The sequence below is a fragment of the Diadema antillarum genome, unplaced genomic scaffold (genome assembly GCF_040938485.1).
Source record: "Diadema antillarum isolate AM-2024a unplaced genomic scaffold, OU_Dant_1.0 seq00001711_RagTag, whole genome shotgun sequence".
NCBI classification, from domain to species: Eukaryota; Metazoa; Echinodermata; class Echinoidea; order Diadematoida; family Diadematidae; genus Diadema; species Diadema antillarum.
The window spans coordinates 257,823-329,911 of NW_027272400.1; the positions used below are offsets into that span (position 1 = coordinate 257,823).

Genomic DNA, 72,089 nt, shown 5'->3' on the forward strand with positions numbered 1-72,089 from the left:
TGTTAGATACCCCTTTCAGTAACCCTCTTGGCTCGGACCAGGAGCGGACCAGGAGCGGACCAAGCCGAAAATTTTGAGTTTATGAATGGGTGGGGGCCAAAGTGGCCCGCGCCAGGTGCGAACTATTTTGGCGCTGCTGCGGACCAGGCGCGGGCCAAAATTCCTTTCACGGTCAAAAGTCACAGCTTACGCTGTTCAGCTCACAAGCGCGCGGCACGCACATCAAATATCGCGCGAAAATGCACTTCCGCTCTGTCCATGAGGTGTTCTGTTACCATGGCAGTTATCCCTTACTTGACCAAGTTTATGAATGGGTCATCGTAAAAGTAGCGCGGCTCTGCTACTGAACCCAATTTTTACTGCTTGGCGCGGGCTAATGTAGCTCGGACCAGGAGCGGGCCAAAAAGTCATGAGTTACTGAAAGCGGTACAAGACACCAAAACTGAAAGAACCCTGAGGGAAGAGTATAGTTTATCTTCGCAGGTACGAATCCGCTTTCACTGTTCACCGACAGAGGTCTACGATTAAATAGTAAAGCCTTTCGTGTTTCATGTGAAATTACCTATACTGAGTGCAGTCAAACCTGTCTTTAGCGGCCACATAAGGGAAACAACAAAAGTGGCCGCTGTAAACAGATGGGTGGCCATTTTGAATTTCAATACTACAGTCTTGCATTTTATAATAGCAGAAAATAGCGCAACTTGTTCTTAAAAAAAAAACAACAACCAGCGAATAGGTTTGCATGTGCAGCTATTATGGGGATTGTGTGTGTGTGTGTGTGTGTGTGTGTGTGTGTGTGTGTACAATTTACTTCATTTCATTTATTTATTCATTATTTATTTTGCCTGCTTTTGTTCTTTTGATTTTAAAAATAACATTTCGGGCCTGAGGAACTGCTCTGGTTCGTGCCGGTTTACATGAATGGGGTTCACGAGTGCCGAGTTCGATGGAGATTTATAATGTGTGAAGCTGACGTAAACAACAAACAATACCCAGACAAGTTATTGTCCTTATTCAAAGGGACTTAAACACTAACTAGTTCGCATTTTGGTAGAATTTTTATATGTTATGAGGAGTTGTCTTTGCCTTTGTAGCATCTATTCAGGGCGGCACTACTGAAGCCTATAGATTCAATCTAGTCAAGTCTAAGTTAGTGGTAAGGCGGCTTTTTGTGGCACAGAGCTGCATCAATATTATTTTGTCAATAATGTCTGTATGATCGTGACATGAGCTAGGACTCGCTAGCCATCAAAAGTCATAAAAGCCATCGTATTCATGGATGATTTAACGATTCACCTGTATTTTTGTGGCCACTATACGCAGGTAGATATTCACCATGGGATACGAAATGAGTGGCCGCTGGCCGCGTTAGGCAGGTGACCGCTATATAAAGGGTTCATAACACAGCAATTTCGCTCAGGGGATTTTCCAGAGGCCGCTATAAGCAGATGGCCACTATAGCGAGGTGACCGCTAAGACAGGTTTGACTGTATTCGTTTCGTCAAAGAACGCAAAGCCCCATGGTAATATAACATAGCTTGTCTGTGTCACTTTGCAAAAGGCATCTCAAAAGGATACACTTCATTTTCAAAATTGCTTAGGCCTATAGCTGTTTTAAAAAGTGACATAATAAAAGACCAGGGCCCTGTTTCATAAAGCTGTTCGTAAAGTTGCAAACAACTTACGAGCGACTGGTGATCAGTTCTGATGTGCTATACTTATCAGAATTTCCACAATTCAGCGTAAGAACTGATCACCAGTCGCTCGTAAGACGCTCGTAACTTTACAAACAGCTTTATGAAACACCCCCAGGTCACCTAACATATATATTTTTAAAGGGATATAAGAATCGTGCACAGGCTTTGATAATCTCACTAGCTAGAAATCAAGCACTACTTAATCTTTAATGAAAATGTACCAGAAAGTAGTGCACTGTATAGGGGGTCTACTTTCTGTGTGACTCGCCTCAATACAGGCACATCACACATAATAATATGCTGTGCGTGTCTAAATGTGTTGCTGGCGGTAATGTGTAGAACATTGCCGTAAAAACTGATCCCCTTAACATAAGCAATAATCTAATCATCTCGTTACTCAGTCAAAATAATTTGTGCATGAGTGCAATATTAGCTCTTCTGTTGAGACATTTCCCTATGCTTTAAGGTTCTATAATTTTTATTTTACGTGCAATTAGTGTAACTGCGTGATTTCCGTATGTATAAATTTGGGAAAGTCAAGAATTGCTTCGCAACTTCACTTTTTTTAACCCCTTATACTACAGTACCTTAATACCCAAGAGAACGTTTGTCTTTGTCGCTGTCGTTAAATGTCTTGTTTACCATTGGGAGCAGTGATTAAAAAAAAAAAAATGTTCGAGTTATCACATTCGATGCATGTGCTTACGTTAGTTATATCACAAAACATTCTACCACATGAAAATTTCGCAATAAAGCCTATGATGTAAGGAGATATTACTATTTTTCTCAATAACCCATAACTGTGTGGACAGTGTATTCTAGAAACACTGATACTGATTGAAAATTTTACGTTGCTTTTTTCCGTCACTAACTCAAATTTTAGGACTATTTTGGGGAACTAAAAGTGGGTTTCTATTTCATCTACGAATGGTAAATAATGCCTTAAACTATGATATAGCCACTCCACATGCAGGTTACAAGAGGTGACAAGTTTAATTCCCTGACTGGCCCCTTCCTTCTTACATTTTTCTACAACGAGCGATTTGACCGCAAACAGAGAATTACAGCAAAAACATATTTTAATTGAGTGATATACTCTAGGTGTGCATGTGGCCACAAAATTTACAGATTCTGCATATTTTCTCCATTTTAAGCAGGTCATTCTAAACCATCTGCCTTAATAGTGGAATTCCGTGCTGTATGATATACATGCATCTTTTTTATGTTTACGTTAGAGGCATATCTTACCATTTGCAGATAAAGCTAACCCAGCATCAGTGCTTCAAAATAGTTCTAAAATTGTTAGTGTGAGTTAGGGACAGAAACAAGCAATGTAAAATTTTTAATCGGTATAATCAATGTTAAGTATTGTTGAATATACAAAATGTAAACAATGGTTATAAAAAAAATCGTTTCAAGAATAAACCGTCTGCAATTATGGTTTATTGAGAAAAATAGTGATATCTCCTTATATTTTAGGCTTTATTGCGAAATGTTTATATGGTGGAATGTTTTGTGATATTTACTGACCTACATAATATATGCATCGAATGTGACAAATAAAAATAGTCATTGATCCCAATGGTAAACAGTCATTTAACAGTGGAATTCAGTGCTGCATACATGTACTTTTTATGTTTGCGTTAAAGCTTTCATAGCACAGTGAAATTGCCATAAATGTGAATACATTAAGATGCCCAAATACATCCCGTGGTTTCCTCTGCTAGTAAAGTGATTTCCATGCATGATGATTTTCAGTGTCAAATTCTGATAGATTGACCGATTCATTGCATGTCTTTGTGAAAAGTTACTCACTGTGCATAATGATATAGGGGATTTCGTTTACAGACTTATACTGCATTGCATAGATAAATGAAGTGGCTTATTTGTGTGTGTGTGTGTGTGCATGTGTGCGCGCGTGCTCGCGTGTGTCTTTCTGTCTGTCTTTGTGTGTCTGTCTGACGACAGACAGACTATCAATTCTGCTTTCATTTCATTTGTAGTAAAATCCGCCTCATGTTCACCGTGACGACTTATGCGTGGAGTTCAATAACAGGATAGTGTCGGTATTTTCTTGGATTTCGTTGGAGACCTGGCCCCTGTTACATAAAGAGTTGCAATTGATCTTACGCTCAATTCATTGATCGTAACTCTGCTATTGGCATTTATCAACCACAAGTACTAATCCCCCTTCCCCTCCCCCTCCTCGCCCGTAGCCGAGTATGTCCCCCCCCCCCAAAAAAAAAGGGACTGAACTAATTGTCATCGAAACAGTTCTGATGAGTATTAGCTGTGACCATATCAATCTCAGTGGAGATAACCAATAACAATTTCTACAAAATCAATCATGAAATAGAATATGCATATAGGTATATCACAGGTCTTTACCTCGTTCTATGACAGTACCGGAGCTCGCTTAAAATCATTACAAAAAAAATTCGTCATGACAACCCTACATGGAAATACTAAAATCATCTCCGGCGAGTGGCATATAAAAGTCGACCCCCCCCCCCCCCCCCCCAAAAAAAAAAAAAAAAAAAAAAAAAAAAAAAGGGCAAAGATAGTCATAACCGAACGCCTATTCAGCTATACTGGAACTGTAGGCGACGAAGTTCGAAAAGTTAGCAATGTTTATTGCGCATTTACAGTTGTAATCACAAATATTCCTGCGGTATTTATTTGTGAATGTACTTGTGCACTTGTTGTAAAATTACTTTTGTGAAATACTTGCCAGGTTATTTCTAAACAAAATTAATTCACATTTTTTTATTGCGAATGAATTTTAATATTTTACGATGATCAATGTGAATCTTTATCCACTCAAAATCTGTGTATCGTGATACTCCGACCTTCAGGCCTTCCCTCAAAAACCATCCGGTCGAATCATTCATTATACAGCTTCCGTACACTGGCAAATTGGACTGACAAAAGTGTGTGTCAGTGAGGTGTGTGTGTTGAGTGTGTGTGAATGTGTGCCTGGGAAACCGTACGTACGAGGCCGTAATATTTGCGGGCAGGTGAAATTCGCGATGAAATGCGTGCGTTTGTTTGTGTTTGGTAGCCGAATATAGATCGAACAACAGCGGCACAACAGCGATCAGCTGATCGCGCGGTTGACACTTCCACTGAAATCACCGCTGATAGTGTCACTGCTGGCATGTCGTTTTAGCTTGTAGGACGTAGGTGCAGAGTCGCTCGCAGCTGCTGGCCCGGCGAATCGTCTCGGCGAGAGACATCTCCGCGTATCGGGAACAGATATCTTCTTCACAGGCTTACATCGTCCCGAGGCGCAGGGTTGGAGGCAATCGCCAGCGTCTGCTGAGAGAGGGTCCAGTAGTTGTTGCTGACCTGCAGTTACTACGACTGTCTTGTTTTTTCCATCTCTCAGAGCACTCTATTTGAATTTGAGCAAGCTTTGCATGTTGGATGAACAGACAGTGTCAGTGAGGCAGCTAGATACCCTGCTGCCGTCCGTCCATCTCTCACGGACCGGAGTATTGAGCTGACCCAGCACCTCCCCTGTGCCTGAAGCTGGCTAAAAAGGACCAGTTGTCTAAATCAAAGCCGTCCTTGCTCTTAGCTCCGTCCACCACTACGATGTGCACCTGCTGCGATCGCTTCTCGTGCCCGGGAATTCTGCCTCGCCGATTCCAACATCTGTGGAAATGGATCGTAACGGCGTCTCTGGCCATCGTCTACTTTGTGTCTTGGGGAAACATCCACAGCTACCCACTGCTCTTTGGACCCCTGCAGGATGATTTCAAGTCATCGGCCATCGAAACGGGTGAGTAAACTACCAATCTTCCTGGCGAAGCCCGTAGCTGCGCAATCTCGCAGCCTCAATAATCAATACGCTAGCACTACACTTGGCCATTGCCACTTCACGCTCCCATTGTCTGCCTCTGCGGAACAGCTGATTCCGACCGATGTGTAAATTCGACCTTCTCCACCCGCACTGTTATTTCGAGACACTATTGTCCTCTCTCAGCTGTATTAATGAACAACCGGTTTGGAAAAGTGCGTGGTAGGCCTCTCTCCCACCTCCCTCCACAGAGCACTGCGTCGCGTGATAAACACAATGCGATCGTGATGAACACAGTGCGAAACAATACATCATTAGAGTCAGACCGGAAACCTCACGAATTTCAATGAAACAGAAGTTTGTTTTTAATGAATTTCATTTGAAATAATACACGAATTTATTTCACGCATTTCGAGAGGACATCGAGAAACTGATGTGGCGGCAAACTGATTTAGAGGAGTAATGTGCCATGTTTGAAATTGGTTCAGTGTAACTGTATTCCGTATTCAATGAAGTTGACTTCGATGGAGTAAGCTATGTTAAACGGTCGAATACGGAATAAGGTCAAGATTCGATAGGGTGTTTTTTTTTTGTCTTAGAAGTATCTCACATTTCACAGTTACAAGAATCACAGTCACATTGTGTTAGATTATAATTCTGTGGTGATGATGTCATGGAATCAGAGCATCGTATAAATAATGTTAAAGAATATTTGCTATCAAACAGTTCCTTTTGTTCAAATGAAATGAAGTGGAATTGTTTTATTTTTCATTTAGATCAACTTTTGACATTCTGTTTGTTTCATTGTCCTCTTCTTGAACGTAAAACGACCTTTCACTGTTATTGAGTGCGTGATTGTTATTTGGACTTGTTGTGAGCGCGACTTGATCACTGTACGCCCGATGTTTGGGCTTTAATCGGGTCCAGCAGCGCAAGGAGGTATCACACCTCCTGGGGTCCAGCTTACTTGTTTCCTACAGATATCTATCAGCTCCCTCGAGTACAGAGAGAAACACAACTTTGCCGTTTGCATCCAGAAACAACGGCAATCAAACACTGTTTTGACCGTGTCAAATATCTTTTTCAGCGTCATACAGTGGTTGCAATGACGCGATATCTTCGAGATGTGATAAATCGTGTAGACGAAGCCATGTTGGGAAGCCAGAGAGGTTAATCACGATTAGAGTCGGCATGGAGTGTATTATTTTAGATATAAATCGCAGAATGATGGTAAGATATACGGTGAGGTGGTAAGCATGTGCCATGTCTTCATGAACACAGCCGCTCCTCTCACAATCACATGGACTCAGGAGGTACTTTTTTTTTTTGGATTCATCTCATCAACTCTTGGGGTTATCGGTGACACCAAAGCTCTATCAGATTATGCACACTTGGGTGACATATGGAAAGATATATTAGTGAGTACAAAAACGAGTTCATGGCAGTCGGGGGTATACTAGTACTATACCCTTGCAATATCACTCGTTGTGAACAGGCGCAGAAGGGGTTTCACTTTTTTGTAATTTCATTTTCCCATACTACAATATTCCTTGAAGTTGATTCTGCATTCTTTGTAACGAGTAATGAAGTAGGGTCTATTCTTCCTCGAATCATAGCTTGTAATCGCGAATTGATAATTACGACTGTGAATATCATATAGAGGCTTTGAGATGCTTGGAACAGGGAGGTGGACACCTCCCTGCTTGGAGCAAGGAACCTGCTCGTACTGCCTCGAACAGCGAAAACGATAGCGTAACATCGCGTTGATCCCCACCCGCAACACACACAGAAAGTACAATGCTTTATATAGTCTGACTTCCAGACGTTTGTTTTTCATGGATAATAAAATGATGTACCGCACTGCATGATGATCAAGCAATGTAAATGACCGCCGCGACCGTGCAGTGACTGCTCTGTGTGTCTTGTGTCCCGCTTCAGACACGACAATCGTTACACCAAGATTAAAGGCATAATTTACCATTTGCACATGAAACAAAAACCCAGCATTAGTCCTTTAAAATAGTTCTAGAATATGAGTTAGGGATAGAAACAACCACTGCAAACATTTGAACCAGTAAAATCGATGTTAAGTATTGTTAAATATACAAAATATGAACAATATTTATATTAAGAATGTTTCCAGACTGAACCGTCTACAGTTATGGTTTATTGAGAAAAATACTGATATCTCCTTATAATTTAGGCTTTATTGCGAAATTTTTATATGGTAGGACGTTTTGGTACAACAAACCTATGCATATGCATCAAGTGTGATATCTTAAACATTTTTAAGATCACTGCTCCCAAAGGTAAAACAGGACCTTTAACCATGTGATAAACATTTCGAGCATAGGCCTGAATGAATTAGACTAGGAACTTTTACGAGAAGCAACCTATTGTGGATCTGTGGCAACGTTCGTTGTTAATTTTCACTCCTGGTGATATGACAAATTTTGTATGCCTATCGCAAACGTCAATTATCGACAAAAACAACAACAAAGGGTTATACAGAAAGCGACACAGATCTGTTTCTTGCCTTGCAATTTGCATGTAATGATCTTCCGACAGCTATATAATATGGATGCGGTGATATTACTATGCTCACAAGAGTCGTTTGAAGGAAAGTGTATCGCAACCTTTGAATACCTGGGAAGGGAGACAGAAATATGCAGGATTGGGTTTTACGCAAATGAAACGATTTTCTGCCAGACTGGTTCAGCTTGATAGAGTTTCAGTGCTCGCTCCCCTTCGTTCGAGAACGAGTCAATGCAGATAATGTGACGATAATCATGACAAAAACATTTAGTTGCTTTGCCGTAGCGTCCCCACAAATTGAACTTATTTTGATTGTGTATTTCTGTGGATAATGTTGAGGAAAAGGGTACCCAATGTATCGAGGAAAACAAATGGGCGCATAAGTGGTTTTGTGTGTGTGTGTGTGTGTGTGTGTGTGTGTGTGTGTGTGTGTGTGTGTGAATAAGAACAATGATGACCATGTGAATTGAGAGATAACACACATTTTGTTGATGTTACAACTATTATGAATGCAACTAGGCCTATATGAATGCTTTCTGTATGCCTGATGATAACTTACAAAAATATCGCAAGTTACAAATATGCCCTGGATCACTGATCATCACACTTTGACAAATCTATAAAGCTTTACAATAAGTGTGAAAATATATAGGAACATCTGTATAATTCTCTAGCTTATCTAATAGATGTGAGTTTGAAAGGGAAATAGGTTGTTAGCGACATTTCTGCTGATGCGTGAACGTCATCCCGGAGTTCTAAGCGCCGTAGCGGGGATCAGGGAGTGGTGTGCTTTTCGCGGGATCAGCCTCACTACACACTGTTTGCTGTCAACAAGCATGACGGATCTAGTTCAGACTGGTTACAACCAGCCAATCCAAAGCTCATAGGTCTCAGCAGGAGAACGACTGCTTACAAACGGAAGGCTAATATTCGGAGAGTCATTCCAGATAATGATTAAGAAATAAGTCATACGGTACGGTATAGAATAGAGAGGCGCCAAAATTTACAGTCTCATCGACCTCGTATAATAACGACTTTGCTCTCCTATGACTCGGTGTCGATCGATATCAAATCATTCCACTTCATCGAACAAAATGTTGTGAGAGTTGCTTTTCTTTTCGATACTAACTCGAGGGTTAACATGGAAAAACAACAGAGACGGGTTAGAAAACAAAAACAACAAGAGCAGCAGCAGCAACAAGAACAACAACAAGAACAACAACAACAACAAGTTCCACATCGCGTATAAGGCCCATACCTGAGCTTCGAAACGATACCGGCAGTTACGCGAAATGCCCATGCATATATTAGTGAAGAGTTTCATCAGAGAAATAGATTGTGTAGATCTTCAAGATAGCAAGATAGCAATTTATATCACAACGCAGATCTTTTGATCAGGATAGCTACGAAATAGATTCGATTGAGGGTAGCCTGCGGGGATATCCTGAAATGACAACTGATAGTAGCTGGTGCGGTGCCAAAGCAGGGAGGTGGGAAGAGATACCTCTCTGGTCAAAGGAATCGTAAGAAACATATCGTAGTATATGAATGAGTATTTTCGTAATAGCAGAATTGACAGTAAAAAAATGTAGTATAGTGGTAGTGTCGTTGTCTCAGTATAACCCATGTATAACGGGGATTCGCATACTATTATTGCAGAGTAATCCGATATACAGTGGCAGGTAGGCCAACTTAAGTTGTATTCACATCTGCTACCTGCTTTGTATCATTCATAATGGCACATCACTGTTTTCAAGGCTGCACTGGTGATGATATTCTACCTTGAACGTGATGGGAACGTCTATGCCTTTAAACAATCAAGGAGTTCCAATGCGTTTGAAACTCCTTGCTCCAATCGCTCCAATGTACCATGGAGCTACGCAGCTCCATAGATGCACCATGATGAACATCAATGCCGTTCTGGCAGAACAGATGAGCTGCGAAACGGGGAGCTTTCATGAGCCTAACTGTCCTCAAATGTTGCTGGAATAAAGGATAGAAGAGGGTAAATTATTAGCAAAGTTGAACTGCGACGAAACAAACTATTCTCCCTATAAGTTCCTCCCGCCACTTTCTCTGTTTCTTTTTTTTTTTTAATCCCATTTCCATCATCAAGGCAGGTCTAGACCTTTCACCAACATTTCGGTGTTTGCTCGACGCAAGCCTGTTTGTCAAATGAACAGACAGGTACAATTCCATACTAGGGAGGTGGAAACTAGCTTATCACTTCCCTGGACATACAGTGGATCGGTACGGAGCATGACAATAAATGATAAGCGGTAAGACCCTCTTCCACCTCCCTGCAGATTACCATACTTGTTGCAATGGAGAAAGAGCAAATTGAACTCTCAGGGTTTTTTTTTTTCCTGTGCTTCCCTCCTTTCTATATTGGAGGGGGGGGGGGGGCTGGTTCTTTCGCATTGTCGTCAGGATCTAACAATACCGGTCTCGTAGGTGATTGTCTATTTTGTTTTTTCTGCCTGTGACGAGGGGAAAAGGGGGCTGGAAGAAAGCGACTGGGTGTCCACGGTTAACTGGTAAGGAAACCAGTTCATGTGAAATTAATGTAAGATCTCTTTCATGATCACCATTTTGTCCTTCACCCTTTCTTCTTTTGCTTTCCCTTCTTTTGAGTTGAAGAAAAGATTGTTTATGGAACTGCACTGTTTACACATTTTCTTTCCAGCAGAATTTGCTGAAATGATCACGTCTTATTTAACTTTGATTTCAGAATGAGCTTACATAGACGGCAGGAGATATAAGAAGTTAGACTGTGTCCTATTTTTCGTGACCTGATCAACGGGAAAAGAAAACACTTGAAACAAAATATATTATATGCTAGTATATGTTATACTCTTCTTTTTTTTTTGTAGTGGAATTGCTTGGAAGTGCGCAGCTTTTATGTTTACATACTGATATTTCATTTTCCCCCACTGCACGTAATAACAACTCCTGTCTTTGTTGGAAACACGAAAAGTCAAGAGCGAGGGAGGGAGAGGCCAGGGAAGGACCGCTGACTGACCTGCCAGTTGTGTTTTCAGTCTATTCTAGATTAGATAAGAGAAAGCAGCACATTTTCCTCGCAGGCCTGGCTCGCTGAAACATCACTAGTCTCGGTGCAACACCAGAACATTTTTTATTGAAAGGCAATGTGAATGCGGTTTAAAGGAAGAGAACCATTCTCCCTGGATGGGGCTTATTAACAGCAAGGTTCCTGATAACACGTACTGCAGACCAGCCGCCCGTCAGTAATTTACCACGAAATCCCCGTCAGACAGTGTTGAAATCTGATGATTATGTTCCACAGGATCGCAAGTTTGAACACAGATACAATATTACAAATAACATCCGCACAGAAAGGTGCTAAAAACAATCGTGATTTGGAAATGAAGGCCCTATTAGAGCACCAAAATGTATACCAATTGTCATCAATGTACATAGAACTTCTCAGTGTTGATGAAAGACACTTACTATAGTGAATCCTTAGTTTTGAGGTGTATAGTCCGAGTCGGCAATGGTGGGTAGGTGGGGGGGGGGGGGGAGAAGACAAAATCCGTTTCGTCTTAGACAGCGCCGTCAGGGTAGGGAACACTGTCGAAGCGGTGGAATTCTTCGTGAATAACTCATGTATGCAATTCACTGTAGTCCGTCTGGAAGGGAAGACTAGCGCTGCAAAAGTCTCTACGATCCAGGGACCAAACAATCAAATAGTCTGGTTTCCAGACCCCATTTACAAAACCCTCGACAGCAATCTGAATGCTGTATACTTTGAATTATATCAACGAGGCGAACAACCATCGAAGATTCAAGTTCATGCCAAGGTATAAATTGCAATAATTATGTACCTATTTCCAATGACTGCAATACTATTTTATTGGCTTAGGACATGTATTGATGCTCTCATTTTTTTTTTCCGCAATCAGTCGCGCAATTGCTCCTGGACAATTTCCCGGGACGCGACAGTAAACCCGAACAATAAGCTGTCCCATGCACGAGCACGCCCCCTGTTCGTATATCGCGAGGACAAGGTCACACTCACCGGGAGTAATGTCAATTGGCGGTCATTGGCCGTAGGAGGAAGAAAAGAATGATGAAGAGGTAAAAGATGTTGAGGGATGCTGAGTAGGGATGCGACAGGATGGGAATTCATCTCATCGATCAGTGGTATTCAACAAAATGTAATTGTAAAGAAAGTGTGGTGTGCATGCTTATAGCAGATTTTTTTAAGTGATTACAATTTACATGAGAAGACAGACCTCAACAGCGCACTGCTGTCAAATTTCTGTACTCGCCCCTCCAAGAAACAACGTTTTATAATGACATCAACATCTTTCGAAAGACTTGGGTCTATGCCTTACTGCGAGTTCTGACATGACAAAATCAGCAGAAAGTACAAGTATCGCACATTAGTCATTAATCATATCAGATGGTCATGTAGTCGCCACATCCGTATGCCGAGTTTGTTGTCTTTAAAAATGAAACCCCACGATCAAATTGTTTTTTTGATAAATGGAGTATAGCGATATAGCATAAGATTCATTCAACTCTGCCATGCAACCAGAAAGGTCGGAATTTGCAAGTTTATCTTGTTTTCTTGCGAAAGTGATATTCCCTGCAACATGTAGATCCGGTTGTTACATGAGCACCACACAATACAGGTTTGCCATCGACTTGCACATACTGCACATAAATCTTCACGTATAGAAGGTTAGTTTCGAATAATGAATTGAGAAAAGTGAACATTATCATTCTCCCCATCAAGTTCAAGTGTATTTCAACAAAATGTTCAAGATGACTTTGATATGGGGGAGATGTTGTAAGATGATGTAACATCATTGCCTTTTCTAGATTGCACAAAATGTGATCGCAGTCAATATCACTGTTTAAATACCATAATAACAGCAAAAATCCATCGTTAGTGTCGTGTTATCTTTCGGGTGCAATTCTATTGAATATTCCGCCATTCTGTTGGTGTGATTTATTCAATCTATTTCACGAATTACACTGGAAATATTCACTAATTTGAATTTCCTTTTGAGATGCTACGCTTGCCAGATGGTTGGTAGCATCGGTTGCGCGTTCGCCCTTTGCTTCTCCATTCTCTCAGGGGGCTACCAGTAGCTCCGTGGTTCTACAGTGTGATAATGACATATTTTGTGTGGCATATATACATGTGTGTGATTTATAATGTGGCATATGAACCTAGGCCACTTTGCCCTGACAAAAAGCCACCGATCTGGTTTGGTGATCACAACCCGAATGCAGGAGATGGCCCCTCCACAGATCTCTGTATAGAGATTAGTGGGCCCCTCATCCGGCCATCAGTGTCTAGAGCTGACCATGACCTCCTGAACACACACGCACACTATAATACGACCTTTTTTTTTTGAACTTATGGCTGCCCATGGAGTCTCGAAGGTCAATTTCCATTCAATTCAATGACATGCATTTTCTTCTTCCACAGCACGTGATAGAACCAAAAAAAAAAAAAATCACAAATGATTAAGAGTACATGCGAGTTGGCTGTACCATGAAAATTTGGGGTGATTATAACGGATTGAAAAGATAATATTATGGGGCCTATATTAGTTATAAATCAACCTTGTGTGTTACATTATCCATGCTCTTAGGAAAGAAAAAAATGAGGAGTCCACTAAAAAGCAGAGCTTGTATATTGTGGACAACTCATACACTCGGCTCAAAAACTTACAAAAGAAAGAAATGTAAACTCACTCTAAACAAAGAAGAAAAAAAGCATCACAGACAGGACAGAAAGAACAAACAAACCTGAAAACAAACAAACACACAAGTACAAAATCGCAAGAACAGAACATGACTGTAGAGATGCCTGTATACAAGTTGTTATTGAGGAATCGGAACAGGGATAATCAAGAACGTAGCTGTAAAGCTGTGCTAATGAAATAAAGTTTATGTATGCATTCCATTATTAGAGGATGATGATATTCAAATTCATTACAGTTAAATGAGAAACACTGCCTCGGTAGGACTCCAACAAACAAAATTTCACTTTGCTTTTGAAAAGAATACAGTGAGAGAGCGTTTTTTTTATTTCATAATCCAAAGAATTCCAAAATTGAGGGCTTCTGTATAAAATGTATTGGAGCTAATAAAGTTAAAATAAAATCATCAGACTGCATACCAGGATACTTGTTCACTGATTTAATTCTCGGAAACATGGGGTAAAAAATACGTGGAAGTGTATTATTACTGAAATTTAACATAAATTATGCCAGCTGAAACAGTATACAAATCAATCATTTCGAACATTATGTGACTAAAAATAACGCATCTAAATGGGGACGTGGGATGAGTCCGAAAATAATTCGTAACGCCTTCTTTTGTATAATGATAACAAAAGTGTGATGGCCGTTTCCCCATGCTACAACCGTCATCAGCAGAGGGAGCCGACGATGAGCGCAGGGGCGCTTGCTTCTCGTCTGTGAAATTGGATGAAACTTCAGGACAGTCAGTTCAGGAGTTTAGCTTACCATGAATTCATTCATCTGTTTATTTTAGTTTGTTTGTTTGTTGTTGTTGTTGTTGTTTGTTTGATTGATTTTTTCAAAGCACAAAATACATTTGTGGTATTTGTCATATACGATGTCTCTTTTGTTTGTTCTCTGATTTTAAACAATGAGGACACTCGTAATAGATTGAAGATAGTTGGCGGAAGATAAAATTGCCCAAATATTGGCACAGGCGCTTGTCAACTCTCATTAGCGTACTTAACTTAAATCATAGACTGTATGTCTTATCTTTCCACCTCCTTGGAATCATGTCACGCTAAAAGAGACCAAAGTAGAGGACTTTTCTCTTTTGGCACATCCCCATCTCATATCACAGTTCCTGCCTGTGATTGTAAGCTTGTATAACAATGGATCAATAATCATTTCGTGGTGGACATATTTTTTGGCAACACAAACTTGCTCCCGAAGCCAATTGCACGTAAAAACTTAATGTTGACAATCATAACACGAGGGATGTGCCTTCTGAAAGACAACAATGCAAGAGATCTTGCAGTGATTGGTCGATTTAGCCCGAGCAATCTCCATGCCCAGATAGGGTGATCACAAATTTCATGACACTGCAGGCTATATAATAAAATGGTTTTTACTTACAGATTTTTGATTAAGGTATGGATGTATGGATTGACATGTTTCCTTCATCGTTTCATTAATTATTATTATTATTATTATTATTATTATTATTATTATTATTGTTATTATTATTATTATTATTATTATTATCATCATCATCATTATTATTATTATTATTTTGTCACTAAATGTATCTATCAAAGGGACTTTTTTTCTTTTTTGTCTATTTCTCTGAAGATTTTATTTGGCCCATGAAAATAGATCGAAGAAAGCAGTTCTAAAACACAGACATACATATGACGGAATGTGAAATGATTGCTCGTTTTTGTTTTGATTAACAAAACAATTTACTGAATGACCTGAGAAAAAGAAGTGTGTCATTGTTGTTTGTGTTTTGTTTTGTTTCAAAATATTTTCCAGTCATTAGGTGCATCGTGGCCAATCGAAATTATCAAGGAGAACTGCATACGCCATGACAGAAAAACTGCGCATGACAAAAATAAATCTCGAATTGCCACACCTTATGAACGGTGTGGCAAATCCTTTAAAGAGGAAATCCACCCCAAAATAATAAACCTGAAAGGAAAGAATGTAATATCATAATGATATCACAATGAATTTCATCAGTTTAGCAACGGTAATTTTACATGATATCTTCATTTAAATTCACATCAATTTCAATTTTAAATCAAGTTCGATCTGAGGGAACCGCTGCATGGTGAGGGTCGAATGGTTAACTCTGAATAAATATTCTGTTATAGATTCAATGCATATTATGTTATATCTTATTTTGTGGAAGCAAAATGAACATAAATTGAATTGGCCTGAAAAATAAGCATTACTGTTTGTTTTGTGTGTTTGTGTTTGTATTGTTTTGGAAGGCTATGAAGCCTTCTAGGGATTAATTGGAAGCTGGATGTGAGCCAAAATTCTTAGACACGGTATGACTTTTGAAGGTTACCCTGCGTGTAAACCTTACGAGATGTGTAGATATCTGGGGAAAGTTACAGTTTCGAATTGGTGCGTTCCTCGTGTATCTCCACTGATACGGACAATGCCTGCCATCTTATTTACCATGGATCTTGCAATATAACTCACTGATATACTGATCAAAGTTTAGTTTGTCCTCGAATACCTCATTCGATATATTTGTGCTTACAACCGCCTTAGGTTGTAAATACTGAGTAGTAAGAATAGAAGGAACTGGATAGAAGCGGCTACAGTTCAATCAATGCAAGGATTCGGACGATTTTGAAGCTGTTAAAAAGAAAAGGTCAAATAACACACCATTTCATTAAACCAGTCGGAGGTCGAAACGTGACACCGAATGATATTTGGTCTACACACGTTACTTATTTTGTGGATTACATCAGCATTTAGTGATAGAGCAGACTGGTGATTAGAAAGCCTGTCTCCCCCTTTATATGAAAGATTAGTTGTGTTGTAATAACGAAGCAATGATGCCTTCTTTTGGGGGTATATATGGTAGAGTTGTAGGTTGTCAGATTTTTTTTAAGAAAAAAGAAATGTTGTGCGCAATATAGATAATGCCAAAACAACCGGAAGATTAATAGTTTTGAGTTCAATTGTAACAAATACTCACAGTGACTGCAACTCTTTGTATATATTAATCGGTTGCAGGAGTTTAAAAAAAGTCAGCATTTTTTAATGGAACATCGGTAGGGCCTATATCAATACTCTCGTAATTTTAGTGCGGTTTTGGTAAAACTTTTGGTAAAACACTATATTCTTTTTATTGAAACTCATCTTGAACATTGCAAAAGAAAGGAGTGAAGAATATGATGGATCACGTGAAACACGTGCAGTCTGTGCCAGTCACAAAAGATTCACAACTGTATGAAAGGCATTATTTGATGTTGTTAAACTAGCTTGAAATCTTGGGACCCAATTATCAAATAATGATATCAAATTTGAAAAAATCAACTTCTAAAGAAATATTACGGTTAAATAAAAACTGTTGATATTAAAAATGAAGTGTAAATACGTGGGAGATAGTTTTTTTTCGGATTAACAAACTTTCAGAATAACGAACCTTCTTTCATTTTCCGATCAACGAACCATTGAAATGACGAACCGTCACTTTCGAAATTATGTACCTTCGGAATAACGCACCGTCGGAATACCGAACCTCCGGAGTAACGAATTTTCAGAATATCGGAGTGCAGCCATTATTACCCTCATCTGTCAGACGGATTACTCGCAATAACATATGACCGACGTTCATAGATATATTGAATGTAGTAATGTAGGCTTATGTAGTTTTACCCCCCCCCCCCTCCCCCCCCCCCAAAAAAAGTTAAATCGTTGACTGTATTTTCATCCATTTGAACGTTATATAGACCAAAATGCCTGCCGCTGAACAAACTACAGCTGAAACTTTCACACAACACTAACTTTAGCTCAGTCAGCAAGATTTGACAAATTTTCAGCCTTTTTGTTTCAATGCCCTTTGTCCCTTCACAAGCCTCTGCTAAACATATCAACAACAGCTATATGATGAACACGATGAGAACATGTCAATGAAGCACTCGCTATACATCAGGAATGTGAAAGGGAGAGACAATGAGTACACTCGGTACTGACTCGGATGTATGTCAAGCTGTTACTGATGTTCGTGGGTATTATTGCTCCGATAACTTCGAGGGAAAGGGAGGTACTTTGTTCTCATTGTTCAGTTTCTGGCACATGGTCGTTCATGTTTTATTTTGCTTTGCTCGTTTTGTTGCTTTTTTTGTGACGCGACATATGCTCTTGCGACAGTTCCAGTCTTATCTTCTCTAATGACGAATAGGGTTAGGGTTAGGGTTGTGATAGGGTTTGAGGTTTAGCTTGATGTGAAGATTAGGATTAGGGTTAGGGTGATGTTTGTAGGCAGAAATTATGTTTAGCTCAGCGTGCAGATATTCCGTAGGAGCAATATTGTCGAAAGGGCAAATAATGTTACGGAACTTTCTTTTTTATTATTTTTATTACACGAATGCCTGTAAATCACTGAACATCCAACAGACCTGTCGCTCTCTCCCAAGCACGCTTCACGGCAAAGCGGATGGGATCCGTGTTTGATTGTTCATATATATGTATTGGTCACTATTATGGCTTTCATTACCGTCTCGTGTGAAGAAGGTGTGTAAACTTTATCTTGAGTTGTTGTTGTTGTAAAGGACTTACTTGGAAGAGAAATGAAACGGCTATAATCATTAGCCTGTGCCGATTCCCGTCCTCTTTCAGTGCGCTTGGTAGTGTCTTTTATGAATATGCATGTACTCAGTAATTGATTCAGGCCTCAGCGGTGCCAAGCAACCCATTCATTCATCAAACAAGAACATCGAAGACCAACAGATTCGACACGGCAATATTTTCTAGACTACCGTTGTGTACCCTTTGAATTACGGGCTGTAGCTCAAATCATTCAATTCAATTCAATTCCATTCCATTCAATTCAATTCAATTCAATTCAATTCAATTCAATTCAATTCAATTCAACTCAATTCAATTCAGTTCACTTCAGTTTAATTCAATTCAATTCAAATGAGATAGAACCAAGCTCAGCATCATCATTGCTATGTATATCTTCATGACCTACTAAGCTTCAACCCCATTAGCTGTTAAGACACCTAACCAAGGATTTATATCCTAATATACTCATCTGTATTGTGTGCAGCATCGTATGTCCGAATAAAAAAAGAGAAAGAAATCGGTGAAAGGTTACTGCCAGACGATGAATTATGATATACAATGATTATGATCAACCTTTACACCATCGATATTACCCCAAAGGTTCATACAACAACTATCCCATATTTTTCCAAATCCATGTCCTTCCTTCATCCTCGTATACCAACAAACCGACTTAATCAAACATTGCATACATTACAATGGGTTACCCACGGTCGTAATTACAGAGTTGACACCATCCGCGCCACTATTCTTAGTTGTTGTTCTTTACACTCTCACTGCTATCATGCATGAAATCAGGTGCCCCACACGATGTTTTCATTTCCATTGTAAGAGTGAAATACATTAGTCATTATCGGAATAATTTCGGCACTTATTTGTCCCTTTGGATACGTAACAGAGCTCTGAAGGGAAATAATTTCGACGGCATTGTTCATTTTCCATTCAAATGTCAATGTCTCATGTATGAGCGTAGACTAAAAGTAATCACAAAACGTTCTTAAAGAGGAAATCCACTCCAACACAATCATCTTTAATATAGCTGTCAAAATTAATAGACTGAGCACAAATTTGCATGTTTAAATCTTGCTAATAATAGTATGATGGGGGAAGACATTGTAGGGAAACATGCAAGTTATGCCATTGTTTTTCATCAATTAAAATAATTAGAAATTTAGCAATGGTTGACAGATGCTGCCACTGGCAGAGTCTATGTTTAGAAGTTGTGTGTGTCTGTGTGTATGTGTGTGTGGGCGTGTTTCAGTAATTTGAAGAAAAATAGTAAAATTCTTGGAATGAAATATGATAATGGCACATATATGAATTATTTTGGCCACATAAACCTAAATGACGATCAGGGTGTTACAAGTCAACATGCATTTGCATTGCGTAATTCCTACCATGCTTGATGTATTCTACATTTTGTTTGGCTAATAATGTGTTTTTACACACCATTCAAATCTGGTTGAGAGATCTACTCCGAACAGTATCAGCAAGACACGTCTTGTCGAGCAGATTAAGAGCGACATGACATTCGTACATCACCGCGACATAAATATTGACAGTACACTGCCGCTGTAATTATCACAAATATAAACATGTCTTTAGGATTTGCCCCTTGAGAAGTTCACTTTTATTTGCACACACTCAAAGTCCTGATAGGAATCACAATTGAATCTTAACGGAGTACGTTAATTGTGACCATGGTTTAGAAAGTCTTATCGTTTAAGCCGAACTCTGTAGATGATAATTTGGGTATTGCTGTGTCTACACATGCAGCTAACCCATGGTTTACAATATACATGTATGGTGACATTAATAAGGCCAATGTCCGATAAAAGACGATAGTTTGAATATCGCGTCCTTTATACTTACGTCCTTATTGGACAAGATGTTTTTACGCACCTGTCCCTGTCGACCCAGGTGTACCCACAGGTGACCCAAGTGTACCTGGCAACGCTGAGTATTAGTAAATTAGTCATGGCAGGGCCCTGTGCTATAGAACTGTGTCAACACCTGAGAGGCTACTCTAGATAAAAAAGATCATATTATTATTATCATTACTGCTACTTCTACTTCTGCTGCTACCAGGTATGCTACTACTACTGCTATACTACGTATTATTATTATAACTATTATTATAGTCCAGGCTAGGCTCCATAGAAAGTGCACCTAACCTTGTTTTTTGATATATACAATGTTTTTTGATGGTTTCTTGTGAATTCGAGGGTGCTGATTCCAAATCCGATTGATGCCACTCGCGTAACCTTGAGCATTTTCGGCAAAATGCAAAAATCCAAAATGGCCGCCAGATATGCTAATTTGGCCATGATAATCCAAGTTATGTCAATTTTATGACCAATTATTCCATCAAAATTTTTTTAATTTTTGTTCCTTGAGTAATTCTACTTGCACTTGCAAGAAATTTTTCATTTGAAGAGGTACATTTAGTATTTTAAGCTTATTTTCAATCCAAAATGGCCGCCACTCCTATACTCATGTACTATATGCGTGGCAAAAAACATGCATAGAAATGGAAGACGAATTTTCAGTCACATACCTACGCTTTTATCAAATTTTGCATGTGCCATGCAAATCTGATGAGTTCCACTAGCAAAACAAGCAAACAAACAAGCAAACAAACAGAAAATGCATTGTTTTTAGGCTTGTTATATTCTTCTTAATACAAAACTTCAAAATAGAAGCTACTCATATACCCCTGCACAATATGAACGGCAAAGTGTATATGAAAAAAAAAAACAATGTCTTTTTTTTTCTGTCACTCAGGTACACTGTATATCAATTTGTGTGCTGATTATAAATTAGAGGATTGTTACTAACAAAAGCTGTTTTATTCTTTGATGCGAACATCCAGATTTGCTACCCCAATCTGAATTTTTCCCAAGAAATCTGGAAAAAACCCACCAAAGTTTGAATTGACGCCAACATCAAGATCGTTTATCTGGAATTATTAGACATGAACAATTTGATACTTACTTGCCTTGAGATGTTCAACATCATAACATTCACGCTGGTTTACTGAATTAAAAGCCTAATTTTAAATCCTAGATGATGACACAATGGGCCGAAAGCATAAACGCTAGCAATTGCTTGTGCTAGCCTTTTTCTCGAATCCGTATGCATAAAAACAAGCAGAAGCTTTTGCTAGCAAGCACAAGCTATTGCTTGCTGCCCGCAAGCAATTGCTTAGAGACCAAGCATTTGCTGAAAAACGTATGCATAAAACATACCATTTGCTAGTTCTTGCTAGCAATTGCTTACGATTTTCCAAGCTCTGTAAAATGAGCTTGAGCTTTTGCTTAACCGGAACGTTCCCTTTTAAGTATCATTTTCAAATTTATGAAAGAAAGACCACACTTGCGAAGGAGTGGTATAAATCTACAAGAAATTACTCATAAGTATTGTAAGAAACTTTTTCATTTCAACAACGGGAATGTCCAGTGGTTAGCACGCAAAATGTGATGAAAAACAGGTAGGATGTCTGACTTTGGTGGAGAGCGAGGAGACCTCTCTCTGGCAGATCCGGGCGGCTGTAAGCTGCAGTGATGGGAATCAGCCAGTAATACGTGTGTGTGTATAGATGTGTGTGTATGTGTCTGTGTGTGCATTTCATAGCTCTTCTGCTATGTCAGGAAATGTTTCCACACACACATGCCCTTTCAAATACATGCTGCCACACTCGCCTTTGTTCTTGTGTTCGCACAGGCGTGACATCCCTTTTGTTGAAAACGCAAGCAATTGTTTGTGGGGGACAAGCAAAAGGTATTGGCATAAGCAAAAGATTATGCATATGGATTTAAGCAATTGCTTGAGCTAGACCTTTTGCTAGAAGAGCTTGTGCTTTTGCTTGAAGCAATTTCTTACAAGCAATTGCTTGTTTTATGCATTCCGCCCAATGAAACTTCCAATTACCTGTCCTGTTTTACATTATCTAAAAGCGATTTTATACAAACTTTGCAGTCCCCTCACCCGAGAAAGAACATGAGGCAAGGGAAAGTGGAAAAAGGGACCACCTCACTTCCTGTTGTCAAATCTCTGAAATGAACACAATGCCCAAAAGTTTTTCATGTTAACCCAGATGAACTATATATGAAGAGTTTGTTTGCAAACACCGATAAGTCCATTTTTGAAGATTTTGAAGTACGGTCTCTGTCATAAAGTGCAAAATAATACCTTTTAAATGATATATTGGTCACTACATATAAAGGTACATTTTTTAAGTTATGGTCAAAAGAAACAAAAAAAAATTCTTATTATTCTCTTTATTTTTCTAGACCTTTAATCGCAAATATCTCCATTTGACAAATATGGACTTATCGGTTTTTGCAAACAAACTCTTCATGTGGTACATGAATTCTACCACCATTTTTTTTTTCTGAGTGAATGTGTTCGCGTATATGATGTCAAGAGAGACTCTGAGATCTGTACAGTGCTGCCTCATTCTGAAAGCAGTGTTATAACAACTTCACACTGCTTGTCTTTAATCTTCAGCACTCAGAGACTCCAACTCTCCAGCTTTCGACGGGAGATCTTTCACCCCCATTTCGCGACATCTTCCGTTCTCCCGCTTGAGATTTAATTTCTCCTGCGCTGGATCTGTGTCTCCCACTTGAAATGATTTCTTACTTTGTGTGTTCGTATGTTGAAAAATAAGCCTTAGATAGCACAAGAGAACATTAAGAACCCTATTAGAGATTCCAAAGCTCAACCGGGCCCTGGACCCCGCGGTCGCAGGGAACTTCGCGCCCATTAAGTTGGAGTCTCCCGTTGCTAGGGGTTTCCGGCGGGAGAATCTCCAGATTAGAAGGTTCTTGATAATATTGATAATGTTCTTTTAAAACACATTATAAACTGCATTGTGGATCCTTTGGTTCATGTGTTTAATTTGTCTTTAAGTAATGGTGTTGTCCCCGAGGAAATGAAAGTATCTAAGGTTATTCCAATTTTTAAGAAAGGGGATAGGGAAGACATCAGTAATTATAGACCAATATCTTTGTTATCCATTATCTCTAAATTATTAGAAAAAGTTGTACATTTTAGACTCTTGGATTTTCTCAATAAGCACAAGATTATTTCAAATAATCAATTTGGTTTCCGGCAACAACACAACACATCCCATGTAGTTCTCACTTTCCTAGACAAAGTCTCCAAAGCCATTGATAATTATCATCATACTATAGGTGTGTTCCTGGACTTCTCCAAGGCCTTCGATACCATTGACCACAAAATACTCCTTTACAAATTATCTCATTATGGTATTCGTGGCATGGCCTTGGAGTGGTTCAGGAGTTACCTTACCAATCGCAATCAATTTGTTTATATTAATGGTCACAAATCTGCTATGCATGATATCACTTGTGGTGTACCGCAAGGAAGTTTACTTGGACCACTTTTATTTGTGGTTTACATCAATGATATCATAAATTCATCAAGTATTCTTTCCTTTTTATTATTTGCTGATGATACAAATGTGTTCCTTTCTAGCTCTGATCCAGTGTATTTGATCGATACTATGAACATCGAGATAAAAAAGTTACTTTATTGGACTAGAGCTAACAAATTGTCAATTAATCTTCAAAAAACTAAATGTATGCTTTTCAGTAATTCTTTAGAAAAGTTATCTCAGAATATTTATTTAGACAATATAGCCATTGAAGAAGTTTCCTCAATTAAATTTTTAGGTTTGACTCTTGATAATAAGCTCACCTGGAATTTGCATATCGATTCAATTTGCCGCACAATTTCTAGAAATGTGGGTGTTATCAATAAAGTTAAATTCTATTTTCCGAAAAATGTTTTGTTAATGTTATATTCATCTTTGATCTTACCCTATCTGAACTATGGCATTCTCGCCTGGGGCAACACTTACTCCTCATATTTAGAAAGAATATTATTATTGCAGAAAAAAGCTCTTCGTATCATTTGTAGAGAATCGTGGAGATGTCATACTAATGACTTGTTTCATCAAAATAATATTTTAAAAATTAAGGATTTATATTGTTTGAATTTAGGTCAGTTTATGTACAAATTAATAAATCACTCCCTTCCTTTGGTGTTTGACTCTATGTTTATCCAAAATAAAACTGTACATTCATACCCCACTAGACAAACCAATGAATTCCATTTACCACTGTTTAGGACAATTTTTGCAAAGTCTATATTCTCCTTCGCTGGACCTAAACTCTGGAATTCCCTTGACAGCAGTATAAAAGAATCTCTAAGTTTCAACACTTTTACTTTAAAATTAAAGAAAATGCTTATTAATTCTTATATTACTAGGGATTTGCATTCTGAAAGCTCCTAACTGATTTCTCTTGCTGCTAACGCCTTTATTTTGTTTACTTTATTTCATAACCATTATGTTATATCATTCATATGAAAACAACTTCCTGTGTCCTGCATCGACCCCCAATACTCTTCTCCTTTGCCCTTCCCTCTGTCTTCCTGTCCCTTTCTATCTCCTTTTTATCCTTTCCACGTGTATGTAAGAGAGCTGCTTTGTTACTGTGTTATATGTGTGTGCGTTTGAGTGCGTACTCGTTTTGTGTTCTGGTTCCCGTGGATTATGTTAAAATGTCTCGTGTATTACTATTATAAAGCGACTCCGAGGGGACTGCATTCTACAAGCTTGGCTTTTTAGCAGTCCCCTCCATTTCCGACCTTTTCTTTGTTATGATTCAGTCACATTTTGTCCTTGTACTTCTTCTACCAAAATATGTTTTTTGTTTCATGTAAACAAATGACGTGTATTTAAATTTCATTTGGACATGTAAAAGTTACTTTGTACTGACTTTGTGTATATGCAACGTCATATTATATGGTTTGGCCGGAAATGAAATAAAAAATGAATGAAATGAATGAATGAATGAGGTTATGATCCATTTCAAACTCGTCGACCCCCCCCCCCCCCCCCCAACTCCTTGCTGGGAAAAAAATCTACAATGTAAAGGGTTTTTAGTTGTGTCATTAATGTCATGTATGTTTTTGTCTGCAACTATGTATCTCTGCACTTTCTGTATATGATTTTTCTGTACTTTGTTAATATGGTTTTAGGGGAATGAATATTAGAAGCTTTGCTTTCTAGCCTCCCCTCCATTTTCAACATTATTTGATAAATACCATGCATCTAGGCTTCTTAATATATTGTGTTAGTTTTACATTTTTATATTCAACCTGCGTGTAGATTATGATGGTATATTGATTTCTTGCGAGACGTTTGGTGAACTTATATTCGTTGTTGAGACAAAATGAAATAGACAAGAAATTGTGTTAAACATAGTGAGGTTTATGAATATTAAATGCTCAAATATACATGTAGGCCCTAAATAAACATATGCAACACTTTATGACAGCGTACAGTAGGTACGGGACTGGAAATACAGTAAATTTGTTCTATATTCCATGCATTATGTTTTGCCATTCATATAGTACATAAGAATAGGAATGGCGGCCATTTTGAATAAAAAATGAGCTTTAAATACTAAATGAACCTATATGAAATGAAAGTTCTCTTGCAAATGCAGATGGAGTAAATCTAGGAACAGAAATGTACAAAGTTTGGTGGAATAATTTGTGATATAATGCACAATATTATGTTTATCACGGCCGAATTAGCATATCTGGCGGCCATTTTGGATTTTTGCATTTTGCCGAAAATGCTCAAGGTTATGCGAGTGGCATCAATCGGATTTGGAATCAGCACCCTCGAATTGACAAGAAACCATCAAAAAACATTGTATATATCAAAAAACAAGGTTGGGTGCCTTCTAGCCTAGACTATTATGCATGTTTAGCTCTCGAATCTCACACACCAATTTTCCACAGAACAAAACCACGACGATTTTTATACCCACTGTCCAGTTTACGACAGTCTCTCTTAGCACGAACACATGTGTATCGTGTGGCATTGTACTGCTACTGTGCTAGAGGCATATTAGTGTTCATTAGCATTTTAGATATTTCCCAAGACATAGTGTCGTGTGCAATCGTACTACCAAAGGTATATGTATTCTGCTTGTATACTATATCATACCTTAATCATTTTTCACACCAATTATTGTGATATTGCCTGGTCTAAAGGAAATGAGTTTTATATGATGGCATATTTATATTCAGTAAAAAGTCAGTCTAATAATTCGCATCGACAATGCGTCATAATGCCCATACCTTGTCTACCTTCTGCCAGTTGAAGCTTTTAAATGTTCATGAGATTTCTAAATATAACCTTGCTATCTTTATGTTCATGTAATGAAAAAGTTTATAACCCTTTAGCGCTTCATCCAGATCTTTATTTGAACATGCCGAATCATAATGCCCTCAATGCTGACATCATAATTTTATTGATGTCAAAGCAAATGTTTCAAAAAATACAGTCTCTTTACAGGGCCATCAGTATGAAATGATATACATTGCTACGTACCTGTATACTATACCGATTGATCTGTAAGCCATTATTCAAAAGCGTCAAACAACCTTACATATCTTACATATTACTGTATTCATAATCTCATTTTCACTGAAGGCGTTTTCACATCAGCCCGATAAAAATCCAAGCTCGAGATATTTTTTTATTTCCCAAGTCAGAAAATAGCGCGCTATTTCAAAACATCGGGCTGATGTGAAAACGCCTAATGTAACGACTGCGATTTAATGTGCCTTTCGATTAGCCTTAATATTATCTCTCTCTGTCTCTCCTTCTCTCTTTTTTTTTTCTCTCAGCCTTTCTCTTTCTCAAACAACCTGTTTTTTTTTATATTGTTTTATACAGGGGTTAGCGTTTTAAAAGGTCTATTGTTCTTTCCTTTTGACCCTCCATTTTTATTAAAGTAATTTGTTCTGTGTGGTTTTCTCTTCGTTGTTGTCCTTTTTTTAAAATTACATTTAAATCAGGTCAGTATACACGTGTTATACTTTTTAAAATATCTTTTATGTTATTCTTTAATATAACTATCGTCCGTTGTATTCATGATGAATGGAAACGAACTTGAACATGAACTTGAACTTAATTTTTTTTGACATTTTTTTTTTAGCTTCTGACAATCATTATTTGACGCCCTGACAAGCGATAGGAAAAGATTAGTACGACGGTTGTGTGAGAGACCTTCATCTCTTTTTGTCTAACCCGTGGGATATTTCACATCTTGAGCCCTGTTGAATCATACACGTTGCTATTGATTGTCAATTTCCCACAGTCAGTTCCCTGCCAATATTATTAGGGATCCGGATGTTTCCCCTTCATGTATCCATGTCAGGTATCGGCTCAACAACACTCTGATTGGTGGTAGCTAGTCTTTGCGGCCGAATACTGATCAATATATGCACTTAAAGGACAAGTCCACCTTCATATACATGTGGATTGAATGACTGCAGCAACATTTATAGAGCAAATCTGTGAAAGTTTGAGGAAAATCAGACATGCCGTTTAAAAGTTATGAATTTTTGAAGTTTCTGTGCAGTCACGGCTGGATGAGAAGACTACTACAGTTTATAATGTCACATGCGTAAAACGATATATAGTCTAGCGGATATAGACCACATATAGGGTGAATCATGCACATTATGGTAAAAGCACCATACTTGGTACACATGTACATGATGCCAATACAAGTCATTTCTGATATGGAAGCCACTCTGATTCTGCCTGTGGCGGCCGTGGCGGCCATTTTTCAAAATGGCCACCATGTGATATAGCAATGCTGTGTATTTTGGAAACTATAAGTCCGATTGTCGTGATTCTTGTACCAAAGTATAGGTTTTGAGGGTCAAGGATTCCAATAGAATAATTTTTGAGAGAATAAAACCATGGCAACCTACTTATTGGAGGCCATTTTGAAAAAATATGGCCACCATGCTAGATATAACATATCCTTAAAATGTATGGACAAAGGGTCATGACTCTGGTACCAACTTATATGTTTTTGGGGTCAAGGATTCTGATAAATTCAACTGTAAGTGAATATGAATCGTTTCATCCTACGTTTTGGCGGCCATTTTAATAAATATGGCTGTCATACAACAGATAATGAATATTGTATATCTTCGAACTCAAAAGATATATAATCTCGATTCAAGTGTAAAAGTATAGTTTTTGGGTGAAGGTTTTCAATATAATGATGTTTTAGCAAAGTGAATAGGTTCATCACATCCTTTGTTTTGGCGGCCATTTAATAAATATGGCCTCCCTCCAGTTAAACATGGCTGCCGCTCTACATTCTATTCATATATCTTTAAAACCAATGGATGCATCTTCATGATTCTGGAACAAAAATATGTTTTTGAGATTCATTTATTTAAATGGATACATCTTTTCGTGTATACAACCATCGCATCCTATGTTTTGGCTGCCATTTTAAAACATGGCCACCGCAATATATACTTTACTGTACGTCTTTGAAACTAATTGGGGTCAATGATTTTAAACAAGCATTTGTTGATGAATAGAACTAACACATTTCGTTTTCATGTCCATTTTGATAAATATGACTGCTGCACTACATAGAGTATGCACACACACACACACACACATTATATACAGTGTGGCCTAGAATTAACGGAAACGCGAGTTTTCGCAAATATCTGCACATTTGCATTACTTTGATGCCAAAATGAATGACATAGAGTTGTAGAGAATTTATCTAGAAGAAGAATGACACCAAAATCCCTCGATTTGGTTGAGTAGTTTTCATTCTACAGATGTTTTTGTAAAGACGGGTCGAGCGTAAATTTCTTAGCTCAATTCAACAAATTTCAGCATCGAACAAAAACCACTGCCTTGGGAGACTAACAAAGAATCGAGGCCGCACATCACAATGTGGAATGTTTGAATAGGATTATTGTCGAAAATAGACCTTCAATTGTTGAGTAGTCTCCGTTGCTGAGCTTTGATAAAATAAAGTAAGAAATTAATGATTAACAAAAACATGTCTAGAAAGAAAAGTACTCAACCAAATTGGACTATTTCGTTTTGGTTTTGAAAAAATATTCGTTTCCATTTTCTGAGGGGCCAACCTGTAGTGTATATATTATATATACACCCTCACTTGCCATATGTATTGTCCCATTGACAAGAATCGTTCACCTATTATTGGTAAATGAACTTCCTATGTTGTTGCGGCGTTTAGTTCTTTATTGTTCATTGATTGTTGTTGATTGACCATACCTCTATCACATTCACTATTCAAGTAGGTATTGAACATCACATAAGTACAATTGTTGCATACCTAGAATACTAAAGATAATTATGTTGAATATCAAAGGTAGAATAAAATGGTGAGAATGGAATAGAAGACTTTCCCCCCAATTTTGGATGCATAGACAGGAGAGTACAATTAGTGTACTGTCATAGTTTCCAGCCACAAAGACATGATAATTGCAGTCTTATAAGACCTACTGATTTCTAAAGGTTTTTTTTTTCAGTTCTTGATCATTATTTCATAGTATGACCCTTGTCAAAACAGTTACACAACATTCATAAGAAATCATATGAAGGAATCGAATTAGCTCTGACAATCCAAAACAATTATTGTTCCTGATCATCCATTGATGAGCGGTGATGAACGTGAATGCATATATAGATGCAGGTGCGCTTTAGAGAACTTCTTCAGTATTTCTACTGGTGCCGGTAAGTAAGATCGATTTACTGAATATTTTATTCTGCAGTTTTATCTTCCAATAATTATGAACCTAAAAATTTGTATTTCTTTGAGGTTTTCCTTAAATTCATACATTAGCATAATTTTTCTCGTAAAGTGTAGTTTATATTTTGCTAGTAGACTCATGTGGAGCTGCAAATGACAATTAGATGTAAACCTATAAAGATGTATTGTATAATACCTATTATATTTGCCGGAGAGATGATGAACTACAACACCTAACCGCCTTAGGAGTTCCGCTCCGGATTTGGATAAGGTTTACTCCCTAGCCTTTGATTAACAAAAAAACTGCCCGCAAGGCAGCGGGAGACTCGTGGAGGGCGGGGACGTCTCTCTACCCGTACAGGACCATAAGGACCTGCCCACTGCCACTATTTACTTTATCGTTTGATGTATGAGATTCAGTGTAGTTATAAGTATCAGAACAGCCTGGTCAATCATGGATTTTATAGACATACATGTAGTGTGTTTTTACATTTGATGTAAATGACCCAAGAAGTTTTAGAAGTTTTCTCACACTTAGTGTCATGTTTCCAAAGAAAACAGATATACCATATTGGTTGGAAACTATGATTTTCATTCCATAGTCCAGGGACCAGAGAAAGCGAGAGTCTATATTTCTAGAAAATGTATAATCTTGATTAAAATGTACTTCAGACATGAAATTGTGAAGATCATGTTTTTCACATACACTGTACACACAGAAATCCTATAAAGGAAGTTGAGCATATTTTCCAAAATGCTTACAAAGTTAAATATGCCCAGATGTTCCACATTAGAATACTTAAAATGAGTGAACAAGTAATTGTTGACCCCTAAAAAACAAACGTTTACACCAGAATCAATCCACAATGGGCATCCCGCTTTCATAACACTCGTACGCTATTTATTAAATGGCCGTCAAAACAAAGGATGTGATGAACTTATTCACTTTGCTAAAACATCATTATATTGAAAACCTTCACCCAAAAACTATACTTTTACACTTGAATCATGATTATATATCTTTTGAGTTCGAAGATATGCAATATTCATTATCTGTTGTATGACAGCCATATTTATTAAAATGGCCGCCAAAACGTAGGATGAAACGATTCATATTCACTTACAGTTGAATTTATCAGAATCCTTGACCCCAAAAACATATAAGTTGGTACCAGAGTCATGACCCTTTGTCCATACGTTTTAAGGATATGTTATATCTAGCATGGTGGCCATATTTTTTCAAAATGGTCGCCAATAAGTAGGTTGCCATGGTTTTATCCTCTCAAAAATTATTTTTTATTGGAATCCTTGACCCTCAAAAACTTATACTTTGGTACAAGAATCACGACAATCGGACTTATAGTTTCCAAAATACACAGCATTGCCATATCACATGGCGGCCATATTGAAAAAATGGCCGCCACGGCCGCCAAAGGGAGAATCAGAGTGGCTTCCATATCAGAAATGACTTGTATTGGCATCATGTACATGTGTACCAAGTATGGTGCTTTTTACCATAAAGTGCATGATTTTTTCTATATCCGCTGGACTAATAAGGAAAATATATAGAAAAATTTCATAAAGTTAAAAAAACCCCCACATATTTCCTCGACTTGTTTAAGGGTTTATAATTATCATTCCCCCTGCCATGTGAAAGAGGGAGCTCCAGTGCTCCTTTATCAGTAACTATTTGAGAAAAGTGAAAATATACTTGAATTTTCTTTATATCGTTCTACACATGCGACATCACAGGCTGTTGTAGTCTTCTCATCCCCCGATGGCAGCACTGAAACTTCAAAAATTCATAACTTTTGAACGGATTGTCCAATTTCCCTCAAACTTTCACTGATGTGTTTTATCAATATTGCAAACATTTTTTCACCTTTTTCAATTCACATGTATATGAAGGTGACCTTGTCCTTTAACTCTCATCTTTCAAGGCTGATACCACAGAGTGAGATCAGGATGCACACATGGGGGCAACCATGGGCAAGTTATACAACTGTATAATGGGCTGCCGTGACCAATCTCTATGGATGAAGGGTGTTTCGCATGTTAACATTACACCATGACGCACCCATTGCGCAACTGGCGTAGTTATAGCAGCGTCAAACAGCAGTAGGTCATAAAAATAAGTCAGTTTGGAGTTCCTCATTGCGCATGAGCAGAAACAAAAAAGCCATTTTTTTTTGTTTCACATGCACAGGCACGTTGGTTTTCGAATTCACTGAGATAAGCATCTCTTAGATCATATTCATTTATGTAATTTAAAAAAAAAAAGATGATTGCCAGCATGTCCACCTGACGGTAAGCCGGAATATGCTTTGATTAATAGAAAAAGGTCTGTTTATACAGTCAGTGCAAAAATATTGAAAGACATGGATGCTTTCCCAAGTGTTATCTGACGGATCATTCTGGTCATCTGGTCTACGCAATTCTATTATTTTGTTTGAACATGATTGAAGAATTCCATAAATTGTTACGCCAGACAAACTAATGTATTATGTAGCTCTGAAAATGAGTGAATTGCCTATCCAATGCCCAACTGAGAAAAAAATGGGTGAAGGTCATTAATTGAACCAATGCACTCCTATGAGCCATTTACGAACTGGCTTATTAGAGAAGAGACACTCCTTATCCGTGCCCATGGTTTACCGCAAAAGTACTTGCAACCCGACCTGGTCTTGAACCCAGCATTTTCACCGCTCTACAATCGGGGTCTTATCATCGATATTTCACCTCGTGTGCGTCAGATTGTATCATGTAATCGAACGCGTTTCAATGCTCTTGTCTGGTAGCAGAAGTGTCTGTTGAAGAACTTGTGAAAACACACGTGTATGCATCACTATAATGACCGGATGCACACTATCTTTCTACGGATATTGTCGACTGTTGACTATTGTGTTTCCATGATAATATGAATTAACAATAGGATACCTTTTGTTGTTTTTTCTGTGTCGTAATTTGGTCTTCTTTCCTGCTATATGCCGTTGCAAAATATATCATGACTATAGAAAACCTAGAACAGAAAACATGGTTGTTCCGTTCGGTAATCATATAGGAGTGACCGCGAGGTCCATTTAATGAGATCAGGTCAAGTTGTGTGCACAGCCGTTACCACGTGGTATCAGTAAAAAGGATCGAGTTATAACGTTGTAGGTATCGAATATGCTTACTAGCTCACAGTAACAACTAAATAAGCCTATATAATAAATGCACGACAAAACCGCAGACCAGTGATCGAATATTGTCATAACCCATGTTTTTCTTTACCCAAAATTAAGAGATGTTTAAAAGTAAAAGGGTTGCCCGAGGCGGGCCACCAAATTTGCCCTTTTTTGAAGTTTGGTGGCCCGACTTTCATTTTTGATGGCCCCGGGCCACCGGGCCACCGTTAGTGTCGAGCCCTGCATATGAGTCACGTATGCAGGGCTCGACACTAACGTTAAATCATACGAGAGTATGATGGTAGAATTAGCGTCATCAAATCTGAATAAGAAAATTCTGAAATTTTGCAGTTTCATCTATTGAAATAAATCAGTGATTGTAGAGTCGCAACCACGTGATATTCAAATTGGCAAAGGTGCTGATGTCATCACGTCACACGACTCTCATTGACACTGTTTCTACACACAAATCTTTGGAATATAATTTTGAAGACTTAACCATGTCAACTTGTAGTCATGAAAATGAATATTTAAGAACGAGGACTTTTTAGGAGAAAGTGATTTGAGTTGGTTTAGATAATATCTAATATATACATGTATATATATATATATACATATGTATATATATATATATATATATATATATATATATATATTCAATTCAATTCAAAGGTTTTATTTTCACTTCTTTCAACAGAATATATATATATATATGTATATATATATATCACAGTATGTATATATATATTTCACTTTATTTCATTTTACTTCAGGCATTATAATGTATCTTTACTGTAAGGTTACAAGCATTGTTAACTATGTTAAATGTCATTGTTTTGTTTATACGATTTCTATCACTAAAGAAAGTGAGATGTATATCACGTTATTCTTATTGTCGAAAAACATAAATAAATTTGAATTTCAATTATTTATATTTATCTATATATACATTTTTTTTTTTCGTACAGACTACAGTAATGGTCAATAATACCGCGTGACTTCATCTCCTCTTCCCATTCACTATCAGTCGGTGAAATTTAAATGTTTATAGTAACTCTCTTACGTTTTTAGGTCTGTTTTTGGTGAAACCATTACCATTCTGTTGAAATTAAATTACTCATTTTATTCACCTTTCTGTGCCAGGGAACACAAAAGGTTAATGCCCCTTGGATCTGGCGTGGACTCGCATTTTCAAGCAAGTCAGAGCTCATTCTGATGCACTGGAAAATTGCAATAGTACTGGAAATTATGGAATATCATTCATACTTTCACAGATGTCAAAATATATACAATATCCCAAATATGTACATATCCGCGTCAACAGCTGTTATAGCCTTGTAATAGTGTTGTAGGTGTACCGGACGCATAGTGGGGAAAGTAAAAGGTTGTGTTTCATGAATTTACGGGCCCATTTTAACACGAATGATGCACAGGCCTATTTCGTGGATCGGTGAGGATATGAACAGTTTAAAGGATCCAATTCTCACCGATCCACTCTGTCCTGTGCATCATGTTTGTATATCAAACTATTCCCGCCCCTTCATCCTACTTGACGGACGCATTCGATATCAAGTAAGCAAATGCATCGCCAAATATCTCTGTCCATCGTTAGTGTTTACCTATCGGCTAATTCCAGCCCAATATCTAGAAAATCGTGGTATACGACAAGCTACAAAAAGAATTAGTGGAATATCTCCACTTTCTCCGGCACTAATCTCCTGTTTCGTTTTGTGCATTCTCTAATGCCCCAGTCACATAGACATCCCGGATCACCCCGGACCACCCCGGATCTGATCCGGAGTGATCCGGGGAGAGATCCGTGTTGACACCTTGGACATCTTTGGACATCCGTGTATGTCCGTGTAGATCCGGGGACATCCGGGAGGCCAACAGGGCAACTTTGGGTGGTCAAAAACATCCGGCGTCTTCCGGGGATTGCCGTGTTGGCAGAGCAATCCGGGGTGATCCGTGCGGCTGCCGTGTAGCTGCCGTGTTGATCCGTGTAGATGCCGTGTTTGTCCGTGTAGACGCCGCGCTCTTCCGGCCTTATCCGTGTAGCTGCCGTGTTGATACCGTGTGTACAGTAACGTTCGTCGACACTCCATCGAGGTCGAAACTATCCCGGATCTCCCCGGATCTCCCCGGACCTCCCAGATCTCCCCGGATCTCCCCAGATCATCGTGTAGATCCTTGAGCATCCGTGTTTATTTGTGAGTGGGGCATAACTGATATTCTGCCCATTCATAAGAAGCAGGGTGTACGATGTGTGCCATCAAGCCTGTCCTCAAGGGCCTTTTTCATGGTTTATGTCTCGCATCAATGTGAGAGTATGCTTTTTAACACAAGCTCTAAATAAAAAGGCAAGTTTTGTAGTCCTTGAAATCTGTGGCTACCAGATGGGATGCAGCCTGGTGCATGCATTCCAAGCTTTTGCTTTACGAGTTACGAAGTTCTTCTCTTTTACCTGTGTGTTTTGTTTTTTTTTATCTTGTGTTCATTTTTTTAAAAGGAATCTCGTGCAATGTCGTATGTGTGCAAGCACTTCGATCAAAGTTTGACCAATTTGAAAAAAATGCCATCTTTTTTATTTCTTACTGTTCCTTAGCAGTCTCGATTTCTAAAAAACAACAACAAACAAACAAAGCAAAACGAAAACTAACGAAAAAAAAACATGTATAGGAACTCAGTTCCAGGTAAGTAAGTTATACTGAAATTCAAACTTGAACTAACAGTTTGTACATTGAGTGTTTGATTGGTTGATATTTGTCTTTATTTATTAACTCCTATTTTGTTTATTCACTTATATTCATTCATTTCTTGCAGAGAGAGATACTTTCAAAGAAGGCTGCTACCTCCCAGTTTGTTTTTCCTTTCAAGAGAACAGTGAAACTGAATATCCTGGTATATTAGTCATTTCTTCTGAAAGAAATACGGATTATACGCAACACTTTAAGAACGGATGAAAAGGTACTAACTTTCTGCCCTGTGTGCTTGCTCGTTCTCCAGGGTGGGTTGGGTCAGTGACCATTGGCGTCAACAGCCTGGCCTCACCCCTAGCGGCCTTCCTCGAGCGGAAGGTGGGTTTCCGCATGACCGTCATCCTCGGCATCCTTCTCTCGTCCGTCGGCGTGTTCGTGTCGTCGTTCGCTCCCCAACTCTTCTACCTTTACTTCACCTACGGCGTCATGTACGGGCTCGGCATTAACCTGACCTACCACACGAGTCTGTGTCTGATGGTGCAGTACTTCCCCAACAGCAACTGTCGAAGGGCTACCTCTATTATCATGTGCGGGGGAACAACAGGTCTGTATATTCTAGAGAAAGAGAACAAAACAGACAGTCCAAAGACATACCAAAAGCAGCATTCAAACCTACAATCAATGCATTTATTTCTTACAAAAGATTGTGTCAAAGAGTGTGAGAAGGAAATGATATATCAGACTCAACAATCAATGTTGATTGGCAAAGGTGCCTTCATATCATGGAAAGACATAATTTCTTGGCTCTGCCGACAAAGTTTGAGCCTGAAAGAAAAATCCAGATGATATATCTTTATGAAAGTAAATCTTACTCGTGCGTAAAAATCCAGAATTCTCACATACAGAACACGCATGGGAAACTTCTACTAAATACTATATTCCAAAGTTTTTAAGAGTTGCTCAAGAGTTGGCTCAAGCTCGCCAAAGTCTTTCCTACAACTCGGCTCCTCCCTAACCCCAACCTAACCCAAGCCCCAACCCCAAGAAAAATATTAGCTGATTTAAAGAAAAAGCACACAATTACAATTACACAGAAGGAGAAAAACTAAAATACCTCTTTAAATGTATTGGAATCCAATCGGTCTTGTAATGTGTTCACTCATTTAGCATTGCATATACGGGTCTACGCCACGGTTGTAAAATCGGACGAACCAACATGTTACGATTGAAGTAAATTTGTTTTACGGAGAGAGTGCAGTTACTTAGAGATATTTTCTTATTTGTTGTTACACTCCGGGAAAAAGATATATTTTGCTCGAATAAAACAATCCGTATCGAGTGTACAATCTTCTTCATGGAGCATTACAGCAAAAAAACAAAAAAAAAAAAAAAAAAAAAAAAACCTCTGAAACCAAACAAGACGTTAGTGCATACGCTTGTTTCTTTCCGCTTGGCCCAGTAGACTACCTTTTCCTTTTTTATGACTAATTCAAATTGTCTTTTTGTTTTATAGATGCCTTCCTCCGAGAAGGGAGCCTAAAACATTATGTCTCCCAGTTGTCTGTTTGTCCCTCTCACATCTTGTTATCGCGGCTAGTTCAGACAAACTGCCCAAATGGATTTTCTTGGTAGCTGGCCCATGTGCGCTACATGAAGTATACAGGCCTTGAATAGACTTTTTGATGAAATTCTTCAAGGTCAAATGACAAAGGTCACTGAACTTCAGATAGAGATGACGACACCTACTTCGGGTGCACGTCACTATAGTCCAACACCTATGAGTTATACATCCCACAAGTCATATCCCACCCGTCATGTTACAGCCCATGACTTCGACACTAGGTAAATAAGGCCCATTTAGTTTGATACTTGGTAAACAAGGCCCACGAGTCCGGCACTCGACAAAAAGTACCCACGGGACCGACATTACATCACGGGGTTTAATGTTCGCAGTGTCGGTCTCGTGGACCTTGTTTACCTAGTGTCGGACTCATGGAACCTGTGTCCCAGTGTCGGACTCGTGTTATGCCTTATTTGCCTTATATGTCGAGCTCATGAGGTGTATGACTTGTGGGCTGTACGACGCATGGACCTTTTTTTCTCATGTCTTGCTAGTGGGCCGTATGTCTCTTTGATGTCGGGCTCGTGGGATGACCCCATTACTTCAGCTAGGAATGTCCCGTGATGGATATTGGCTGACAAGTTAAAAAGGAATCTCTAATTATTTGCATTAGCATAATACTGGTGATAGGTCAAAGCCCTTCTGGTTCTCAGCTGACGATATGTCAAGTCCTTTCCTGGTATGTTGTATTATTGCCTGCAGAACGCTTCGCAGCTTTTCATTTATTTTCCAGTGTCTGTCAGAAAGAGAAACATTTCAAATTATTCAGCAAACAAAACATTTAAAGACAATACTTACTGCCAGAAATTTCGTTTGTTTGGGGGATTTTTTCCGAATTTGTCGTTTTGGGAGGTCTCCCTCATGATATTTTGCACAAACATTCGTCCTTGCCCTTAGCCTTTCCGATGCTGCACTTCCCTATATCCTGGGCCCTAGATTTCTGGTTTCAACCATTAAAAATTTTCCACCGTTGTTCGACTCACCTTTTTATAGGCTTATTTGGAATCACTGAGCTAACTAATTGAATCAACCTCAGCTTTTGACTACATTGGCCACTGAAATAATGGCAATTTGATTTGGTGAGTTGCAGAAGGGACCAATGGATCATGAGTCAAATTTGGCATTGATTTCCTTGCCATTGTCTTTTCAGCATATGTCACTTCAAAAGAAGGTCAGTCACTTTTATCGCATGTCCCCCGCGATCTTAGGACAATATTATTTCCCTGTAGAGTGCGCAGGAAATAGTTGTTATCGGTAGAATTCATTAAGCACATTGTGACAAGTTAGGGTTCACTCACAGGCCCATCTTATCGAGCTCATCCGGTGCGACAGCTTGATCTTTCCTAATGCGTCCAAAGAGAGGAAGTTTCATAAGATTCACCCTTGCACTTTTCCCATAGCAATGATGAGCACTTGACACTACAAGTGATTAATGGCTGTAATTGACCATCACGGTTATTGCGGCCGAAAAAGAAAGAAAAAGATTTAAAAAGGGGGTGGGGTGGGGTGTTTTACAACTTTGATGACGCCTGTGAAAAAAGTCTAACATCATTTTAATTCTCCACTCAAAAGTTTTTTCTAACCATCTCATCTCCTTGCAGGGATGCTGGTCTTCAGCACTATGATGGAGCGGATAATCCGTGGCATAACATGGCGAGGCGCGCTCCGAGTCAGTGGAAGCATCGTTCTCATATTGGGGATGCCTTTCGCACTCCTCTGCAAATCTCCCGAGGAGACCGCCTCCGAGCTCTGCGCACACGCCAAGGCCGAAGGCAAAGGCGACGGCAGCGACGCCGAGACTGGCAGCAAGTCCAAGCGGGGCCTCAAGAAGGTCCACCCGGAAGATGCTCCCGTGGATGACAAGAGGGCATGGCGATCGGAGTCATCCGAAGAGGAGGATGATTGCCCGGAGATGACAGAGAAAACCGCACTGCGTGACGGAGTGACTCACGAAAAGACCGCACACTACAAGTGCGAGAAATTAGACACTAAAGAAAAGGAGGTCCTTTTTCTCCTCGAAGATTTGCCCGAGGAACCAGCGAAGTCGGATTTCAAGAAGTGGCTGACGATTTTGGGCAATTGGAAATGCTGGCTCTTCATCGTTTCCATCTTCATTTCCACATTTTCGTGGAGCTTTTATTGGGTGAATTTAGTAAGTTTACGTGTCGTCCTAACATATCAATAATGCCTAATACTAATTCTACGCCTCCGCCCCAAAGGGTACGGGAGGCATTCTATTTTAGGGTTGATCGTCCGTCCTTTCTTAATCTAGTTATTGGCAATCAAGGGGGTAAAGGCTCAATGGATTTTCTTGATACGTGGTCGTATTGTGTAACATGAGAGGTATAGATGCGCTGAAACATATTTGGGCAAAATCCCTGAAAGTCACACTGAAAAGACTCGCAGTTCTTTGGCTAAAAATGACACACTCTGTCAATAATTCTATTTAATGAAGAATTTCGAGTGATGATAGAAGTTGGCGGACAGAGTAGAAATAGATTGAAAATCATTTGCATGGACATGGCATTGCTGATAGATTAAAGGACAAGTTCACCTTCATAAACATAAGGATTGAGAGAATGTAGCAATATTAGTAGAACACATCATTGAAAGTTTGAGGAAAATCAGACAATCCGTTCAAAAGTTATGAATTTTTGAAGTTTTTGTGCAGTACCCGCTGGATGAGAAGACTACTGCAGTGTATGAATAACTTAGATGTCACATGCGTACAACAATATAAGGAAAATATAAAGAGAATTTCACAAAATTCCATCTTTTGAAAAAAGTACACATTCCCCTGACTCGTTACCGATAAATGTTATGGGTAATATTATTCCCCCTGCCTTTAGAAAGAGGCAAGTCAATTGCTCTTTTATTATGCGAAAAAAGTGAAAATATGTTGAATTTTCTTTTATATTTTCTTTATACTGTTGTACGCATATGACTCACAAGCTGTAGTAGTCTCCTCATCCAGCGGTTCCAACACAAAAATTAAAAAAATTCATAACTTTTGCATCGATTGTCCAATTTTCCTCAAACTTTCACTGATGTGTTCTACTAATATTGTTGCATTTTCTCAATCCTTATGTTTATGAAGGTGAACTTGTCCTTTAATATATTCTTGTAATAAGGACAGAAATTCAAATCAAGTTGACTGAAATGACGGGACTGAAAGGTCAAAAGTCAGTGTCAAATGTCATCAAAATATAGCTAAAAATGTAATTTCCGGCCTAATATTTCTACTGTAGGTGCAATTCCAATAATGATGTTTATCTGTTCTGATGTATAGAAATAAATTGAAAAGATAAAAGGTCACTCCTTAGTCAGTGGAGAAGGTCAAGGAGCTTTATCAGAATGGTTTATCAGAATAGATGGTGCATGGGTCATATATGCATGATATGGTAGATATTGCTATTGTGATCGAGAAGAGGAGACAAAGCAATCAAATAATGTGCGCAAGAGTCGAATTGCTGTTATGGTTTCATAAATTTAAGTGTATTCTTTTTTTGCGTGCAGGAGAAGATGAGCCTCATCATGAAATAATTTTTGTAATTCTGCGTACCCCTTATATCGTCGAATGGAAGAGCTTTAGAGTGAATCAGTTTGACATGATTTTTTTTCCCGCAGTGTTTAATAGCTTTACCATCAAAATTATCGACGAATACTATATTTAAAAAGTGCTGATACGCTGTTGTGAGTGCTAATTTCAATTTCAATTTATTTTCATATTTCTAAGTGAAAAACACATCAACTATAACAATTTAAAGTGATATATGATATCCAGCTAAGAGGTACAATAGCATATACATGTAGAACATGGTGGTCAATCTATAAAAGTTTGAATCTGAGAATAAATGCGAAAGAAATATGATGGAACCTACTTAAAAGCAAGCTTGTTGAGAGTAGATAGTATTAAAACCGAGTGTAGAGATTAAGATTGAGGAGCACGGGTACAACAACGGATGACCAAAATGTGAAAAATATATAAGACAAAAATACTCGGGGATTTAGCAAATTCTTCTCAAATGCAGATTTGGAGATCGGCTGATTCACTTGCTGCAAGCAGATAAACAGTCGTTTTTATTGCATTGTGGACAGCATACTATCATAATACGATTTACACAATTAGAAAAATATACATTTTTATTCTGTGTCCTCAAAAGAGAGCAATCCGTCCGGTCATTTCCTAATGCATCGAAGGAACTTGCAGTGAAGTGTGAACTATACTTCTCGGTCATGATTTGTAGTTGTTGTCCATGTACGTCTTCTGCTCCGTCATCAGCAAACTAAGGCGTAGCTTTCTTGTCGTGTACTCTCTACTTACAGAGCAGGTCATGCTATATGCCGATGCATTGCGTCCCAGACCGTGTACGGGGGAACGTAACACGCTCTCTCTATCTCCCTGTCACTGGGTAAGTTCCCGCGTTTTCTGACCCCCGTGCCCGTTCTCTCTTCCACAAGGTCAGCCATCTTTCAGACCTGGGGTTCTCGCAACGGCAAGGTGCCTACGTGCTGACCACTTGCGCGGCCGCGGAACTGGCCGCCAAGATCCTACTGGCCGCGGTTGGCGACAGGCTCCCACTCAGCAACGTAACCATCTTGGGAATCCAGGGTCTCGTCACAAGTGCCTTCACCATCGGCGTCATGTTCATCCGGAATTTCGGCGGTGGAATGGGCATCATTCTAGGTAACCAACGGTCACGACCACTGATCTCTACAGGATGTATCTGGATATCTCATAGTCCAATCGCTTTGAAGCCACCATGCCGCAATCTTACCACTCACATCGCCGATACATTGTGGACGGGGCTCACAACATCTCGTGATCTTGATAACAGTCTTTGTTTGAAAATGCGACCAAATCCCCATAGAGTGTGCCTGGTAAGATGGCGGCGCGGCGGCTTCACATGTTTGTACAGCATGAATGGTCCAATGAGATATCCAGATACGTCCTATAGAGATCGATGGTCACGACTTGTACCTAATTAGATTGATATACACTTTGATAAATCTATGCAGGGGTCTGCAACTTTGGGGCAAATTTAGATTGGTAAACTGTAGGTCACTCATTCCTTATGTAGATTCACAGTAACTTCAGGGTTGTTTTTGTTGTTGTTGCTGTTGTTGTTTGTTTTTTTGTCAAAAGATTTGTTCTCAGTGGAAAACAAACAAACAGCAAACAATGCCAGAAACCAAACCGATATCCATAAAGACACAAGTGCACTGGTGGACAGAAAATCTGTATGCAACTGGATATAATAATTTGGTAAACTGAAAAACACACAAATGATAAGCGTACATAATATTCTATACGAAAATTAGCATTCATGAGGCTTATAATTGGCTTTCCTACGTATAGAATGCGTGATTTAAGTGATCTAGGAAAGACCTTTATTCGTTTATTTTATTATTTTTGTTTGTTTGTTTGTTTGTTTGTTTGTTTGTTTGTGATAGACAATTCTGGTAAGTTTCTTCATCTTGCATTGCACGTTTACTCACATCCCCTCCATTGAGCCTGTCGTATGTGTTATACAGAGTTAGTCGGAAAGTTATGACCATATAGTTTTAAACAAAATCTGCCAGCTAAGAAGTTCATAAACAATGAAACTGTTTGGAGTGATTCAGAGAATGATTCCAACGATGCTTGACGCACTTTATAAATCCTGCACGTTTAATGTGCTAGCATTTAGACCTCCAGTTGAACTGGCGTCGGTTGATTTACTTCCGGAACCAAAATATTGTCTTCCCGCCAAAACGAATTTCCTGTTAATGGTCTAATGGCAGACGAATCATGTCAAAAACAAAACAAAGAAAGAAAAAAAGAATGAGTACATTACCCGTTGTAGCCACAGAAATCAATTGACATTAATTTTTATGCGTCATCATTAATCTATATCCAGTGAATTACTGCTCAGGTCATGGGGATGTAGGTCTATATAAGTGTGATATACTTGCAACTAAGCAATATTTAATATAATCATACGATATATTTGCTATTGGGATTAGTTTCAACGCCTTTAGGAACATACTGTGTCCTGTGATTTATTTGAAACTTGATTACTGCAGCTGTACTAAGGTTCTTAAGTAAGTAAGTAGCCCCAGCATTCGATTGTACGAAGGAAAGGATGATGGCCTTCAGTTACCTGAGCTAGAATAATACAAGTTACGGTCACCGTCGGAGCATTGTTTAAAACTGATAACGTGGAGGTTATCTGGCAAACTTTCTGATAAAGAGAAAGAATAACACCAGGCGTCATTCTGCTCGACAAAGTCAAGAGACGCGCACTTCGTTTGAAGTGCATCGAGAGGAAATCACAGGCATGTTGGGATAAGGCGTGTGAAGAAAAGCGACAATACTGGCACGGATTCCTGTTCGGGGTTTGAATTGATTTTTCTGTTCCCACCCGTCATACGTGTTGTATCTAGCAACACGCCATTCGTTTGAGCCGTGCAATTTGCGATCCATGCTGCAGCAGCCATTTTTTTTTTGTTTTTTGTTTTTTGTTCAGTGTACTTTGCGGATACATGATAATTGCATCAGCATTCCTCTGACCGATTGAGACAATCAACAATTGCTGCATGCAATCAAACTGTCGATGGTAATCTGTGAACCATGGTTCGGTTACCGACTTCCTCAATTTCAGGATGTCTACGGAAATACTGAAAAAAAAAATGTTCCCGTGGATGAGGTTTCTGTACTTACCGCGAGGATCTGCACATTGCGGGATTAAACAAATAACCATTATGACTTTCGTGGTGTTGATGATAACCCTTACATGTATATGAACTGTACTAGATTCTTAAAGTTTCTTGAAGTTCTTAGAACCCATTTGCAAACCTGAACATGAGATTCTTTTCAGAAGCTTGTACAAATATTGTAGAAGTAATCAGTAATTCAGACTTTTTCTCAGAATCATAAAACTATGGAGACTTCTTGATGATGGAGAGGGAAACAATACTATACTAAGTCTAGAGATATCAAGTGAATTTATTATTATTTTTAAATCCAACCGTTATTTTCGCTGCAAAGGGGAGTGTATTCTCAAATGACATGTGCTCAGTTTTTTTTTTCATTTCCTTGAAAACAACAACAACAACGACAACAACAACCTATGAGGTGTATTACTGTATAGATTTCATACGCAGTGTTGAGAGACAAATTATCTTTCAACCACACAAAATACATGCATGCATTCGTGACGTTTGCAAAAGAGATACCTATGACCTGGTAGCATGGGGATGCATTGATGACCCGAGTGTCACCCGATTCATTCGCTACCCACCGGGGTACATTCGAAAACAACGGTTAGCACCGCTCAGCGAATAATGTGCTACGCTGATCGGTAAGGGTGGGATTTCACGGAGCACGCGAACGATTTGCGAAGGTCGCGAATGGCAAAATCCAGCATTCGTATTTTAGTCTGCAAAAGATCGCCAAACGAACGTGAGGGTTCGGAAGCGTCGTCAATTGTTTGCGAATGTCGTTTTTACTTCGGCGATAATTTCAAAAAAGTTTAAAAATTTTTGCGAACCTTTTCCGCACATTTGGTCGTGATTTGCTCGTGAATTGTTCTCGAAAGTGTCTTTAAAGCCTCGTCATATGCGCAAGACCTTCGCAAGACACGCGCGATGTTCGCAAAATGTTCGTGAAACCCCAAACAGACTCCGAAACTTTGGAGAATGTCTCGCGTATGTTACGCGAAATCTGCGAAGTTTTTCCGATCATTTTACGACGTAATCGCAAACTGTTCGCGTACCTTTTGGGACATTCTCGCGAACGTTTGGCGCACGTTTGGGGATGTATGACCTATACGTTTTCTACAAATAAAAATCGTACCATATATCTAAACATCAAACAATCATTAACAACTACAGTAACAAAAGAAATTAAAGACTAGCAAAGAGAAAGAAATGTTTGATATACAAAAAAAAAAATCGCAGAATACACTTAATATTAATCTAAAGTATGCAAAATTTCATTTGAACTATAGAGATTATGTGTTGGAGGAACTGCAAAAAAAAAATCAAATGCTTTACTAGTAGAGATAGGTCCTAGGAAAAAAAAAATGTAGGCAAGCACTCGATAGAAAAATGAGAGAAAAAGACAGCTTCCACCTCTCCTTAGGTACATTTTATCCCATGATTATTGAAAATTTTGCGTTGTTCGCATTTCCGTCGCGTGTTCTTCGTGTAGGTAACATGCTGTACTTTAGCAATGATACACACGACATTCGCACATACGTCGTGGAAATTCGCACAAATTGCGCAAGAATAGTTTTCGGCTTCATTGTCGGAACGCATTCGGAGAAAAACTTTTCCGAATGTTGGATTTTGTCATTCGCGTCCTTCGCAAATCGTTCGCGTTCTCCGTGAAATCCCACCCTTACGACCGACTCCAGTCGAGGTTCTTCGGCTCTGTGTGTGCTCACATAGAGATCAGTGATAAAGCTACACACAATTCATCACGGGAATTCTCGAATACATAATCCGAGCCGAGCCAGCCTTCCCACCCCCATCATGGTATCCCCACGCTACCGGTTAACACACACTCATAAAAAGAAGTAACAGCTGGAATTACAATGTCCACTGGGACATAGGCCTACATGTATTGACGATCCATCTGTCCTTCCCTCCAGAACTATATTGACCATCGTTCCGTTACCTACGCATTTCTGATTGAATCATTCGAATATGGTGTACCTACATAAAAACAATTTATCTAGAGAAAACATGATACAAGCAAAGGAACGAATGTGAGGTGCAATTTAAGTCAAGCAGATCAACCTGCATAAAGATGAAAGCCAATAGAGAGTACACCGTGATATGAGTCACAAAATCCGAATCACAAAATCCGAATGACCAATGTGCGTGTGGTGGCGAGTGGTCGCATCTTTTCGGAGCTCCCGATTTTAACTAAGTTTTAGGCTGAAATTTTTATTAAATTTTATTTTTGAAATAAAACGATATTAAGAAATTGTATCCTGAAACTGTGTGACATATTTGGTACCATTTGGAGTGAATTTTGACCACCTAATCAGTGTTTTTAGCTGTTATATTCTTCGCGCCATTTTTGAACTCATTGGAAAGAGTAGCGTTTTGTGCAATAGCCAATGTACAGTACATGGCACGCTTGCAACGTGGGATACTTGTACGTACGGAACATGACCGAAGACGCCAGCGGTTTTGACTGTACTCGATATCAACTCAGCGACCGCCTGGATTTTTAAACGTTTTCTTAATTTGATGATAATTTCTGTGAAGTTGTTGATGTTATTTTGTTATTATTTTCACGCGTGATTTAAGTGTATTACACCCAAATTTGCCTTGGATGAGTGTCATTTAAGAACCCGGATGTCCGCCATGTTTCTACAAGCTTGTACTAGCAGCATGCATACCCGAAATCGGAAACGTAGACCAGCCGAAACTACCCTCAGCTTGTATGCCTTGGTTTGTATTGCATTCCTGATCACTGGAATTCGTTTCAAACAACATGTTCAACGGGAACTGCAGAAGGAGAGCCCATACGGTAGGATCTTGCCATTTCTTGATGCTACTTTCAACCCCAAATCGTGTAAAGAAACACCTTCGTTTATGTTAGAAGAAACAACAAACATTTCTAGATTTTGTACTGATGAAGCTTATTTGATTTCATTCTCGTGTGCAACCAAAACCAATCCCCTGGGGAAATTAAGACAAAATTCAACACCTTTCTTAGGATTGCCACGCGGAAGATTGCCACTTTTCATCCTGATTAATTTGTTAGCTGGTGATATAGATTTGAACCCAGACCCAGCTGTAAGTCAGTCAAACTCAAATGCTGTCCCAGCCTCAGGAACAGACACCCGAACAGACACCCGAAGGATTAATCCTAGAAATAGTTGTACAACAAGTATGAAGAAGAGCCGTGGCCGTAAACCGAAATTCCCTTGTGGCCTCTGCGGCTACGCTGTTAAAAACGACTGTAGATCTATACAATGTTCAAGCTGTGAATCATGGTTTCATGAAAACTGTTCTGGAATATCTGATGATACTATGCAATTGCACGTCAACCACCCAAGCCTTATTTGGATATGCCCAGTATGCGATGATATGAACTTGTCAAATGCCAGTGCTTGTTTGTCTACGAGTAATTCTTTTGAACTTTTGTCTTCCATAAATGGACCTGTTGAAGAGCATAATGAAGGCAGCCTACATGCATTCAAGGATGTACCTCACTCCAGTAGATCTAAAGGTTCTAACTTCACAAAGGTTAACTTTTGTGGAAAGAGTCCGACTCTCAAGCCTAAGATCACTCCAATTAAACTCAAGAAAACTGGGTGTAAATGGCATAAAGTGAATCTTCAAAATGTTTCTCCGATTAAGATATCAAACTGTTTGGGATCATGGACAGTCGTAAAAGGAAAGAACAAGTTCACACATAAATCAAGATGCAGAGGTGTGACTATTACTAGCACTCCGTTAACAGGCTCATCAAACCAATCTACTTGTACTGTTGGAACCCCGCAGGAAGTTAAAAAAGATTTATTTGAGACAAAGAATTCCAGAAAACAAAATGATTTGAAGAAGACAAACTCAGATGGGAAAATGAGACCAAGAAATAGGAACAGAGACGTCAAGGTCATAATTGTTAACTTCAGAAGTATTAAAGGAAAAGTTGCTGTTGTTGAATCGTTACTGGACCAAGAAAAGCCAGATGTAGTAATAGGCACTGAAACCTGGCTGGACCCAAGCATAAATTCAGCAGAAATATTTCCTAGTTCCTTCAATGTTTTTAGGAAAGACAGAAATTCCATGGGAGGTGGAGTCCTCATAGCTGTTAAAAAAGACATACCTTGTTTTGAAAGGAAAGATCTTGGGCAGGATGGCATTGAAGCAGTTTGGTGTCAGGCCTCACTTTCAAAGCAAGCAGATCATACTATTCTGTTTGGATCTTTTTATCGACCACCAAATGAAAAGGCCACAACTATTGAGACGTTAGGAGATGTACTCACTGACATTTACAAGAGTAAAAAGTCTATCCATGTAATCTTAGGAGGAGACTTTAATATTCCCGGCCTTGATTGGTCTGAAGACCCAGTGGAACCCCAAAACACTCTCCATGAAAAAATTATAAATTTTGCGCAAGAGAATCATCTCACCCAGATGGTAAATTTCCCCACCCGTCAGGATGTTAGTGGAGTTAAAAACACGCTCGATCTGCTTTTAACTACCCAGCCTTCGCTAATGTCTAATGTGGAATCCTGTCCTGGAATTAGCGACCACTGTATCATCAGAGCCTCAGTTTCAACAAAGATCAAAGTCGCCCCTATACCACCACGTAAAATCTACTTATGGAAAGATGTCTCAGAGGAAGAGTTTAAGGAGAGCGCCTCTAAGCTCCGATCAAATTACTTCAGCACGACCCTGAAAGTAAAAGTGTTGAGGAAAATTGGTCTTGGTTTCGAAACAACCTTTGCAACATTGTTGAAGAGTTAGTACCCACCAAGTCAGTCAAAGGTTATATGCGCCCACCCTGGTTCACAAGTAAACTCAAACGCTTGTGTAAGAAAAAGGAGAAACATTACATCCGTGCAAAACGATCAGGAAATCGGAAGGACTGGGAATTTTTTGTAAATCATACTCGGAAGGAGACAGACAGGTTGATAAGACGTGCCCACAGAAATTATGTTGCTTCCATCATGGATTCGGATAATGTAAAATCCTTCTGGCGTTATGTAAAATCTAGGAGAAAGGAAAACACGGGGATACAACCGCTCAAAGTAAATGGAAAACTTTTAACAGATGATCTAGATAAAGCAAAAGCTCTTGCAGCCCAATTTGACAGTGTCTTCACAAGGGAAGACGACGAGACAACACCTATGCCATCAATGAAAGGTGACCCTGTCCCTGAGATGCCACCTATTGTAATCACAGAGGAAGGAGTTAAGAAACTACTTCATAACATCGATGTCAACAAGGCTATCGGTCCAGATAATATTCCAAACCAGGCCCTCAAGATGGCAGCTGATGAAATAGCGAGCGTTCTACAACATATCTTCCAGCTCTCACTAGACACCGGGGATCTACCATTAGATTGGAGGAGAGCAAACATCACACCAATCTACAAAAAAGGGCATGCTACTGACCCAGCTAACTATAGACCAGTGTCCCTAACTTGTACCTCCTGTAAGCTGCTGGAACATATCATCGATAGTAACATAATGAGGCATCTGTCAGAGCATGATATCCTCTCAGACCACCAACATGCATTTCGCAAAGCGAGATCTTGCGAAACACAACTGATTGTTACTAACCATGACCTGGCCAAAAATTTCGACAATAAATTGACAACGGATTTAGCCATTCTTGATTTTGCCAAGGCCTTTGATGTGATGCCCCATCAGCGGCTGCTAACCAAGCTAGATCATTATGGCATACGTTCAAATACAAAAGCCTGGATTTCATCCTTCCTCACAAAAAGATTCCAACGAGTAATTGTGAATGGAAAATCATCTGACTGGTCCCCTGTACTTAGTGGAGCACCCCAGGGCACTGTGCTTGGCCCCCACCTATTCCTGCTTCACATTAACAACATACATGATGGAATTTCCAGTACTGTCAGAATGTTTGCGGACGACTGTCTGGTATACAACACCATAAAGTCCCAAAAAGATGAAGATACTCTCCAAAAAGACCTGAATAAGCTGACATCCTGGGCAGATGCCTGGGGAATGAGATTCAACCCGTCCAAGTGCACCACTATGCGAATCTCCAGGGGGAGAAACAAGTCCCACCCGAAATATAACATAATGGGAGTAGCAATGGAAGAAACGAAGGAAAGTAAATACCTAGGGGTCTATATACAGAATGATCTGAGATGGAATACCCAAGTGAATTACGCCAAATCCAAGGCATCCAAAGTACTCAACCTCCTAAGGAGGAACTTCCACCATACCTCACAATCAAGTAAAGAAAAGCTCTACAAGACATTAGTCCGGCCTCATCTGGATTATGCAACGTCAGCATGGGACCCTTTCACCTCTAAAAACATCAAAGAGCTTGAACGAGTCCAAAATGCTGCAGCCAGGTTCACCACATCAACTTATGGCAACGATACAAGTGTCTCATCGCTTAAAGACTCACTTGGTTGGTCGCCACTACAAGAGAGACGACGGGCAAATAGACTAACCTGCTTCTACAAAATGCTGAATGGGACCCTGGATATTGACCATCGTAAATACATAAACCCAAAGACCCACACAATAACAAGAGGACACGACAGGCAATTTCAGTTGAATCATACAAGAACTGATGTTTACGCAAATTCATTTTTTCCAAGAACTGTAAAAGAATGGAACGATCTCCCCTCTACTGTAGTCTCTGCAAACACAATTGATGCTTTTAAGCGCAAACTATTCAACCAACTAACCACAAACCCAGTTAACCGAAAGTAATGACCACTCAAAGCCACACCTCCAGTTAAAATTCCCTAGTGGAATGTTCCGGAGGCTACCAATCCAAGATCCAAGATCCAAGATCCAAGAATCCCATTTCTGTACTTGGTACGCTCCGATCATTCAACAATGCCGTTGTCAGTATTTGTGTGTTGGCCGTCTTGTAACGAGGAATAGAGTTAGATTAATGCGAATTCTTGCGAACCAAAGATGATGTGTGGAAATGGATCTCAAACTCGACCCCTGTTTCTCTTTCGGATTTTTTAAAATACTATTAGAATGGATATCAAAATCCAAAAACTGTGCTATGTACAGTGGTGATACAAAGTGACCATTCAGGAACCAACAGAAAGTCGTGGGTTGGATGGAGTATTATGTCCTGTGTGCGTGTGTGTATTTTGTTGTGTGTGTTTGTGTATTACTGTTCTTTGTGTGGTGGGTTTGTGTGTGTGTGTGTTGTTGTTGGTTTTTTTTTCACCATCTGGACACATTGTAACTAGCCATGTAATTGATAATGATAAGTAATGCTAACATAGATAAGTGCAATGTAAAGAAGTTGAATCAATGAACTGCTAACGAGGTCTTTATAAACTTCGTTAGAACCTTTTTAGGCCTAAAATGTGAACTGGAAATGACCTCACGGCTATCAGCAAGTATCATTTAATTCTGCACAAGCTGTCATTGACCAATTAAGATGACCAGCTTAGAAAGAAGAACAATGCTTTTGCAAATAATGATTAAGGTGGCCTTACCCTTAGGCTGGTGCCTTGCTTATCGTCCACGAAGTCGTCAGGCGGTAATATACTGTATATTTGACCTGCAACTCATAGAACGATTAAGCAGTAAAGGAAACAACTATATATCTTTGTTTTGTCTATACACTATATTATAATTGATATATATACATGTTTATGTTTCTGCATGGATTAGGTCTGAACATTAGAACTTTGTTCTCTGTCAATCGGCGATCGACACGAGAATAGTTGCCTATCTTGACTATAGAAGCCTGCAGCATGCATTTGATATCCTTTTATATCCTTCCAAATAGTAGGCCTATTTAGTTGACGGGTTTCTGTAGACTAATGAAAAGAGTAGAGAAAGACACAAACGGGAAACAAATTGATTTGGAAATAACCACCGGAAAGACAATCAGTCATGTAAGAAGTAATTAGAGATGAATGATAGATTACGATACAAAAGACTATGTGTTGTAAATACCCGTCAGGGCCTGCTAATTGGGTCTGCATGCTAGACTATCTCCGTATTGTCATGATAACTGTGATACGGCAAGGGGGGGGGGGGAGTAGACCAGTTTAACAGCGAGATATTGCGTAAGATGTGTAATTATTTACTGACCTAGCTGTTAGCTTCGCATCGAACCTTTCTCATGTTCAATAAGTGTATAGCTTCGTTAGCGGAGACCCCACCCCCTTTTAAAATCTTGTACGAGGTGCGTTGATATAATTACTATGTGGGTCAACAGGGTATTGCAATTATCCTTTGAACTAGTGCTTGTGTAGAAGTGTCACGGGAAAGCGTACAACGCTCTCATTTTCATGCAGTGGTAATCAGAGCCTGAAAAAAAAAAGAGTGGTGCCGTGTGACAAGAATCTGTTCACATCTGACGTGGATGAAGAATTACAGTGCAAAACCACTCCTTCGGGGCCTACTTTCTCCTGCGTATAAACAATGCAGAGGTGGGAGTGAAGCCTGTATATATGATGAAACGAGAGTGGGCGATGTACACAGTGTCACAGTTAGATAGGCTTCATTAACAGTGAACTCTGAGCTACTTTTATTTTGTCATGGATGGGCTGCATCAAACAACGTTTACAGTGTGTGTACCCTACCAGTGGCAGAATGTAATGGCTTGCATTGACATTTCTGTCATGGACGTGGAATTTATAAAAACGTCTTCGTTGACGTCATTGTTGGAAAATACAGATGACAGGATCATTTAGAAATTTCGCGTGTCAAAATCCTTCCTAAACAAAGGCAACCCCTTGACGCAACACATTGCGCACAACTAGCTCTAGACATTTACCTCTGGATATCTATGTTATCCAGAGGTAATGTGTATTGTAAATGTAAATGTAAATTGATTTGTGTGTGTGTGTGTGTGTGTGTGTGTGTGTGTGTGTGTGTGTGTGTGAGTACGTGTGTGTGTCTGTGAAATGAAAGAGGTTGGCTCACGAATAAAGGATAATGCAATGATATTCATGACCCACTGTCGCGTGAAAAGGACAATACAGTGTATTGTGGAGTGGCTTCTTGAACTGCGCCTTTCTCGCCTTCCTTGTTGACTTTGAGTTTGTAGCATGTCAACATAACCCTGCTATCAACGTTTGTTGACTGTAAGATGCGGTTCTGTCAGATTCTGTCCAGATTTCTCCCCTTTTAATAGCTAGTTTACGATCTCGTAACTTGTGCAATGATTACTCCTTAATCATGTCTGCAAGGCGTGCTCACCTGTTGTGAAATCTGTGCCGTCTGCGACCCTTTCAACTTGATTTTACGATCTGAGGAGAAGTATTATCGACGTAAGATCTACATCATACAGCAGTCAGAAGAGTTTATGTCTGTAATTAGGCCTACTTAACCCAATAGAAAGAAGGTTTGAGCGTAAAGTCCACCGGGGAACATGATTGGGTGAACGACTCTGTAAACTTCAAACGCGACATTGTGTTTCTTCGGATGAACTCTAGGGAACGTGTTAATAATGTCGCAGGCACTACCGGCGAACAAAAATTGATAATGAATTTCTGCAGCCCATGAAAAATATATGAATATCTTCATCTCCCCCTCCCCCTCGAGAGCAATTATTAGGTTATAGATTGTTTTTTCAAGAGGAAAATGTTCCGAAAATGATACATGTATGACTACCAAAAAAAAAAATAAATAGAAAGACAGGCAGACAACATGCTTGCAAATAAGAAAAGAGCGTGGACTCACGCAGTGATCGTGTCTGCGGAGGCTGACACGGGATCACATGCCAAGATAAATCTCATCGACGATAGATGGCGCTCATCCTATCTTTGAAATAAGATAGAATAAGATAAGAAGGAAAATGAAAAAAACAAAAACAAAAACAAAACCCATTGCATGAAAAAAAGATCTCAGCCTTCTTATCGCATTTCAGTTATCTGTAACTCGTCTGTGTCGTTATCTGTCGCGCAGTAAGATTAGGATCAGTGTGTGTCCTACGTAATAAGCTATGCCCCAGCGGTGTATAGCTGTGAAAAAAAAGGTATTAGTGGACATCCGTCGTTCGTGCTTCAAGCCAACAGTTTGATAAATGTTTCCATTTTTTCGCTCTCCAGTCATTTATCTATTTATCTATTGATCAAAGTGTACGTCTGACTGATCTATCGACAAAACATGTACATGTTGATGATGTATTCTACAAACGTATCAAATGTAAAACCATGTTTTATCTTCTTCTATCTATATCTGTCTGTCTGTGTGCCATAATACAGGTGTTGGTGCAATGAGGGGGGTTTACCAGGTAGTCCCCTACATGAGTTGTGTGGAAATCATCGGGCAGCAATGGGGAGATGAAGCACAGACCCTCACGCTCGTCGTCCAGGGCATCGGCTACCTAGTGGGGGCGCTGCCATCAGGTAAACACATCCAGACTTTAAAACCTCAGTCGATTCCAACAAATCTCAGTTGAAATTGATTTTTGGTGTCGAATACTGGGAAAAATCACTCTCATGGGCATTGTCTATGCGCTGTCAATTTTTTTTTTTAAAAGATACTTTGTAGTTTACAAAGTTGTAACCTAATAAAATCAAATTCTGAACCTTGTCATTGCACTCTGCTCGCCCAAACATGAGAAAAACTAAAAGACGAAAATATATTCATATATTCATATATTCATATATTCATATATTCGGCAAAACAAGTCGCAAGTTATACAGAGAACATGAACCAGACTGTCAGTAAACCACTTTCATCGGCCTATAAAAAGTTTCAATTTTCCATACGACCTGGTAATAGTCACATTTACTCGTTTACTGAAACTCACTGACCCTCATTGCAAGTTTATGCGCATTTGCTGTTTTACTGTATAATATGTCTCCCATCAACTTTGCAGCTAAGCGTACAAAAAGGTCTCGTAAAGGGCAATGAAATAAGCTTTTCCAGACTCAATCACACCTTCGTGTCCAATGTTGCTAAGTAAATCAGGGACGTATCACAAAAGTTTAACATAGAAATGCCATCAATGTTAACCCCTCTAGGAAAAAAAAAAAGCCCACTAACCAAACAGTAGGCTGTGGTTTGTCAGGGTGAATTCCTCTTCAACATGCACCACATCCGGAGGCTGAAAGTGCACTTCATTAAATTTGGTATCATTGTTTTCGTTTCAGCCCGAATTCACAGAACACCAATGGGTTTTTTTAAGTGGCAGGGTTATGGGCTCCAGTAAACCCTTTGTGTGCTTTACGTGAAACCCTATAGCCTTCTACACACCGTCCAAAGTTCCTGGCACAGAAAGGGTTGAGGCAGAGGTTGACTATAGAGAGATCTGGTCAGAGTCTGAGCATTAAAACCACGCTTTAAATAACTTTCAGGGTCGAAGGACATTATTTACGCTGTACCAAAAATAAAACCCTTTGAAGTTTCTATCTGTCTACATTTTGCATACTCTCCATTGATATTATGATGTGAAATTCCACACACATCATCGTTGTTGTTATTATTTTGCAATATTTTCTGAATGAGAAAGATCAATTTATGTGGTATTATGAACTTTCTTTTTTTATTGCATGTGATTTGTAGGACCGCAGTAAAGGGATAGCGTGGCTTTTCCCGACTTTTTGAAACGACAGATCTATGTGAGAACATAACGTGTTTTACGCAATTGCTCACGGCTTCATTTTGTTTGCTCACACATCCCGCAGGCGCCATCTACGACATCACGCAGTCATACCGCACGTGCCTTATGATGGTTTTCGTTCTTTTCATCGCGTCGTCGATGGCGCTCTACATCATTCAACTCTTCGATCGCTTCTGCGCCAACAAGCCGAAGGCGCAATGCGTGGACATTAATTCCAAGACTGTGTCCGTTCCAGAGGCGTTTGTCCGGAGGCATGAAATCGTACTGGATAGAGTGACTTCAGTGTAGTATCTTTATTCATGTAACATGAGGAGGGGAAATGGGAAATTGTATTTTTTATGAGGGAATGACGTTGATTTACTGTTCTGGTGATCTTCGACACAGCGTAACGTTATTATGAATCAGTATTGTCTTTTAATATTGATTTTTGTGAATTCCTCTCATAACACTGCCATAGTAAGGTCTCGACTGTGGCTTTTATAATAGGATTTTGATAGATTCGACATATCGTAGAGCTTGTGAGAAACTTTATGGCAACACACCCAACACATGTCTTGATATGCAAAATCCTTGTTAGAAAGGTCAATGAAAATGTTTGGCGCATATTTCGTCGAACACAAGGAGTCAGTAGTCTCAATTATTATCAAAGACACATCGAAATTTTGGACGAAACAAAGCAAAATTCCAATAGGTGTAATAAATAATACACCGCCAATATTGTCTTAGGGCTGGGAGCTACAGCACACACCCAAATGTGTACTCCAATATTCACATTGTTTGTTTCTGAAGCTGCATAAACTGACAGATTTTATTTATGATGATAGGGCAAGATATTGAAGAATGTGCAATATACACATATTTATTTCACGTCGACCGTGAAAGGAACTCTGCTCTCGTTAACACTTAAACACCATTTCATGGTTCTCAGAAGCCTCGTATACCACATGTGTTAGTGTTGAGTGTTCATAGCTACAGAGGGCGCAAATCATAATGTTTTTAACCAGCAGAGCAAAGTGCCAGTATCGTGCGTGTGTGAGCCTCCTCGATGTATCGCAGTTATTTCGACCCCATGATACGCTCTCCGCTGTCCCGACTGTGATATTTTCCGTAAAAAAAAACCAAAAAAAGCTATTAGGGCCTGCCCATTTTATCAGTAGCACTGTACTGACGCAATCAAGGTTTTTGTTATTGTTGTCACGTGACCAGATAGTCTTGGTGTCACGTGATCGTTACATCTCCCTGGGTTATTCTCTTTCTGAATTGTTTCCCTTGTTATCAATTCGTAAATAAGAGTATGATGGAGAGTATTGTCAAGAAACAAAAGGAACACCAAGCGGCAAGAACGGTTGAATGAAATCAACGAAAAAAAAAAAACAGAAAAGAGAGGGGGAGAGAGAAAGAAATATATGTAGATAGAATGAAAAAAGCAATATATATCAATAGATACTTAGTATATAATAGTAAGAAAGATGGGAAAGGTATAATAGGAAAAGCAGCTACACCGTGTGTGACTTTGGTAAAGAGCGTACATGATGAGATGCTTTCGTTTATCAAATGGTTGTGTGTGGTTCTCATCGAGCAACAGTAAATCTTCCTACAGGTTTGGTATCGCTTGCATTGTCTTACACTGTGTTTTTTGCAAGCTACGATTTCTGCAATCTGCGAAACCACTGTAAAATAATCTACCTCGAAAGCTTCTCAGATGCAAAAATATATTTTTATACGGCAATGTGTACTTTCTGTACTCCAACGTGCCTATGAGTGAAATTCCAGTGCCTCTTGTTTCGGAACGTTCTCAGTTACTTTTATACGGTGCATATCACTCGCAATGATTGTCATGGTTGTGAAAATGAACTTTCTACATGTAAAATTTATGACTTCAAGTTCAATTTGAGGCATGTTCACGGTCCATGAAACAAAGGGAAGGCGACTGACTATACCACTGTAGAATAAACGAACTAAGCGGAAAATATTTGCTTTTAGTGTTGCTTACGCCTATAAGCAACAAAATAGGAAAGGATAACTTTGACACATTCCCTTCTTAAATGTTTGACATGACTGTCTTAATAAGGGTGTGGTCGCATGACGAAACATAACATTATCCTTGTTTTAGATTAGTACATTATTTTGCAGCAGTCGACTGTTGTGCAGCCTTTAGTTTGCGATAGTCTGACTCACACCCTTGGGTGTCTTCACTTATTCGTTGCATCCACGAATGCGATATAAAAATAAAGACATGCCGGCAAGGTGCACGTATTGTTGAAATCCGGTTACTAGTACTGTACAGACTTACTTCTAAAAGTCAGAAGCTGTATTATATAATGCAATATTTGCAGGAAATAATACATTATTATGTACGATGCAATGCCCAGACTAGTGCATAACTTGAGAGGCAACCAAAACTGTGCGTTAGGGTATGTACTAGTATACCCAAACCATACAATGTGTGTACTTGCAGCACAGTATTGGCACGCGATCACTAGCTCGATAATGTCGACCAATTTGCACAAAAATGATAGTAAAGGAAAATAGATAAGTAAATAATTGATTAAATAGATGAATAACAAAATGAATATGTAACTGAGATGAAATAGAAAAAAACGCCCTGAAACAAAAACAACATTAAATCACGAAGAATAAAAATTTATATAATATTAGCTGATTTATGTTGGGAAAGAAATTTCACAATCACCTTTATTTGGCATGCATTAGTTGTAAGCTTAGTTTCCAGAGGACTTGTTGAGGTATCTAATTCTTTTTAACCCTCTCGGTGCCAGAGACTTTGTACAGTGTGTTGTACAACGCTATCTGTGCCAATCAACACTCAAAGCACACAGGGGGTTAAAGAATGCTGCCCTTCCAATCGCAGAACAGATTTTAAAAATGGTCTGTATTATTACTTGTACACAACCAAATTTCATTCATATTGTTACGCGTGGTGGAGATAATGTGTGTAATGTCAACAACACCAAAAATGAGGCTGCATTGTAATTCTCTGCTTTTGGTGACATTATACGTGTTAAACTCGAGTCAAGGATATCACTCTGCAAAGTGTGTAAGGGTAACGAGAAAGGGCTTTTTTTATTTCGGATCATTCTGTACATAAAGAGCTTTATGAGCGTAAGCCGGGCAAGTCATTCCCATTTAGACATTTATCTTTTATTACTCTTTTCTGGTTTATGATTTTTTTTCTACTAGCCGCTGTGCAATGTGATGTCCCATTTGTTCTAGCACGCTCTTTTTTTTTCGTGTGTGACATTACTTGAGAATCCGTGTTATATGTTACTTGTAACAAGTGTAATGTATCATGTCATGGCAATCTGGTAGTATTTCGTCACTTTTTACCCTTTTTTTGGCTGTCGAATGATATGGATCTTTCGACTCTTCTTTTTTAGTATGTTCGTTTTGTTTTGAGTCGTGTTTGCCTTTGTAAGATGGTTCATTATTTTTTTTTATGCTCCCACCTAAAAGCACTACTGACGTGCCTGGAAAAATGAATGCAAATTGCCTTCTTTCAGTACCTTTCAATTTATCTACAAAAGTGAGTCTGACTGATTTTGAACATTCACAACACTGTTGAATGATGGCACGAGATTTGTTTCGGTTATTGTTACGTATACTTTTATCGTTGATGTGTCCTTTGTGACGTCATCTCAAGCAGTCCTGTTGTCCTGTCTTTTTTTTTTTTTTTTTCTCTGTTGGTCTTTCACTCGAGTGTGAATAGTGGATGACAAGATCCTGTACAGTACACAGGGTAAACGGTGAAGTGTTTTCGTACGACATCTATATCGCGAATGCTAGGTCGCAATCAATGCATACTGACTGTGCAAAAGTTTGTTTGTTTGTTTGTTTGTTTTTTAATAGAGTGTGTCATTTAATTCTGCAGGCTGGTTCGTAAGTAACTTTAAAATGTAAAGTAACATTTTGTGCATACTGACATGTTTATAAATTTGATATAAAACATGTAGCTAATGATAGATTGTGCGTTTATATACTTCCCCAGGATTGTTCTTTGATTGTATTCCAGTGTTATCTTCTTGTTATTGTTGTTGTTTTTGTTTTTAATCTTTTCATGAGCGACTTATAGGGCCTATACTCTTTTTTTTCCTCATCATGAACCACATCCGTTTAGAAGAGGAAAAAATAATGTGAAAACACAAGACTTCAAATGACGTTGAAATACGCTCCCACACAATCGAGAGATCTAAAATTTCATTTCACCATTGCCTGATAAGGAATGATATTTGTGATATAATGTTAAGGAAATATTCATAGAAGATCAAAATTAATTCATAGGAGGATGATATTCTCATCATGATTTTTTTTTTTACGGTTTTGACTAAAAACTAGTATTTCCTATCGATGCTGCATGGTAGTTTTATATCAGTGTTCAAACAGTGACATCACATACTTTACCTTCTTCATACCACATTCTCGGGGTATTGACAGACGACGTTGGAGGAAAGGAGCACTAAATCTTTTGATGAAATTCTCATTTTGAGTAAAAAAAAGAAGAAAAATTAGCATGTAGAATACGCTAAGCCTTCCGATTCGCAGCTTTCAATGTTTTAACAATAATATCTAACCAATGGTTTGTCACGTAGTGATACGAGTAATAATCTGTCTTTGTCAAAGACAAATTCCGTAAATTTCTTTCCTCTGCTATAGACGTGGAATAGAAAAACTGTCAAAATATCCCTATTGTGCTGTGTCGATGATGTCACAATAACAATTCCCGTCCAGTCTCTGGCTTACTATTTTGTTGAAAGCTTTGGCTTATTATAGCACATTGTAAAACGTAAACTAGATTCTCACTACTATTTGATTTTATACTGTTGTTTCTTTTTTTCTTTGGTTACGTTAAGAAATCTCCAAAAAAGTCAACCTCAGATATTTTGTTATCCCTTAATCCGCGCTGAATCTTCGGTTTTGAAAGGGAATATGATATATTTTTTTTTTCCGATGATGTAGTAACTGACATATTTGTATAAGGGTAGCTCTGGGGTTTTTTTTACTAAAGAGTGCACGCTTGTAAAAAATTTAAAATGCTATATTGAAATGTTATACTATAGCAGCCTATATAGTGAGACACCCAACTATAAAGCCGTTCGTAAAGCGCTGAACAAAACCCTCCGTATATGATGTATGGAGACTAGCCTTTACTGTATATTCCTCCTCAAATTGAATGTCATGTTTAAGAATCCGGCGTTGTGTGTGACGTCACACCGGTCACATTGGATGCCAATACCGACTTGAACGCCCGATATTAACCTTCTTCTTGTGTATTCGATTGTGAGCAGTGAAGCGCTTGAATGCCGATGCGTCAAAGGTCCACTTTCAAATAATTACATTCATGTCTCTATAGGTATAGAAACCGCGGTTAAACAATCCGTATCAGTTAGGGTATTGGCCGACAACTCGTCGCAGCACGAGGCATGCAGACTCACAGATATGAGTGAATATTAGATCGTGTGTAACATATTGATCCTTAATTGCTTTATAGCTTTAATACAGGGGCTGCAGAACTGTTTTTTTTTCTCTACGCATGACTATGTATGGAGGGGAGGGCGTAGTGTTCATGGTTTTGTAAGTCAAGCATCAAGTTCCCTACCCCCCCCCCCCCAAACTTCTCTTCGATTGGAAGAATCCCCAGGCCGAACGCTCGAAAGTCATGATTTTTTTAGTGTGTGTACTAATTCTTTAAGATTTTTCCTTCTTTTTAAACCAAAAGTGCAGGGAGATGGGGGTCACCCCCCTCCCGTTAGGTTGCCCCTATTGTATGTGCGGACTATGTATATGCATTTTGGATTTATTGTTGGTGTTGTTTTGTTTTTAAATCATCTTCTCATGTATTCGGTTGAGTTCAACACTGATAATGTAACTGATAACTTTTGCATCGTGAAGTGTATGGGATGATTTCGAGCCCTAGAATCAAGCAAGCAAGACGGATGAATAATAATTACATGTGTATTATAATTATAAGCGTGATTTCTCACATTGTTTCTCTTTCAGTGAAGGATGTTCGAACAAGCTTATTAAAGAGGCTATTCGGTCAGTACCTGGCCATCTCCATGTAAACCTAATTTTTACATTTCTGTTTTTTTTTTTAGGCCCACATTGAGGTTAGGTATTTCATGGCTTTATTGATAAGTTGCATATAATATACCCCTCTTTGTAATACCACAATACTTCACCTATAAATTGCGTGTAAATGTAAAATTGATAAACTCTGAGCGAAGCTGTCTGTTTACATCTTGCCTGGTTTATGTGAGTCAAAAGTCAGAGCGATAGCATCAATTCTGGGGTCATTATGTTGGACAGTTGGGACAAAGTGTACAGAAGTTGATCGTCACTTTCCATAGATATACCTTGGGTTCTTTCACGCTCCCTAGCATTCGCCATTATATTTCATTCTTTTGACAGTGTCTATATACATACAGGACGTATGCGATATCAGTGAAGAGCGTGTTGATTCCAACAACAGGATCGTGATGTAACAGTGTGTTAACGTGTAGATTGTGATAACAATGTCAGTGTTTCCGTAAATGTACTAGAAGTAACTGTCGTAGCCACTGACGTGAAAAAAAAAAGAAGTATCGATGTTCATTGTTTAGTGAACTGAAGAGTTACACATTAAAAGTTACTCTGTCTTTTTGTTTAGTGTATGTATGAGACGCAATGATGTTATTGTAATGTTTACATGTATTTTGTGTAAAAAGGTAACTTATATACGAATTCGTAAAAAAAAATATAGATGTTATTTGCCTCGAACAGACTATTGACACGTGTTTGTTTGTTTGTTTTTCTTTGTTTCTTTGGTTTGTGAGCGTATATTACTATATACTGATAAAAGGATGCGAGTTGTTGAGATGTATGCTACCAGTCTATGGAATGGAGGGGGGGGGGAGGAGTGGGTAGATGGGGTGTGCGATGGGGTTAGGAATGGTAGTGCGTGTAACAATTAAAGGCCTTTGCCGGTTTCACCAACAGGCAATAACATTATTTTAAATTAATAGACAAATTCTTGCAACACAGATCTGGGCAATGTACAGTGATGTATGACATGTATCATGTATTTCATGCTGATGTGTGAGGTTTGATGATGATTCAACAACAGCCTTCACCACTGCAACAATGATAATGATGATTATGATTGATCATTTTTATGATGGTTTATAGAAGTGGTTATGATAATGCCAAAGGTATTGAATGTGATGATGATGATGACTATAATGACGATATGGTAGAAATACACTGTAGTAACTTTTCAGTCGGAGCGCAAAGGTGAGACTAGTTTAATGTTATTGGTCTTCGTATAGCATGCATGTGTCGAGTTTATTATGTGAAGTATATCGCCTGATCTTGTTCCTCCACGGCTAGTTAGTCTTCAATTTTCAATGCACGAACTTATTTAGATCTGCCTAGAAGTGACTGAAATCAAGAACTGGTTGCTGAATGCAGATAAATACAGCGCACTGACATAAAGTCGTCCACCAGCGTATGGTAGGCTGTGTGACCGGAAGGCGAGCTCCATGCAGTCAAAACGTCACTTCCGTCTCAATATTGTGATATCATTTTCAGGCTATCGTCAAGGACATTCAAATCTGATAAGGAGAGTATCTCCGCAATTTCAGGGCATGGAGTATAAGTAATGATTTGCAAAATTACGTGTTATAGTTATCAAAACAAAAACAAACAATCACGTCAACATTTAGAGAGGGAGCGATGATTTCGTAATTAAATAGAAAATGTGTGCACACGGCAAGACAGACCTGCAAGTTGTTTTGAGAGATGAAAAGAAGAAGAAGAAGAAGAAGAAGAAGAAGAAGAAGAAGAAGAAGAAGAAGAAGAAGAAGAAGAAGAAGAGAATGGCAATGACAAACATATTAATATTTCATTCCGGTATTACAAATGGACGAAACCATTTCTCCCCACAGCTGGTGAAGACCTCTCCAACGTGAATCAACCAGTTGAGTAGGCCCTATATATATACTGTTCAAAGGCATGGTTTTATATCTCTTTCAGGAGCAATCAGGCCAACAATAGTTCTAATTTGCATGTCATCCCCCGCGCCCCATGTAACGATAATTGCGTCTTATCAGAGATATAAATAGAGAGATAGAGATAGAGAAATAGAGATAAAGAGATAGGGAGAGAGAGAGAAAAAAAAAGGTATGGAGAGGGAGAAAGAGAGGGAGGGAGAGAGAGAGAGAGAGAGAGAGAGAGAGAGAGAGAGATACTAAGAGGTATATCACTGGAAGTGTTTTTATACTCATGCGTGCTCCATCTGATGACGGACTTACTTTAAAATGCCAAAACGAAAACAAAAACAAAACAAAGCAAAAGAGATGGCGTTTTGCCATTAAACTCTTGATAAAGACAAGGGCGTTAACTTGCCTCGAACATCTATGGTATGTGCACTATTACTACTTAGAGGCAACTAAATCATTCTTACCCGACGTGTTATTATTATGATGTATGAAAATGTATATGCATAATTATACAGGCTTATTATAATTTCAGTGAAGGAAGGTTAAGTTGTACTAAATTCTGAAGTATAGAACAATAAGAAGACCTGGTTTCGTTGATAGGGCTTCAGACCAGCAGAACAGAGAGAATTGAAGGGAAAGAGAGAGAGAGAGAGAGAAAAAATCTAAAATAGAAGGGAGGTGAGCGGGCTCGTCTGTATGTATATATAAGGGCTTATTGCGTAACCGAAGAGGGCGTTTGGGGATTGTATTTAGGCAACAACTGTTTGTGAGAAAATGAGGGGAAATCCCCCTATTTTCTTGGTTTTTATTATTAACGACAATAAACTTGTACATCATAGCATGTATAGATCATGAAAAGGATAGTCAAATAAAACATTTCACTATACAAAATACATCTTTGTTGTTTAGACGCTGTCGTTAAGAGGGTTTGTTGAGAAAAAAACAAACGAATGAATGAGTAAACAATGAAAACAAAGGCACATCAGATTGCCTGGTTGATATTTCTTCTTTTTAGAGGGCATTGAACAAAATAAAAAAGGGCTATTACTATTACTACTACTTGCTACTATATACTACTACTACTACTACTACTACTACTACTACTACTACTACTACTATTACTACTACTACTACTACTACTACTACACTGCTTCTACTACTACTACTACTACTACTACTACTACTGGTATATACTTCTACTATACTACTACTACTACTACTACTACCACTACTACTACTACTACTACTGCTACTACTATATACTACTACTACTACTACTACTACTACTACTACTACTACTACTACTACTTGTTTATAGGTATATTGTACTACTTCAATCCTCGGTGTGACGATTATTTCAGCAATAGCCTTTATGGTGTGTGTTTTTTTTCAATGCTACGATCGCTTTAATGCAGGCGACAAAAAACAGCAGCACACATGGGAAGGCAAATCTGCAAGTCATGATAAAGAATGTAGTGATGTAGAGTAAAGTATTATAGACACACGAACTTGCAAGTTATGCGTGTAAAAAAAAATCGTTGTATTCTCTTGCTTGAAACGTAATTATGGAATAAGGATACATAGTTTCATGAGGGAAACACAAGGTGAAGGTCGTCATGCTCTGTCCATACTCAAATCTCAACAATAACAGATGAGTGGAGGCGATTGGCAGGTATGTGCACAAGTACGAAATCATTATCATTAAATGACAAGTTCACCTTTATACTATCCGTATGCTGAACCTACACGTGTAATATCGTCTTACGTCTTTGAGATGTAGGGCCTGAATGTGTGTGTTTTTTTTTTTAACTTCCCCGCTGTGATAATGGAATATTGCATGTTAAAAGCATGCTTAAAGATTTTTTCTAAGTTTTATTTGATGTGTGACTTTGGAAACGAAATTAATTGTTAATTTCATTGGTCCCTTCAATGTTCCAATAGGGGTAAATTATCATGAAGTTCTATATATAATGTATTGAGTAACCCACATTCCTACAAGCTTGACTTTTACTTGGGTCTCTCTTTTCCATTAACGCAATCATTTTGAACATTGTTAACATTGTACGTTTTGTTTTCTTTGAATCCTTATCAATAACAAACACGTATTATCGGAAATGAAATTTCATTTGAATTTGAAATTTGAAGAATGCCTGTGTGATTTCCTGTTTCATTGTATTTAATACGGAAATGATTTTGACCATAAATATGAAAATGTCTCTTTGCATGTACGTATTGATTCTTCCGTATCCACTTGAATACTCGTTCTTCGGGTACTTCAGGTTGGCTGATTATGAAGAGTTTCACCGCAAAGTGAATAATGGGCTATCCGCCACTTCATTAGATAGTTCTAGTAGAGCAAAATAAAAACTTTTCCAGTAATACCGCACTTGACAAATGACAACGAATGTTCTCATATCATCAAAATAATTCTCATTTTTTTTACTTCTTCTCTTTTTTTTTTTAGCTTTTTAGCATTTTTTTTATAAAAATGGAAATACTGTAGCTCGTTTTGTGATGAAACTCTTCACATCTGTTATGAATGTGTTTTATATTTGTAATGAAAAACGAAAGAATTTCGTATTGTGTAGGTAGTGTGAAAAGATCTTAAATTCTGATGAACTGTTTTTGGCATAAATTGTCAGAGATAGTTTTAATAGTTAAGTGTTGTTTTGTTTTATGTATTGTATTTGGGGAAGTTTTCAGAACTGGATTTTTTTTGATTTTTTTTTTTTTTTGGGGGGGGGGGGGGGGTACTTTGTATTAAGAATATTTAGAGTAAAATTTTTTTTCAGGCATTTTTACAGTAAATGACCCAGCTCCTCCAGAAGGCTTAGTAATAAGTAGAAGGAAGATGTATTTCTTCTGTAAAATTGAATATATTTATTTATAATGATATTCTCCCGTTAGATATGCCAAATACAAATAATAAAACAGAGGCAAAAGTTTAAGAGGGTTGAAAAGAGACAAATCTTAAGATTGCAAAGGTTAAGAATTGGGGGTTTGCTGGCATCTTAGACTTATCATCCTCTTCTTTATCGCCACTATCATAATTATCATCAACATCATCGCCACCATCATCATCACCATCATCATCTTCATCAATATTGTCATCATCATCATCATAATCATCATCATCATTATCATCACTATCATCATCGCCATCATTATGAATTATACCAGTGAGGTGGGAGGAATATTATATGTATATCATATGTTTATATACAGTAATTATTTACGGGCCGGTTATTCCCATTTTGATTTCCCCCTTTGTATTGTTGAATATGTACATTTATAGGATTTATGTCTTTGCATATGTATTCATCATTATGTATATTTTTTTTCGTTTTTTTCTATAACATTGGATGTGAAATAATTATGATTATATTGGGTGGATTTAATGTAATTTATCGTTAATGAATTTCGGTAGATTGGTGTAATTGAATGCGAATGAGTCATTTTTTGTGTGTTTTTTAGGTTAAATATATGCTAATATAAGTTTATTTTTGTGTGTGTTTTTTTCGTCGTGAAACAGCTGTTCATGTATTATGTTTGTGTGTAAATGTACTTGTATACATGTATATATTAATTGTGTAACTGTCAATTGTGGTGTGATGGACCGCGTCCACTGTATTTCTTTCCTTGTACTTACCTGCCTGTGGGCAGGTAGTATCCTAGGATTATTTATCACATGCTTTAATTTGCAATAGAAATAAAGTATGTTATACACATACTTAGTAACATAAAACAACAGATCAGTTTGCCTTGTACAGCCTGTTTCTCACTCAACGGTTGAGGGCGGGATAGCTGATTAGTAGTGTGACCACATAACAGGCACACCAGCACGCTGGTGCATAGCGGTTTGTTGCAGCCCACGTTGAGCGCAACGCACAAAGCCAACCATCTATACTGCTGTGGAGGTGTAATTCAACTTGAAGCCAACGCGGGCAAGCACCTGCTCCACAGTAGCCGTTCATACGTAGTGCCTGTGTATCGCCGCCCAAGACCAGTATACGAGTACTCCAAAGTGGTGTGCGTGTCTCGCGCTTGGAGGAAAAAGGGGGAATAGAAAACAAGAAACAGCACGGACAGTGAGTGAGTGCAGACGACACTCGGCTAATACTGAATGATTTCACACGACTGTTGTTGCTGCCACCCAGCAAAGGATGCCAATTACGATGTCAAGGAGGAAACAGAGCAACCCTAAACCCCTTATATGTAAGTTTCGATTTATTCGTTTACAAAAAAGTACTTGTTTTATTGCTTTCCGTGCCAAGAATGCATTACGTGAGCGCCAGCGTAGACCAGTAGGTTTTTAACCCGGGCGTTTGGGCGGCCTTTGTTGCCAGCTGCACCCTCATGCGCGAACTAACGCAAAGAAGAGGTATTCTTATCTGATGGAACCATTCATTTATTGTGCAGTCAGAATGTTTTTGGATTGCTTATTGTTAGAGCATTATTTCCGAATTGAATATGTGTCATAATCCGAGAAAGTCTCGCCTCTAAACCATAGGTTCTAAAGTAAATAGTCCCACTCTTCGGAGCCGGGCCGTGCAGCCCAACAAGAAGGATGGATACGTAGATTTTACTCGTACTCGGTAGTTTGGCGTTATCGCAGCGAGTACACACTGCCTGTCTGGATTGCTGCACTCTTCTATGGCAACCAGTTACACGGGGCGTGTATTGAGAACCGCCTAACTCGCGATCTTTCATCCGTTGCCTTATTATCACCGGATACTCGCACCGTGACGCTTATCGTCTGTGGTGATCAGATATGTCTTGCTCTGCCCTTATCTTTGCCATACTCATGCCGGTGCTATCTCGAAAAATAGAGGGGGAAAAATGGAAGAAAAAAAAAAATCCGTGCGATAGTAGCAGCAATTTGGCCAGTGGAAGAAACTTTTGTTGGAATGAAAATATATGACACACTCAATGAATAAAACAACATGTGTTGTCACATTTTGTTCATTTAAAGAATATTATTACATAAAATCCCTCTTATAATTATATGACATCATGTAAATTTGAACAGTTTGTAGAACCAGTACATGACATGTACATAGTAAAGCATCGTTACTGTTCAAAGTTCATATGTAATATGTGATATTTATTTTGTAGATCTTTGTGGTTGGAAGGATAGAACCACCAAAGATTTGCAGATGATGGTATACCTTGTTTAAGTGCGTGCTGTATGTGATGAAAATTTAAAAATAGTCATCATTTTCTAACAACTTTAGGTCAATAAAAGGAGATAATCTGAAGAGTTTAATATGAAAAAAAAAATGATGTAGCCCTATACACGTAACTGGGATTACATCAGCTCAGAAACGAAGTAATACTTCAGATAATTTTGGTACAGTGTAGACCCACCTTCAAACATATATTTTGTAAAGTAATGAGTGTGGTATCAGTGAAAATATTTCATTTTCTGTATTTGATGAAGACCTTAACTTTAAAAAAGGTTAAACATGGCATATCTCAGTTTTCAATTTTTTTTTTTCATTTTATTGTGGAGGGAAATGCTGAACAGTATGTGTTGGCCGGCATTTATGATGTGTCATGCATATATAATACACTGCTATATCTTATCAGTGATATCTCTGACTTTTCATTAGACACAAAGGACCTTTAAAGGGGAATGAAACCCAAATGTATATTTGGGTTTCAATCTTCAAATTGACACAAAGGACCTTTAAAGGGGAATAAAAACCCAAATGTATATTTGGGTTTCAATCTTCAAATTGACACAAAGGACCTTTAAAGGGGAATGAAACAAAAATGTATATTTGGGTTTCAATTTTCAATTGGCACAGAGGATTTTTAAAGGGGAATGAAACCCAAATGTATGTGAATTGAGGGAAATGCAGCAATATTCATAGAACACACCTGTTTGGTATAGGATAGTCCAACAATTTGTTTAAAAGTTATGGATTTGTAAAGTTTCAGTGTACACAACAATTACTGGATGCTGGATAAGAAGAGTACAACAATTTGTGATGTAGTGTAAAGAAAACAAAAAGAAGTCAACATTTTTTCATGTTTCTACCTTAAAGAAAAAAGCACCAATTTGGCTTTAATACCTCTTTGAGAAGGCAGGGGAAAATATTACCCTCAATATATACCTGTAACACATAGAAAGAATGTGTACAACTGTAAATGCTATGATATAGGAATTTTATGGAATTTTCTTTATATTTTCTTTATATCATAGTCTATGTATGATATCACAAATTATTGTAGTCTGGTCTTCTTGTCAAGCTGACTGTGATGCTGAAATTTTTTAAAATTCACACAAGTTTTGAACAGATTGTCTGATTTTCATCAAATGTCTCTGATATGCTCTTCTGATATTTCTTCATTCACTCAATATATTTGAGTTTTATACCCCTTTTAATCTTCATGCCCTCGTAATTGCCCAAGAAAAAAATTGATATCCTTGATAGCTGATATAGGTTTACACATTTAAGGCCTCTAGAATGAGTCATAGCATTGATGGTTTATACCATGCATGAAATTATAGTAGCAGAGAAAAATATGTTTGAAACTGCAGTCCAAAGTAGCTAGTAAGTTGGGTTTTTTTTTCTACCTAGGGATACTTATCAGATTACCTGCCAGCAATATGATTGTTATTTTATGTTTCAATCAGTCTGCTTAGATTTTGAGGTATATGCTTTTGTATTATTCCCTTGGTCATTTTCTGCTTTTCCTTTCACTGGATAGTTGACATCTTGCCAAGATATCAATTCTACTGAAGAGTGAATTTGAAACATATTAGTTTCTATTTCCAGATGCTGGACTGAACATAAAAAGAGACATGATCATTTTGCACATCATACAATTGCACTTTGTACAAAATAATACATCACCACATCAAGTATGTATGTGGCAAGCTCTTTTGTTGTTGTTTTCTTGTTGTTCTGACTGCATACAGCACATGTTCATAATTATGTAGAAACTGGCAAAAATGTTCACATTTTGGAAAAGAAATCCACCCCCAAAATGAATAAACTTTAGATTAAGGACAAAAAGATTCCCCACAGAATGTTGCAATAATGACAAAAATTTGATAAGAAATAATGAAAATATGACATTTTGAAATTTCACTTCTTTTTTTTTTTCGAAACCATTCTTGGCCAGTCCTTATAAGTATTTAAATGAGTGAGTTGATGATGTCATGCCCTCACAATTTTTCATGTATGGTATATGAAATTCAGAAAAATGGTTATTTTTAGGTAAAACATGCAGGTAGAAGCATTATCCCACACCAAATTATCACAGTTAACATTTCTTCTTATTTATTTTGGGTGGTTTTAAAGCAAGGTCTGTATTTATTTATACAGCTGAAATATGAGATTTTGTCATTTCTTTATTTGAAATGAATAGGAAATTGTGATAGCATGACATCATCAGCTTCCTAATTTGAATATTCATATTAATATATTTAAATGAGTGAGTTGATGATGTCATGCCCTCACAATTTTTCATGTATGGTATATGAAATTCAGAAAAATGGTTATTTTTAGGTTAAACATGCAGGTAAAAGCATTATCCCACACCAAATTATCATAATTAACATTTGTTCTTATTTATTTTGGGTGGTTTTAAAGCAAGGTCTGTATTCATACTGCTGAAATATGAGATTTTGTCATTTCTTTATTTGAAATGAATAGGAAATTATGATAGCATGACATCATCAACTTCCTAACTTGAATATTCATATCGACTGGTCAAGAAGTGTTAAAAAAAGAAAAAATTTTAGAAACTTTCTTTTTATGCCTCAGCCACGAAGTGGTGCCGGAGGCATTATGTTTTCGGGTTGTCCGTCCGTCCTTCCGTCCATCCGTAATGAATTTTGTGGACAAGGTAACTATCAAAACCTGTTGAGGTATCCTAATGAAACTTGGCATGTATGTGTATTGGGGGGTGAAGTTGTGCCTGTCAACTTTTGGGTGCACATGCTCAAGGTCAAAGGTCAGAGGTCAAGGTCAAATACATAAATTTCACTATTTCCACCATATCTATGAAATGCCTGAATATATTTTCTTGAAATTTAGTGCGTACATGTATTACCCAATTAAGATTCTCTGGTGAAAGTTTGGGTCATGAGGTCAAAGGTCAAAGGTCAAAAGGTCAAGTGAAAATATCAAAACTTCATTTTTTTTTCTCCTTACCGTGGAAATTGTTCAAGGTATCTTCATGGAACATAGCATATATACATGTACTGACTGGCAGTGATTATCTAGAGAATGTAGGGTTCATGGGGTCAAAGGTCAGGGGTCAAAGGTCAAGTGCAACACTTCAAAATTTTACTATTTCCCTCATGTTTATGCAATGCCA

General features: G+C 38.5%; 1 protein-coding gene across 1 annotated transcript; it reads left to right on the forward strand.

Moving 5' to 3' along the window:
* Positions 1-5,233: 5,233 nt before the first annotated feature.
* Positions 5,234-56,423, forward strand: LOC139711840 (monocarboxylate transporter 14-like). The gene is made up of 6 exons (XM_071623690.1): positions 5,234-5,481; positions 36,178-36,474; positions 39,093-39,643; positions 41,953-42,178; positions 54,401-54,544; positions 55,829-56,423. The coding sequence occupies exons 1-6, from the start codon at positions 5,295-5,297 to the stop codon at positions 56,050-56,052; spliced, it is 1,629 nt and encodes a 542-aa protein (XP_071479791.1). The 5' UTR covers positions 5,234-5,294; the 3' UTR covers positions 56,053-56,423.
* The last annotated feature ends 15,666 nt before the right edge of the window (positions 56,424-72,089 follow it).

Excerpts from the sequence above, each read along its gene's own strand:
- LOC139711840 (XM_071623690.1), top strand. The coding sequence starts at position 5,295 with ATGTGCACCTGCTGCGATCGCTTCTCGTGCCCGGGAATTCTGCCTCGC. Across the intron at positions 5,482-36,177 it reads GTCATCGGCCATCGAAACGG|GGTGGGTTGGGTCAGTGACC; the intron begins GTGAGTAAACTA and ends CTCGTTCTCCAG. Across the intron at positions 36,475-39,092 it reads CATGTGCGGGGGAACAACAG|GGATGCTGGTCTTCAGCACT; the intron begins GTCTGTATATTC and ends ATCTCCTTGCAG.